At 41.4% G+C, this 60,652-nt stretch overlaps 2 protein-coding genes across 3 annotated transcripts; one reads left to right on the top strand and one right to left on the bottom strand.

Annotated features, from left to right (window-relative positions):
* Positions 1-33,485: 33,485 nt before the first annotated feature.
* Positions 33,486-35,021, bottom strand: LOC115685328 (UDP-glycosyltransferase 73C3-like). The gene has a single exon (XM_030610381.2). It carries the CDS (start codon positions 34,934-34,936, stop codon positions 33,560-33,562), a length of 1,377 nt encoding a protein of 458 aa, XP_030466241.1. The 5' UTR covers positions 34,937-35,021; the 3' UTR covers positions 33,486-33,559.
* Positions 35,022-40,571: 5,550 nt separating this feature from the next.
* Positions 40,572-52,088, top strand: LOC115685330 (disease resistance protein L6-like). 2 transcript variants are annotated; one of them, XM_056310532.1, is made up of 7 exons: positions 40,572-41,632; positions 41,976-42,054; positions 42,629-43,228; positions 44,749-45,898; positions 46,492-46,773; positions 49,282-51,191; positions 51,606-52,088. In XM_056310532.1, exons 2-7 carry the CDS (start codon positions 41,996-41,998, stop codon positions 51,676-51,678), a joined length of 4,074 nt encoding a protein of 1,357 aa, XP_056166507.1. In that variant the 5' UTR covers positions 40,572-41,632; positions 41,976-41,995; the 3' UTR covers positions 51,679-52,088. The 2 variants fall into 2 exon arrangements, with proteins under 2 accessions (XP_056166507.1, XP_030466242.1); XM_030610382.2 differs by having other exon boundaries at positions 41,856-42,054.
* Positions 52,089-60,652: the final 8,564 nt, after the last annotated feature.

The following is a 60,652-nucleotide window of genomic DNA, read 5'->3' as shown; positions in this document are numbered from 1 at the left end:
GAGAGTACGAGGCCACACAATGTCATACACGGCCACAAGAAAGTGAGAAAGAAAAATTAGAGAGAGAGATTGTTTCTGTTCTTTTCTGCCTGAGGTTCAACTCACGAGGGTCAAGGTGGAGAGCAAAAGCTCTCCACGTTCTGCACTCACAGAGAAGCCAAAGGAGAAAACGCCAAAAAAGGGGAGAAGGAGAAGAGTTTTCCAGATCTTTTCTGCAGGTCACAGGAACACACCCAAATCAAAAAGATCAGCAATTCCGTGGGTCCTTGTCGCTTGCGCAAGACCACTCCTTGACCATCGTTAAGCTATTTCGACGAATTCCTAGTTCCCGGTCAACACACGAGCGACGCAATGGTGGCGGTCCAGCAAACTTTAAGCCCAATTCGGTGCACTCTTGATATTCTTGCAGATTTCTCAGTGAGTCCTCGACGCAATTCGTCCCTGCCCGTGACCAACACCACCGCTGGTCATTACTGCTTCGAAGATTTTGCTACCGAACCGATGTTGACATGCTGCTGCCACCCGAGCCTGAACCTGTGGACTGCCTGCCGCCGTCGACCGCTCACCGTTGCCGGTCTGTCCCGATCCGCAATCCCAATCCGCCGGTGATTCAAATTTGGAAAGCAATCTGCGAATCAGGTAAAAATCTCTATCCGGTATATATTCAAAATATTTAAATTCTCAGTTTGAATATTTTGAATTTTCTGTGAATATTGCGTGATTGATTAGATACCTTAGGATAATATTTGCAATATCCGCAATAGTCTAAGATACCCTAAATTAGGAATTTTTTCTAATTTGGCAACGTATCTGGATGACTATTCGACCTTATCCATAAGGTACGATATGCGGCGATATGGAAAATCGTTATCTTATCCATAATCACTTGGATACAATAATAGATTTTATTCGCTTTCCAAATTCGAATAATCAACTTTCTGTCGATATCTATAACCCTATAGATATGACCGTTAGTTTGATTTCTTTGCCTTATCTGAATTTGAAGAATCTTGCGGATTGCATGGATTATTTGAATGTGATTGTTATCTTTGTTTGATTGTTTTCCTTTTAAATAAAGAAAATCCAAAAATTCGTTAGTTAGATTTAAACTAGAAATTTTGCATGCTTAAGGAATCCTTAATATATCTAAAAGAATAAGATAATTATTTGATTTAAATTGGGATCTAGGGTAGCATATTTCCTAGTTTAAATTAGAGATTATTTTGATCTTAATGGATTATTTAGGATATTCAATAATTTCGAATTTTAACAAAAATCCCAAAAAATGAGTCACTTTAGGACAGATTAAGATAGATTGCATGTTAATTTAGATTTTTTTTTATTTCGAATTTCATTGGAAAAATACCAAAAATAAATCATTTGTCCGTCATTAGAATTAGGTCACGTCATCACATGACATATAGTTCGCATGCTAGGTTGCATTAATCACATGTCATTTTTTGCACGTCATTGCATATAGGTTAGTTTGCATTTTAATAAAGCGCAAACCCTAAAGAACATCTTGAGTGCCTTGCTTTGTTAATTAGAAATCATATTAGGATTGTCTGTGTGATTTTCTACTAACAATGCAGATACTTGCGTTGCTCTAAGGTACGTCATTATTCTATTCTTGCAATTTATTTATTGCTTTCTTGGGTGTTAAATTGATGGTTTGCGCACTCGCATGAACACCTCATATGTTAGTGATTAGGTAATAAAATGGATCCAGACTGCCTGCATAAATATTTTTGAAAAGAAAAGGTACCGAAAGGGCGTTAGACTAGATCTAGCGTAACCAAGTCCTCGAGCTTAGAATCTCTGGTTCGTAGGAATAAAACATATCTCCCTATGTTTTCTTTAGGTGTCTAATCGACCTACCACAAATAGATTAGTAGCGATTCCAAGCATGAAAACTTTTACATGTTAAAAAAAACTTAAACCCTAAGTTGCGAATTCGTAGGGCTTGGGAGGGCCCGAGTTAAGCTTAGTCTTAATAATCCATTAGCCTGAGAAATTTAGGTCGCGATAGCTTGGCGACTCCGCTGGAGATTTTAGTTAAAACTCTTAGTGGACTTAGGCCAGTTTTTCTTTTCAAAAAATATTTTTGTTTGGCAGCGAGGATCCCAAGTACGTCCCTAACATGTTAGGTGTTAAATGTTTTTGCAGAATTGGAGGTATAAAGGGAGGCGTGATTGTTAATCCTTGTTTTGCAGGGAGGTGTTTGGATGTATGATTTATTTATGTACGAAGCGCTGTATGATATAACCTGTTGTGCATGCCTTGCATTTACACTACACCGCACACACTACCCGCTGCCGGACCTGGGTAGCACAAGTTTAAGATGGTACTGAGACAACGGACACCCCGACCACACCCGCTTGATATGGATCGCTCTCCTTGGTCCCGAAAGTTCTTTCATTGTGTCATTGAGTTCCCACCATGGTTGCACCCTTTGCAACCTGGGTCGGCTCCTTAACTAAGCCGGAGTCAGGGGAACCCCGGCCTAACCACCACCATGACTGGTTTAGCTCGGTAATCCTCGCGCCTCCACTTTGCAAGCCAGAGTCTAGACAGAAATTGAACCTCACATTTCATGCGCATGTCTATGTGATTGCCATAGTCCTATCGGGTGAAGTAAGTTTTCTGAACCTTTATCTCGCAATTTATTTATGTTTCGTATTTTCTTTGGTCGGTCCATGACATTAGGTCGGTCATGAGTCTTGGTCTATATACTATGGGAGGGGCAGACATCCGGATTCTTGATGCTCCTAAGGACGAGCTCCGTGCCTGGTGGAATCTACTCAGTCCAACCAACCGTAAGCTAGTTAAGGGACACATCGGGAGGCTACTCCCCTTATTGGAAGTCAAAATCCGTACCGGCCTCGTTCGAGCATTAGCACACTTCTGGTGTCCCGAGACGTCTATCTTTATATTCGGTAAGCATGAGCTCACCCCGACTTTGGAAGAATATAGCGTGATCATTGGAAAACCTTTAGGGTCGGAATTAGTTACACCACCTCTAGGAATCGATTCCACCTTAATGTTGTCTGAATTTTTGGGTGTCGGAAAAGATGAATTGGGAAAAGTCTTGAAAGCAAATCGTGGGACATGTCCCTTTTCGTTCCTTAGTCAATGTTTTGATAAAGCCACATCTTTTCAAAAAGGCAGAATCTTTTTGCTAGCATTTTTCGGGTTCGTGATTTTTCCTCACTATAAGAATGCGTGTGGTCCGTCAATTGCATGGTTGGTCCAACAAGTCTATCTTGAAAAGAATTTTGTCAACACTATTTTAGCCGAAACTTTTATTTCCCTCACTAAATTTAAGCAACATGTTGACAAAACGTTTCATGCCCCCCTTAAATTTTTGCAAATTTGGTTTTTGTCTCACATAAAAGGGTGTGGCGATTTACTCACAATATCCGAGCTTAGTGATTCTAGCCATCCCGTCTTGAGGTATAAGGAAAAACAACGGGATGCACCCGATTATCATTACTCTGAGTGGATCATTTTCATGAAAAATGCTGGACCCCAAGGTTTCCAATGGCATGCTAACTGGTTCAAAGTTGAGGAAGCTCGGCTTACGTGTAATGGTATTGGGCTGGTTCCACTATTGGGTTTCACAGGTGCAATCGAATACTACCCCGCCAGAGTATCTTGTCAGTACCAGATTCTCTAAGGGCGCCCTCCAGCGTTACAACCGGAACTCGTCCATGTCGACTTCACCGATGATGATAAAGACCACGAAGGGACCGTAGCCCAGCTCAAGAAGATGTGGAAGAAGTGTCGTCTTTTAAAGATAGCTTAGCCCAAAAAAGAGCTCAATGGGGAGCAGAAGTCCTATTTCGCAACGACCGAGTATATTCGACGGTACAAGATCCCACAGGAGTTGCTCCCAAAGATACCCAAGGTGCCTCTCAAGCCCGCTACTCGCTTAGAGAACAACCGTCTCAAAAGGAAGGCCGAAGAAGCTCAAGAAAAAGCCACCAAGATAGCTCGAGCTTCTGAGCAATTGACGAAGGAAGTCGCCTCCCATATGTCTATGGATCAAGCCAAATAGAAAAGCTTGAATTTATGTTCTCTTTTCAGTTTTAGTCTTTAGTCTTGTTTAGGAATTGAGTCATTTTTTTATTTTTGTTTAGGTGATTTTAAGTCATTGTCGTTGTAAAAAAAAAAAATTTCGCCATTTCAATAAAAAGTTCATTTTTAATTAAAGCGTTGAGACCAATGTCATGGATCAGCATGTGATTCTTCTTGACACTTATATATGCCTGTTTTATCCGTGAAATTAGGTAATTACGGACCGATCACGATCGCCTATTCGTACGCGGTCGAGAACTAGAATGGCCGATCAAACTAACTTACGAGATCGTGTCATTGGCATTAAGGACCAAATGAAGCAAGTCCTCGCCGCAATACAACAGATGTCCGCTAAGATCAAAGCCCTTCAGCTGACTCTCATTCCTGCATCTCCTGAGGCATCAGCCCCAAAGCAGAAAGGTGGAAAGAATGCCGATAGTGAGGAAGATGACGATCTTCCCCATTTAGTAGATGACCCCATCCAGATTATCGTCAACAAGAATAAACCTAAAGAATGGGTCAACAAGCTTGAAGAGAGAGTGAAGCAACTGGAAGGCTCACATGATTCACCCTCAATCGACTTGTCTCTTTACTCACAGATCAAAATCCCAAAGAAGTTCAAGATGCCGGATTTTGACAAGTACAATGGCACCTCCTGACCAAAAGCCCATCTGCAACTATACCACGTACAGATGACCCTGTACATTGATAATGAACTCCTGATGATCCATGCATTTCAAGCAAGTTTGACGAGTGCTGCCTTGAACTGGTATCTCATGAAGAAGATAAATAGCCTCAAAACCTGGAAGGGAGTTAGTGAAGCATTTCTAAAATAGTACAGGTTCATAATGGACATCATTCCCACCCGCGAAGACCTCGAGCGTGCTCAGATGAAAAAGACTCAGTTGTTCAAGGATTATGCTATCAGATAGAGAAATATAGCCGCTCAAGTTATCCCAGAACCCATAGACAGTGAATTGAAGAGGATGTTTATTAAAACTCTCTCGTTCGAGTACTGTAATCGGATGGTAGCCATTCCGGCTGATAACTTCAATCAACTCATCCCCATAGGCGAATAGATTGAGATAGGGCTGAAAGATGGGTGGTTTGTGGAGCCGTATTCTTCGACCAAAAGATTTAGCACAAGAAAGGAGAAAGAGCCGGCAGCTGAAGTCAATGTGACGTATGCCCAGCCAAGTCAGAAGAATGTTAATGTTGCCCCAGTGATCCAAGTAGCAGAAACTCAACAACATAGCACAGGTCATCAACCCTCTCAGAGGAGGAACAACAAGAGACAATTCACCCCCCTCCCTGGGTCGTTGTCTCAAGTGCTGGCGGTCCTCCGGAAGAAAGGTTTGCTTACCACTGAGCCAAAGCGGCCCAACCCCAAGCAGTTCTATAACTACGATCCGTCCAAAAAATGTGATTATCATATGGGTGAAGTGGATCATTCAACTGACGACTGTATCACTCTCAAGCATCGGGTCCAGAATTTGCTTGACACAAAGGCATTTTCCTTCCAACCCGCTAAGCCGAATGTTCAGAGCAACCTGCTCCCTGATCATGCGGGCAATGTGAATGCCATATTCAGTTTCGATGTTGGTCGAATCAAGAATATAAATGTGCGTACTACCGATGTTTATAATGAGTTAGTGAAAGCCGGTTATTACCGGAGTAATAAGGTCCTTCCCTTGGCTATCATGAGAGAAAGAATCTCAAGAATGGTAGAAGCTGGGATGATCGTTTATGCTGACCACACTGGCATTGCTGCACTAAACACTGGAGAAGACAAGGTCAACCCTCTACTTGAAGACATGCATCCGCTGGAGGATGTGTCTAATGATGAAGGTATTATAGAGCACGCCTAAAGCTGATGAAGAGAAAGAGGTGATTGACATATTGGGGCAATTGAGTGGCAAGTTTGACTACTTGTGAAATACTCGGCGCCCTCGAGCTTTTATATTGACCCGCGTGATATTGTCCCTGATGGATGGGGAGGTATGGGTGATCTAACACCTCTAGTATCACATGACCTTGATGATGTGATGGAGGGAATCACTGCTTTATTCAATGACGCATTTATTGGAGCTATCGAAGAAGGACCATTGGAGGGAGTGGGCGCTGGCCCACAAAAGTAACACCTTTACTTTTTTCGCACATTCCCCTACATGGGAATTTTTACTGCTTTTTAGGACTTGCCCCGTCTCGGGAGCTGCTTTTTAGGATTTTTCGTTTCTGGGACTTGATTGTCACAATTTCCATTCCAATAAATGTAATTCATTTGATGATAATCAATTAAATTACAAATTGTTTTATTTTTGAGGGCATGTTGAGGTATATCAAACCAGCCTGGTAATGATATCCAGTCAATAAAAGAAAAATATAGTCCAAGGAAAATTCTAAGGCCTGGGCTTCTTCATGCTTCATTGTGTTAAAACCTTTTTGAAAAGAATTTCGAAAAAGTCACCAAAAAAAATAAATAAAAAATACACTCTTTAACCTTGTTTGTCCTTCTGAACCCCCTACTTTATGTTTCAGGGGCAATCTTGTGACACGCGAGGGTATGGGAATGGTCCAATCTGATAAATTATGTGCCGCCGAGCCTGATCTCGATGACACCGACGAACTCGAAGATTCCTCGAACCTTCATCGTGATCTAGAGCGTTATGAAAGATCGAAAGTCCTAACGGCAGACCAAACTATCACTATTAACCTAAGTGATTCAGGGGAACCCAAAGAGGTGAAGATAGGGGCAACCGTTCCCGAAAGTGAAGTGAAGCGCCTAGTCAACTGCTGAAGGATTACCGGGATATCTTTGCCTGGTCGTACGCCGATATGCCAGGTTTAGACCCTTCTATTGTGGAGCATGGTCTACCTACTAATCCGGGCATGCAGCCCAAAAAATAGAGGCTACGGAGAACCAAGCCTGAGCTTTCGAAGAAAATAGAGGAGGAGGTCATGAAGCTCTTGAAAGTGGGATTTATTGAAGTCATCCGATACCCCAGCTGGGAGGCCAACATCGTGCCAGTAATGAAAAAGGATGGTTGAGTTCGGGTTTGCATTGATTATCGCGACCTGAATAAGGCCAGCCCTAAAGACGACTTCCCATTACCACACATAGACGTTTTGGTAGACAGTACTGCTGCATTCGAGCTATTTTCCTTCATGGATGGTTTCTCGGGTTATAATCAGATAAAAATGAAAGACGATGATAAAGAAAAAACGGCGTTCATTACCCCTTGGGAACATTCCATTACAAGGTCATGCCCTTTGGCCTTAAAAATGCCGGGGCAACATATCAACGGGCAATGGTGACGCTTTTCCATAACATGATACATGAGGAGATCGAGGTCTATGTAGATGACATGATCGCCAAGTCTCGACCCGGGAAAAGTCATGTCGATAGCTTGAAGAAATTATTTGAGAGACTCTGTGAGTTTAAGCTCAGTCTCAACCCAGCGAAGTGCATATTCGGAGCAACCTCAGGCAAATTACTCGGGTTCATAGTAAGCAGTAAAGGCATTGAAGTCGATCCCTCCAAAGTGAAGGCTATATGTGAGTTACAACCCCCATCGACCGTGAAAGAAGTGCGAAGCCTCCTGGGTAGATTGAACTACATAGCCCGTTTTATTTCCCAGCTCTCCGAAACTGTTAAGTCATTCTTCAAACTTCTAAAGAAGAATGCTCAAGTGGAATGGGATGATGATTGTCGGGAAGCATTTAATGAACTAAAGCAGTACCTGATGAAACCACCAGTGCTAGTCCCACCAATGCCGGGTCAACCTTTGATCCTTTACCTCATGATTCATAGCAAGTCTCTAGGTGTGATGCTAGCCCAGAAAAATCCTGAAGATGGAAAAGAGCGAGCCATTTATTACCTAAGTAAGAAGTTTACTGTCTCAGAGTTGAATTATCCTAAAGCCGAGAAGATTTGCACTGCACTAGTATGGGTGCTCCATAGGCTGCGACAATATACACTGCATTACCAGACTTTGCGTGTGACTGAAAACGATCCCATCAAGTATTTACTTGATCAACTGGCTTTGATAGGGAAGTTAGCTAAATGACAGATTTTAATTACAGAGTTTGATGTCCAGATAATGCCACAGAAGTCAGTTAAAGGCTGAGTAATTGCTGATGTATTAGCTGAAAATCCTGGAATCCCTGATGATGATAGATATTCTCCAGAAGATCGCATTTTGGTGATAAAGGAAGACACATGGACCATGTTTTTCGATGGAGCCGTAAACTTGGCTAGTTCTGGCACTGGGGCAGTTTTAATATCCCCAGATGGACAACATTATCCAGTAGCAGCAAAGTTGGTGTTTCCCTATACCAACAACATAGCCGAGTACGAAGCTTGCATCCTCGGACTCCAAGCGGTGGTTGAAATGGGGATAACTAAATTGAAGGTATATGGTGATTCTGCTCTGATTATTCTCCAAATTGTAAGAGAATGGAAGACGAGAGACACCAAATTAGTGCCGTACCATGAATACCTCAAAGAAATCATGGAGGAATTCAAGGATATCTCCTTTGAGTACTTGTCGAGGTCCCATAATCAGTTCGCTGATGCGCTAGCTACATTATCATCCATGCTGCAAGTGACTGGTGGATTAGAGGTAGAATCCTTGAAGATCAAAGTCCTGACAAAACCGGCCTACTGTATGATTGTGACTGAAGAACTTGACGAAAAGCTATGGTATTACGATATCATGAGTTGCATCTAGAGACAAGAATTTCCTGAGGGAAGTACCCCGGCCGACAGGAAGTACATAATGAGAATGGCTTCAAAATTCTTTGTCAGTGGTGAAAAGCTGTACAAAAGATCCTATAATTCGATCCTGCTGAGGTGTGTGGATGTGGCTGAAGCTACCGGAATCATGCAAGAAGTACACGGCGGAATATGTGGTCCACACATGAATGGCCACATGTTAGCTAAGAAAATCATGAGGTTGGGTTATTATTGGCTCAGTCTTGAAAGTGACTGTATCCAACATGTTCAAAGATGTCATCGCTGTCAGGTTCACGGTGATAAAATAAATGTTCCCCCGACGGAATTACATCAGTTGTCCGAGCCATGGCCCTTTTTAATGTGGGGCATCGATGTGATTCGCCCAATTAATCCCAAGGCATTGAATGGACACCGATTTATCTTGATCGCGATTGATTATTTCTCCAAGTGGATTGAGGCGGCATCTTATGCGAACGTTACTGCAAGGAATGTTGTAAAATTCATCAGGCGAGACATAGTTGCTTGTTATGGTGTCCTCGAGGCTATTGTCACTGACAATGGGATAAATTTGAACAACAAGTTCATAGATCAGTTGTTTAATGAGTTCAAGATCCAGCACCTGAATTCATCTCCCTATCGTCCACAGATGAATGGAGCAGTTGAAGCCACTAACAAGAACATCAAGAAGATCCTGGCCAAAATGGCTGAAAACTATTGTGACGAGCATGAAAGGTTGCCATTTGCACTAATGGCGTATCGGACTTCAATCCGAACCTCTGTCGGGGCAACCCCCTTTTCCTTGGTGTATGGCATGGAAGCAGTCCTGCCCGTCGAAGTAGAGATCCCTTCCTTGCGAGTCTTGTCTCAGGTGGAGTTGTCTAAGGCGGAGTGGATACGATAAAGGCATGAATAGTTGAACCCAATTGATGAGAAGCGATTGAAAGCCATTTGCCACGGTTAAACCTATTAACAGAGGATAGCTGGATCCTTCAACCAAAAGATACGTCCAAGACACTTCGAGGTAAATGATCTAGTCCTAAGGAAGGTACTGCCAGTCTTTCCTATTCCTGAAGGAAAATTTGCCCCAAACTACATCGGTCCATATGTGGTTAAAAAGGTGCTTCCCAGAGGTGCCCTAATTCTCGCAGAAATGGATGGTCGTGAGTTCTCCACTCCTGTTAATTCCGATGCTATGAAGATGTATTACCCCTGATAAAATCTAACATTTTGCAGCAAAAGTTTTCAAGTGATTGGTTTTATATTCTGAGTTGCAAACATTTCACTGATGAATAAATAGTTTCAATCAATTTCAAGTTAAGATGTGTGCATTTACTTTAAATTCTGCTTGATCATTTTGTCAGTTTGCATCATCGATTTCAAAAGAGGAATCTATTTGGATAATCTAATAACTCATGTGGAATGAATTGAATGTGTTGAATGAGGTACATCGGGATGATGAAAGGCAAGCCCTATCCTATACATAGTCCCATGTACTAATCCCTAGTGAGTTGAGTGGAAAAATTCCATGTCTGCAAGGTAAAAGGTTATCTTGCAAAAGGTACGGCAACCGAAATGACGAGAGGCATTTCATTTCTTTATCTTAAACACTACAGGTTGCCCATTGTTTTGCCACTTTGAGCCTAAACACTTGGAGAAATTCTTTCAAATTACCCTTGTCAAGAACCACCTAACATTGGAGCAAACTGGAGGTAAGTCAGCATTATAAGGTGAAAAATGAATAGAGATTGTCTTGCTCTCACTTGCATCAATCTTCGAGTGTTGCATTTTCAGATGAATTCACACGAAGTTCAAGTGCCTTAGGATGACGAAGAGCATTTCTTTCTCTATTCTATACACGATTTACCCTTTGCTAAGCCCAATTGAGCCTGCAAATTCATTTCTTAAACCCAGTTGGTGATCATCCCCCACATTGGGGCAAGGCAAAAGCTGTCACCGCCGAACAACATATTTGGAATGTGGATCGAAGGCAGTTACCCCTGAAAGTCTAGACGTTGAGTCATGCAGTTAGAGTATAGATTAGCCAATGTTTACATTGTAAACAGCGTATGTCAAGTGTCAAAAAAAAAAAGAGGGGGCAAGAAAAAGCAGTGTGCCTGGTAAAAGCAAGGCCGATGCCCAATGAAAAAATAGGTGTGTCAAAATCATCTCCAATGGGATAGTCATAGTCCTACAAATTTAGAGAAGTGGTGAATTCAAGCCCAATGAGGCATTTACTGAAATGACAATGCCTGGGGATGAAGAAGAAGATTGGTGACAATGCTGAGATGATCACCAACTTATTCACCCCAATTATACACATTTTGAGCCTAATGATCCATTCATTTCTCAACTCATGAGCCTAGCCTAAGTTACGTCCTTTACAAAGTCTCTTCAGATTATGGCACTTGAACTAACATAGGATTCGGATGTTTATAAGCTTAACTCGAAGAAGTGCGAGCAAGTTCATTTCTATCTCATTTTGCAGGGTTCTTGACTTGTAAACCCAAAGACGATTGCAGAGTACTTTCTTTCAATAACCTCGACTCGAAGAGTCCCCTTTTGCTAAGCCATTGACCAAGCCCATGTTACAGTCCCAGCAAAGACCTCACAGATTGGTAAGGTCGTACTGTTTGCGAGAATACTCAGACCCTTGTCGACATGATGATGGTGGGATAGAGCAATTCTCATAAATCAGCCTTTTTCAATGAGAATGAGTGAAAGCCCTTTTGGATCGGAGGTCCCTCATTTAACATTTTCAAGACACCCACTTGTGAGTTCAGGTTGTCTTGTCATGATTCTCCCTAGTGAAGTTTTGTAATGCCAATTCGACAAAATCGTCATGCATGAAAACCAGTCGAATTTATAAATGCATGAGTATATGCGTCCTTGATTACTCATGAATGCATATTACTTATTGTCTATAACCGTGTCTAGCAGGAGACACGCACTCAAGAGTAAGAGATATCAACAGGTAAGTATATCTCTATCCCTTGGATGCCTGTGACTATCTAGGTATCCCTAACCTGCTCGAGCAATCGTCAGGCCCCATATTTGATCATTTTATTGCAATCTCTAGATGCCTCTGACGATATCTAGGCATCTATTGATCGAGCCTTTTCAGGTACCTCTAATGATATCCAGGTACTTTGTCAAGGAATCTCCGAGCATTTGGGCTAGCCCCTCTGTTGGCCAAATCGTTAAATACCTCTGACGATATTCAGGTATTTATCAATCAAGTCCTTTCAAATATCGCAGATGATAACCAGATATTTCGTGAGGCACACCTTTCAAACAATTTGGAAAGTTCCTTCTTGAACACCTCTAACGATATCTAGGTGTTTAGCAGTTGACTTTTTCCGATTACCTCTGACGATATCCAGGTATTTCGTTAAAAGTAGGAATGTATTCCAATTTGTTGAATCACTTTTCAGGTACCTCAGCTGATAACTAGGCACCTTGTTAAGCCCCCTTTCTAGCAATTTGGAGAAAGCCCCGCATTAGGCACCTCTAACGATAGCTAGGTTCCTAATGAATAATTTTCTCGAGTTCCTCTGATGATATTAAGGTATTTCGATAAAAGGTGGGATAAATTCTGTTTCGCTAGATTATCACTGGACGCTTCAGATGATATCCGGGCGTTCAGCGGAAGGTCCGTTCGAGTATCTTAGACGATATCCAGATATTCAAAATAGTCTTCCATTCTTTGATCTCTAGATATCTCAAACGATATCCAGGTGTTTACTAATCACCATCTTCGATTACCTCAGACGATATCTAGGTAATTCGAACTACCCTTCGTGTGTCCTAATTGAGTTGCAGGTCACCAGCGTTCATCAAGCAATACCTTTGGGATAGAGTCCAAACATTTGCAAACAATCTCAAGAATCAGAGTCATGCCTCGAACTACTCTACCGCTCCAGTTAGGTGAGTAACTCCAGGTATGTTTTTCCATCTTATGACGGCATGCATCGTGACATATTGCATTTTAAAATGGGACTCATACTCCCACCAAAAATAGCATTCATTGCATACGCATGGTCAAAATTTAGGCATCGTTTAGTCTTTGAATGCAACCTCTTTGAGCTCACCTTCAAAGAGGGGCAGCTGTTGACACCTAAATTTTGGCGATCCAATTAGGTATATATTGCATAGAAAAATTAGGGGTCAATCCCGACACCTAGCAAAAATAATAATTAGACTGCATATAGATTTTAGGAACATATAGTTTAGGATCATATAGTTTAATTGCATTCAACATCGGACCGGCGGCAGTGAGTAAGTTGAAAATCCATTGCATAAATCAAGCTCGCAAAGCTCGTCTCGCTCGGAAGACGGAGGCCGAAAATCACAAGTCTGAAAGGCCTTGGTTGTCTTAATTTCAGCTTAAATCAGCCCATCAAGCTTAATTAGAGAAAAGCCCAAATTAATTCGGCCCATTTAGAATTAAATAAAAATTAAAGGATAAAAACCTAAGCCTAAGCCCATTAGGATCAGGAAGCTCGGCCAATTAACTTAGGGTTGCGATATAAATATGTGATTATACCCTTCAATCAAGAGGGATTCTCACAATTTTCAAAGACAGAATCTCTGAGAGTACGAGGCCACACAATGTCATACATGGCCACAAGAAAGTGAGAAAGAAAAATTAGAGAGAGAGAGATTGTTTCTGTTCTTTTCTGCCTGAGGCTCAACTCACGTGGGTCAAGGTGGAGAGCAAAAGCTCTCCACGTTCTGCACTCACAGAGAAGCCAAAGGAGAAAAGGAGAAAACACCAAAAAAGGGGAGAAGGAGAAGAGTTTTCCGGATCTTTTCTGTAGGTCACAGGAACACACCCAAATCAGAAAGATCATCATTTCCGTGGGTCCTTGTCGCTTGCGCAAGACCACTCCTTGACCGTCGTTAAGCTATTTCGACGAATTCCTAGTTCCCGGTCAACACACGAGCGACGCAACGGTGGCGATCCAGCAAACTTTAAGCCCAATTCGGTGCACTCTTGATATTCTTGCAGATTTCTCAGTGAGTCTTCGACACAATTCGTCCCTGCCCGTGACCAACACCACCGCTGGTCATTACTGCTTCGAAGATTTTGCTACCTAACCGATGTTGATGCATTGCTGCCACCCGAGCCTGAACCTATGGACCGCCTGCCGCCGTCGACCGCTCACCGTTGCCGGTCCATCCCGATCCATGATCCGGATCCGCTGGTGATTCAAAATTGGAAAGTAATCCGCAAATCATGTAAAAATCTCTATCTAGTATATATTCAAAATATTTAAATTCTCAGTTTGAATATTTTGAATATTCCGTGAATATCGCGTGATTGATTAGATACCTTAGGATAATATTTGCGATATCCGCAATATTCTAAGATATATTAAATTAGGAATATTTTCTAATTTGGCAACGTATCTGGATGACTATTCGACCTTATCCATAAGGTACGATACGCAGCGATACGAAAAATCGTTATCTTATCCATAATCACTTGGATACGATAATAGATTTTATTCTCTTTCCAAATTCGAATAATCAACTTTCTGTCGATATCTATAACCCTATAGATATGACCGTTAGTTTGATTTCTTTGCCTTATCTGAATTTGAAGAATCTTACGGATTGCATGAATTGTTTGAATGTGATTGTTATCTTTATTTGATTGTTTTCCTTTTAAATAAAGAAAATCCAAAAATTCATTAGTTAGATTTAAACTAGAAATTTTGCATGCTTAAGGAATCCTTAATATATCTAAAAGAATAAGATAATTATTTGATTTAAATTGGGATCTAGGCTAGCATATTTCCTAGTTTAAATTAGAGATTATTTTAATCTTAATGGATTATTTAGGATATTCAATAATTTCGAATTTTAACAAAAATCCCAAAAAATGAGTCACTTTAGGACAGATTAAGATAGATTGCATGTTAATTTAGATTTTTTTTTTATTTCGAATTTCATTGGAAAAATACCAAAAATAAATCATTTGTCCGTCATTAGAATTAGGTCACGTCGTCGCATGACATATAGTTCGCATGCTAGGTTGCATTAATCACATGTCATTTTTTGCACGTCATTGCATATAGGTTAGTTTGCATTTTAATAAAGCGCAAACCTTAAAGAACATCTTGAGTGCCTTGCTTTGTTAATTAGAAATCATATTAGGATTGTCTGTGTGATTTTCTACTAACAATGCAGATACTTGCGTTACTCTAAGGTACATCATTCTTCTATTCTTGTAATTTATTTATTGCTTTCTTGGGTGTTAAATTGGTGGTTTACGCACCCGCATGAACACCTCATATGTTAGTGATTAGGTAATAAAATGGATTTAGACTGCCTGCATAAATATTTTTGAAAAGAAAAGGTACCGAAAGGGCGTTAGACTAGATCTAGCGTAACCAAGTCCCCAAGCTTAGAATCTCTGGTTCGTAGGAATAAAATATATCTCCCTATGTTTTATTTAGGTGTCTAATCGACTTACCACAAATAGATTAGTGGCGACTCCAAGCATGAAAACTTTTGCATGTTAAAAAAAACTTAAATCCTAAGTTGCGAATTGATTGGTAGGGCTTGGGAGGGCTCGAGTTAAGCTTAGTCTTAATAATCCATTAGCCTGAGAAATTTAGGTCGCAATAGCCACAATTCGATCTCGCAAGCTTGATCCAACGGTCCCAAAAATCCCAATTCAAAATAAAGAAAATGCCAACAAACACCAAATAAAACACACTACGAGGGAGGTCTACTAGTCCAAATCCGCACCCTGTCCAAATTTCACTTTTCACTTATCTCGGGCAATATTGATGCTGGCCACAATAATATCGATACCGTCCAATTAAGTTCGTCATGAAACTCTGAGAAATTCGACACCAAAGTTCGGGCTCTATATAACAGTCAAATTCGATCGAGTGTGATTCTAGAGAAATCTCTAATTTAAAAATAACCCAAGAATGATCAGTTCCGGGCGAGATTTTATTATAAGCGCACTGACGAAATACACGTTTTATAAATCCCAAAAATGGGTCGAAATTCGGAATGTCACAACTCTTCTCCCCTTACAAAAATTTCGTCCTCGAAATTTACAATCAAACCCAACTATTCGAACAAATGGGGGTATTGATATCGCATCAACTCCTCGCTTTCCCACGTCGCACCTTCGGTTTCATGGTGTTCCCAAATTACTTTAACCAACGGAAGTGTCTTGTTCCACATCACTCGTTCCATTCTGTCCTCGATCCTTATTGGCTTTTCCGCGTACGACATTCTGTCGTCTACGTCTATTTCATCGTAATTTAGCACGTGGGTCAGATTCGGTTCATACTTCCTTAGTATAGACACGTGGAACACATTGTGCACTTGAGACAAATTTGGCGATAGCGCGAGACAATAGGCCAAGGCACCGATTCTTTCTAAGACTTCGAACGGACCCATGTATCTCAGGCTCAACTTTCCTTTCTTGCCGAACCGTGACAATCCTCTCATAGGTGATACTTTGAGGAAAATGTGGTCCCCCACTTGAAATTCCAAAGGCCTACGTCTCCGGTCTGCATAATTCTTTTGACGGCTCTGAGCGGTCTTAAGCCTGTCCCGAATCACCTTGACTGTTTCGACTGACTGCTGAACCAACTCGAGACCCGTGATGCTCCTCTCACCAACTTCATCCCAGTAAACCGGTGTTCTGCAAGCTCTGCCATACAACGCCTCAAACGATGCCATTCTAATACTCTGATGGTAGTTATTGTTGTAGGCAAATTCAATCAAATTCAACCAAATGCAACTGTTCCTCCCAGCTACCTTGAAAATCCAATACACATGCCCCCAACATATCTTCCAAAGTCTGAATTATCCTTTCAGACTGGCCATCCGTTTGGGGGTGATAGGCCATGCTAAATTGTAACTTCGTTCCTAACGCCGTATGAAGACTTTTCCAAAAAGCGGCAGTGAATTTAGGATTGCGGTATGAGGTAATCATCACTGGCACTCCGTGAAGATGGACTATTTGTCGCACGTATATCTCGGCATACCTTTCCAACGCAAAGTCCTTTCGCACCGGCAGAAAATGTGCTAACTTTGTCAGTCGATCGACTACCACCCAAATCGAATCGTGACCTCTCTGGCTCCTCGGTAATTCCATTACAAAGTCCATCGTGATGTGTTCCCACTTTCATTCAGGGATTTCTAATGGCTGTAACATTCCACCCGGCTTGCAATATTGCGCCTTCACTTGCTGACATGTTAAACACTTGGCCACGTGCGTAGCTACATCTACTTTCATGCCGTTCCACCGATAATGTTGTCACAAGTTCTGATACATCTTCGTACTATCCGGGTGAATACTATAATTACTACGGTGTGCTTCAGACAAAATCTCCTCCTTAAGTTCTGCATCATTAGGCACACACAACCGTCCGCGGAACTTCAGAACCCCATCCTCGGATACCTGAAAATCCGATTTCCTTTTTGTGACATCCATACCCAGAATCTTCTGAATCTCCGGGTCCATCGATTGGAAAGTCTTAATCTTAGTCTGAATTTCCGATTCAATCCTCAATGCTGCAAGTATGCTCGAGACATGACTCACTTCAAACTTAAATTTCGAATCCCAAACTCCCTCCAACAGAGTCCATTCCTTGATCATCATATGTACGATGCTCGATTTCCGGCTCAGTGCGTCCGCTATTTTATTAGCCTTTTTGGGATGATACATAATCTCGCAATCATAGACCTTAGGGAGTTCCATCTAACGGCGTTGTCTCATGTTCAATTCCTTTTGGGAGAACAAGTACCTTAAACTTTGATGGTCTATATAAATCTGAAATCTCTCCCCACACAGGTAGTGTCTCCAAATTTTAAGAGCGAAAATAATCGCGGCCAATTCCAAGTCATGCGTCGGATAATTCAGCTCATGCGTTCTTAATTGTCGCGATGCATATGCCACTACTCTTCCGTATTGCATTAGCACGCATCCCAATCCTCTTAGTGACGCGTCACTGTAAATTTTATATCCTCCCGGACCTGACAGGATTGTCAATACTGGGGCGGTCGTCAATCTCTGCTTTAGCTCTTGGAAACTCCTTTCGTACTTATCCGTCCATTCAAACCTCGTCTCCTTCTTTAGTAACCTCGTCAACGGCATCGCTAATGCCGAAAACCTCTCCACGAAGCTTCTATAATAACCCGCTAGACCCAAGAAGCTCCGAACCTCGGTCACTGTTGTTGGCCTCGGCCAATTCGTGACGGCTTCAATCTTTGTCGGGTCCACCGCAATTCCTTCCCCAGATATCACATGTCCTAAGAACGCCACTCGATGAAGCCAGAATTCGCACTTACTAAACTTAGCATAGAGTGCATGTTCTCTTAAGGTCCGTAAAACTTTTTCCAAGTGTAACTCGTGCTCGGCGGAACTCTTCGAATACACCAGAATATCGTCTATGAACACGATCACAAACTGATCCAGAAATTCCTTGAATACCAGGTTCATTAAATCCATAAAGGCTGCAGGGGCGTTAGTCAATCCAAACGACATTACTGTAAACTCATAATGCCCATACCTTGTTCTAAATGCTGACTTCGGCACGTCCTCCTTCTTAATCCTCAATTGGTGATAACCAGTCCTCAAATCGTTCTTAGAAAACACTGATGCCCCTTGTAACTGATCAGACAGGTCATCAATCCTTGGCAACGGGTATTTATTCTTAATGGCCACCTGATTCAACTGTCTGTAGTCAATGCACAACCTCAAAGACCCATCTTTCTTCCTCACGAACAACACCGGCGCTCCTCATGGAGACGCACTCGGGCGGATAAAGCCCTTATCCAACAACTCTTGCATTTGAACCTTTAATTCCTTCAATTCTGACAGTGATATCTTATAAGGTGCTTTCGAGATCGGTTCTGTCCCTAGGGCTAACTCAATCACGAACTCCACTTCTCTATCAGGTGGCAGATCCAGCAATTCCTGGGGAAAGACATCGGGGAAATTGCACACCACAGCTATGTCTTCTACCCTTGGCTCTCCAGCCGTCGAGTCAACTACGGATGCCAGAAATCCTTGGCACCCTTCATCTAGCAGCTTTGTTACCTCGAGCGACGAAACCCAAGGGATCAAGGTTCCTCCTCGGGTTCCCACAAACTCAAATCTAGGATGTCCAACCGGATTAAATTGGATCACCCTGCTACTACAGTCCATAACAGCTCTCTATTTGACTAGCCAGTCCATACCAATAATCACGTCAAAGTCAAACATAGTTAAAACCGCAAAATCTATCCTTCCTTCCCTATCATCAATCACTATCTTACAATCAGGGCATCAAAACATAATCAACACTTTATCATTCAACGGTGTAGTCACACACAGCATAACGTCAAGCGATTTTGGCTCAATCTTAGATAATTTAACGAACTGCTCAAATATAAACGAATGCGACGCCCCCGGATCAAATAAAGCATATGCAGCATGATCACAGAAAGAGACCGTACCTGTGATCACACCAGGCGCGTCCTCAGCTTCCCTCCTTGCCATTGCATGCACTCGTCCTTGGGCCAGCAGCCTATTCTGATTGGCTTACTGGATAGCTCCAAATTGATTTCCATTCCGGGGCGGCGGTAGCAGTAATGCAGGTGACCTGGCCTACCTATTGTTAGGATAATCCCTCATCTGATGGCCCCTTCCGCCACATATAAAACATGCTATGCCTCTATTTGGGCAAGGTCCATTCCCGTGTCTTCCTCTACATAGCCTACATGGGGTGTTCTGATAACGGTTTGGTTTCCCGATATTCCTCCGAACGGGAGGGACAAAACGACTATTTCCTGCCATGGGTCTTTTCCCAAATTGACGGTTGTCCCTAGCCGGGGCATACCGCGATCCACAAGCAGCAGCCTGATCTGTTTGATCTCACTCAATTGCCTAAGCCCTTTCATAAATCTCGTGATAGCCCCTCAGGTTCAATGAGATCATCTGACTGCGAAAGTCCAGCTTCAGCCCATCCCGGAACCTCCTGGCTTTGTCCACTGGGTCCTCTACCATTCTGGGGGCAAATTTGGACAGCCTTGCAAACTCGACTTCATACTGATCTACCGACCTCTGACCCTGGCGAAGTCTCGTGAATTCAGCCAATTTCTGTTCTTAGGCACTTTCCAAGAAGTACTTGCGTACCCAGACGAGTCTAACATGCGATTTAACAGTCAACACATTCAATTCCACACAAACATACTTACCTTGCCTTAAATCGAGTGCCAACCCTACATATTAGCTAAATCACCATAATGCGATAATTTACTCAAGAACGTAATATAAACACTTAAGCACCATAATCACGTACGTGCACCCAATTTAATCAAACACAATTCGCTTGCGTGGCCGAGCAACTTTTCCACGACCCGCGTCAACACGCCTCAGGTCAGCCCTTCGATTAATCCGGGCTCCGTCCCTCACTGGACATTTCACATTTTCTCACGACCCGCGTAAACACACCTCAGGTCAGGCCTCCGATCAATCCGGGCTCTATCCCTACCGGATATTTCACACTTTCTCACGACACGCGTAAACACGCCTCAGGTCAGCCCTTCGATCAATCTGGGCTCCGTCCCTCGCTGGACATTTCACACTTTCTCACGACCCACGTAAACACGCCTCAGGTCAGCCCTCCGATCAATTCGGGCTCCGTCTCTTGTTGGACATTTCACACTTCCTCACGACCCGCGTAAACACGCCTCAGGTCAGCCCTCCGATCAATCCGGTCTCTGTCCCTCACTGGACATTTGACACTTTCTCACGACCTGCGTAAACACACCTTAGGTCAGCCCTCCGATCAATCCGGGCTCCATCCCTTACTAGACATTTTATACTTTCTCACGACCCGCGTAAACACGCCTCAGGTCAGCCCTCCGATCAATCCGGGCTTAGTCCCGCGTAACCACGCCTTAGGACATTCCTCATGCACATACACTACATCACAATTCGCCATTCTCACACGTCATACAAATCCACTTCAAATCACAAACTCATCACACTAGCCCACCATTCCGACACTCAAGTCAGCTCAATCAAAGGTCAATTTCATCCACAAACGCCACAACAATCCGGTCATCGCATCCACATAAATCAGCCACTAATTTTGCCACATAATCATCACAATTTAATCTACCAATTAACCACATTCACATATTGATCCTAATCCAAGCTTAGCCACTAAACTGGTACTAATCACACCCTAAACAAGTCTAAATAATACCCATTATACTAGGTAGGATTTAGGAAGTTACTTACCTAAATTTGGCTTAGGAAAAACCGTCATGGGCTCAAAATGGCCCGGGTGAACAGTGGCGACTCGGCGCGGGCGAGGGCGCGACGGGCACGATGGCTGGCAAGGCGCTCGGCATGGTGCTCGGCCACTGGCAGGCAATGGCCTAGGCGACTCGGTCGCGGGCTGGGCAACGGGCAAGCGTCCGGGACACGCGAACAACAGCTCGGCCACTGCAGGGCGAGTGGCTGGGCCACGGGCGAGTGGCTGGGCAGCTCGGCCACGGGCTGGGTAGTCCGGCCACGGCTGGGCGAGCGGCTGGGCGGGCTGGCCTGGTGACACGGCGGCAGTGACGAGCTATAGCGGCGGCGGCGAGCTGCTGGTGGGCAAGCGAGTTGGGCTTGCGGCGGTGACAAGCGACGGCGACTGGCTCGGCCAAGGCAGTGGCGATGGTGGCTTGTGGGGGAAAGCTGGGGCGGTGATGGCGAGAGAGGGGGAGCTGGGGCTGAGGGGGCGAGCCGGCGGTGGTCGAGGCGGCATGGTGGCGGGGAGCTAGCGACGACAGCGTCAGGCGAGTAGCGAGCTGGGCTTCTGCAGTGAGCTGCTGGGCGAGACTCGCGGCGGCGAGCTGCTATTGGGCGGTGACGATGACGACAAGCTGGGCAGCGAGGCTAGCGGCAACGTCGCAGGAGGTCAGGTAGCACTGGGTGAGCGGCTGGGTGAGACGCGAGCAAGACGCTACGCGCGCGGAGGAGAGGGGGAGGACAGCCGGGTCAGGGGAGTTGGATGACGCGGCTGGGGCAGACGGCGCGGCGGTCGGGTGAGCGGCAGCGCGAGGTGGACGGCGAGGGGCGATCGGCGGAGACTGGTCGGGCGAGCAGAAGTAGAAGCAGACGCAGGCGAAGGAAGAAGAAACCAAAGAAGAAGAAGAAAGAAGAAGAAAACGAAGAGAGAGAGAAGGGTTTGCATGGGGAGAAGGGTTTGACATGCAGGGGAGTGGGTGGATGTACGGGAAGAGAGAGAGGGAGGGGATGCGACCGGGGGGAAATGTGCGCGGGCAGGAGAGAGAGAGAGAGAGAGAGAGAGAGAGAGAGAGAGAGAAAAGTCAAATTTTGCCCTCGAGTACAATCCTACGGCTATAATTCGATCTCGCGAGCTTGATCCAACGATCCCAAAAACCTCAATTGAAAATAAAGAAAAGGCCAACAAACACCAAATAAAACACACTACGAAGGAGGTCTATTAGTCCAAATGCACACCGGGTTCAAATTTTACTTTTCACTTATCCCGGGTAATATTGACGCTGGCCACAATAATATCGACATCGTCCAATTAAATTCATCACGAAACTCCGAGAAATTCAACACCAAAGTTCAGTCTCTAAATAATGGCCAAATTCGATCGAGTGCGATTCTAGCGAAATCTCTAATTTAAAAATAACCCAAGAGTGATCAGTTTCGAGCGAGATTTTATTATAAGCGCACTGACGAAATACAAGTTTTATAAATCTCAAAAATGGGTCGAAATTCGAAATGTCAAAGGCACGGAGACCAATCAATCGAGCAAATTTCGATAAGCTAAATGGAGGAATTGGTGGCATATTTTCCGTGAATTGGACAGCTCAGTCAAAGAATTGGTCATGGAAAGATTGGGAGCTTGAAGTGATAAGAATGAACCAAATCCCCATTCTTTCGTGAGCACCTCTAGATTTTATGAAATTCTTTTTGGCAAGACACATTCTGAAGAAATGAAATTGTGACAGGAATAATGGGATTTGTCCAGCAATATGGAAAGAATTAACACTCAAGAAAAGTCGAATGGAAAGATTGAGCGGAGAGGAAATTAAGGAGAAAATGTTGATCGTGAAATCATAAATAATGGCAAGTGAATGTGGACACATTCAAGGTAATATGAGTGGGAGTCGAAAAGGCAACCAGTAGATTTCGAGGAGAGGCGAGATTTGAAGCACTAATTCACGGCGACAAATCAAGTCTAAAATTCGACAATCCCCATGATCATAGGAGCACAAGTTTAGACTTTCCAATGATAAATAGAAGTCTTTTGCTATAAAAAGGGGGCTGGTTGAGCCATTGCAGAACATGGAGCGGAGCTCGAAATAGAGAGTTCAAAATACGAGAGGAACAAGATAGTTCTTTTCTGTGGCTATGGTTCCACCACATCCTTCTTCTTGTTAATTCGCAGCAAATTCCTTTGTTCTAGTGAGCCTAGTTGCGTCGCTCTTGCTATTCTCAATCCTGTGTCGTTGCTGTTTGCTTCTGCATCGCTGCTATTTACTGCTGCATCGCTGCTGTTCGCTGCTGTTTGCTGCTGCATTGCTACTGCTAGTCGCTGCTGCTCGCTTTTGTCTACCGTTGTTCATCATTGTTTGCTGCTGTGTTGCCGCTATTCGTTGTTGTTTGCTGCTGCATTGTTGCTGCATCACAGTAGTTTGTCACTGCTGTTTATTGCTGTTTGCTACTGCTATTTCCTTGCTATCGCTGCTCATTGCCATTCGCTGCTGCTGCTGTTCATCGTCGCTGCTTTCTACCGTTTGCTGCGTTGCTGCTATTTGTCGCTGCTCGCTGCTGCTGCATCTCTGCTGCTGCCGCTCGCTGCTGTCGCTGCTTGCCACTGTTCACTGCTGTTGCTGATCATTGTCGCTGCTCGTTGATGTCTGCTGCATTGCTGCTGTTCATCGTTGTTTGTGGTTGTTTGCTGCTGCTACGTCCTTGCTGCTGCTGCTCGTTGTCGGTTGCTGTTGCCGCCGCTCGCTGCCATTCAATTGTCGCTATTGTGCTGTTCTTCATGAGTGACACTCACTATTCGCTGCTCGCTGTTACATCACTGTTATTGTTGTTGCGATCCCCCTCACTTTAGATTGACTTCTCGTGGATAACTATAATTAAGGTGAGGATAATGTTACTTGAAATTTGTGGATACTTAATACATGATTTTATCTAGTTATATATTTTCTTTGCATTAACCAAGATATATTAGAGCGTTTGAACCTTTAGACACTAAGGTCAAACCCTTAATATTATCTTGACGTGATTCATTGATCCGCAAAAACATTTTTGAAATAAAGAGAAAAGGTACCGAAAGGGTGTTATATTAATTTAGCGTAACCAAGTCCCCGAATCTTTTAAATCTCTAGTTCGCAGAAGTAAAATGTACTTCCACATTTTACTTGCGTGTCTAATCGATCCACAACCGATTAGTGGCGGCTCCAAAAGGTGAGATAAATGTAATGATTAAATCGAGTACCAAGTTGTGATTGGATGGTCTTGGGAGAGTCCGCACTAAACGCGAGTAATTGCCTCATGAGAGGAACCTTTGTTCCCGTTTAGTAAATCCGTTAGCCATCCCCCGGTAGTTCACCTCCGGGAAGGTCATGACACATGGCCTCATCAATCTGGTTAATTTAGATTTTCTGGACACATCTGACATTTTCCTCGACCATTATCCACCAGCTTCCATGTACTTCATCATTTTTGTACTTTGGCTTAAGAAATATTGCTAGTTTTCAATCTTGAAAAACTTTTTGGTTCTCGAAGTTCATGAAACTCAAAGGCATTAGTCCACTGCCATACTTTTCAAACTTAAAAGAATTTGGCAAATCTATGTCATTGGATGTCCAGTGTCATGTTTACCCGTCTCTCAAGGACTAATACATTGAGGGAATTGAAAAAAGAGTCGATTCGAATTCCTTGAGAAAATACTTGATTGTCATTTTTGAAGAGTACCACGCTTGACTTTGTATTTCTTAAATAGGCTAGTTGGGATATGACGTTTGTCTGAAGTGGAATTTTGTTTTTATTTTGTTGGCTTTTTTAATTTTTCTTTTTCTTTTTAATATTTTTGCAACATGGCGCTATTGTGACACCACATCATTGCCACTTGTCTTGGTACATTGATAATGCAATGCTAGCCACCATATAGGACGGCTGTCCTTGACAGAAAGGATATATGTGTCACACTAATATGAGGTAGGGGTTTTTGGTGACAAAAAAAAAGTTATATTGGTTTTATAGTGGTGTACTTTGGGGTTTTTGATGCCATTTTCCCTATAATCTATAAGAGATTTAAGGAATAAAGTGTTAGCTTTGTCTTACTAAAAAAAAGTGTTAGCTTTGTTGACCATTGTAAAAATTCCAATTTCTCCATTGTCGAAGATACACAGTTGTTAGTTGTATAGAGCGTGTAAGCTTTGGCAAAATTTTTGAATGAAAGTTTGGCAAAATGTCTGAGTCCACTCTATTATAGAGATACAATAACATTAAAGGAGCTGTTCTTGTGCTTAAGCTTTTCGATATTTCTAGATCAGGTAGTAATTATCCACCGCGGTGACTTGGTGAAGACTGGTGTTTTTTTGAGTGAGTTTGGTCCCTGACTGCTCAACCAACTGCACGATCTCAGGCTGTGCACCAATGTACTCCTTGTACGCCGATCCCGATCAACTAAGCGCCAGCGGATGGTCCCGATCATCTAGTTCTGATACCACTTGTTAGTAATACAAGAAACTAATTTGTTGGAATGATCAGAAGATCATCCGATGCATGTGCATGGATATAGCTTTTATGTTGTTGGATCGGCTTGGGTAACTTCAACAATGAAACCGATCCTCAAGGGTTAAGCTGGCAATGAGATTCACGGCAAATGATCGAGGTGTATGTCATTGTCTTTTCTCTCTTTCAATGTGAATTATCGTCTCTAACAGCTGATTTAATTTAACCAGATATCAATATTTGAACAAGTTAACCCAGAGGCCAGAGCATTGTTATTTTATGAAAGCTCGGATGGTGAAATTTATACGTAAAATAGAACTATGAGTTCAAAAACAAAATGATTTAAGTGTGTGTGGAGTCATCGAGGCATTTGTAGACTAGTTTTCGTCCGGTGAATGAATTAGGGAATAGAACAAGATGTCTTCCTTTTCGCAATTACATCATTTAGCAGTGAGATAAAATTTCCTACTCAATTTATGATGACACGAATTCAGGGTTGAGCACAAATATTTTCTGTTGATAGGAATCGGTAATGATTAAATCAGCCATTGATAATTCAGGGCGTACTTGCTAAGATGTCTCTAGTGCAAAATTGCAGAAGACTACCGGTAGACAAAATAAACGAATGACCGCATTTTCGATTCTAGGTCAAATTGCGCAATTATCGGCAGATCCATTCCCCAATCGTTGTGGAACATATGAACGACCTATGTAAACTGAAACATGGTCATTCATGGGCTATCATGCCTCTAGAGAGACAGGCTTGAGGGCAAAATTCGGATGTCAACAGTGGGGCGTCGGTGGTGGTGGTGGGCCGAGCATTCAAGTGGTAGCGATGACGCACGATGGTTTGTATAACCCAAAATGCCATATCCGATCTACTGAATTATAGTTTGAAGTATGATGGGCCTGAGTTGTTGGGCTCAATTAAATTTAACCGGATTGCAAAGGCAAGGACTTAGGTGATAGGCCGAACTAGTCCCAATTGGGACTCTCTCTCTCTTTTATTTTTTTATCTGCTTGTCTATTGCTTTATTTATTGTACCATATATTTTTTTTGGTCTTCTTACTAATTTTTTTTTCTTACTATTTTACAAAGATGGATATTCAATTTGCTGGCAAAAATTCAAGTGTCAACACATGTGATTTGAGAAGCTCAAGTTTAGGCCGCTTAAATATGAAATGGACTAAGCTCGAACTTGGTAATACTTGATTCAAAAGGCTTATCTAAACTTTATTGACCTTTTTTACATCGTGGTTGTCAGGGCATCGTATGTTAAACTTGATGCGAGAAATCTCACCTAATTTGTGCATTCACATATTTGTTAGCGACTCGGAACAAAATTGTTTTTCTCTCTAAAGAATAGGAACTTGCCTCGTAAGTTCGACCTTGACTCAGTAAAGTTCCATGCACTCACTTCAACATCAAAGGACCGTGAAAAAGACAAGTCAAGTCAACTTCTGATTAAGACAAGCCAAGGAAGGAAATTCATGGGTCCATAGGGCTTGACGATGAAGATTGGTTTTTGATCTTGTCTCTCGGACAAGCCTTCGCTTCCAATCGCGGATGAGGTTTGTGCACGAGAAATAGTGTGGACTGCGAAGTCGTTGTATTTGATTACAAGTCAATCATTTATATTCCAAAGTAATTCTAGATGGACCAACTCATTAAGCACCATGAAATATTTTGTACCTCAACCATCCTTCCAATTTTAGGGGAAAAATTATCCAAAAAATCATAAACATATTATATTTTTACCAATTTAGTCATAAACCTTTTATTATGCCAATTCAATCCTACACATTTTTGCGTTTTGCTAATTGAGTCTATTCGGCAACCGATATCCCTTCGAATGTTCTGGGTAAGATACAAAGTAACACCGAGTGGTTCTGGAGTCCAACTTACTTAATGTTGGATTATATAACTTCACTTCTGCAGGACATCCCCAAACCTTAAGATGGTTTAAGCTAGGCTTACGTCCAGTCCATAACTCAAAAGGAGTCAATGGAACAGCTTTAGTTGGTACACGATTCAGAATGTACAAAGCTATTTTCAAAGTTTCACCCCACAGAAAACCAGGTAAATTTGTCCTACTAATCATACTCCTCACCATTTCCATAAGGGTGCGATTGCGCCTTTCGGCTACACCATTTTGCTCAGGACTCCCAGGCATAGTGAATTGAGCTACTATCCCAGAATCCTCTAAGTATTTGGCAAATGGCCTCTTAAGCTGTCCGGCATCGCCATGCTTGCCATAATACTCTCCACCTCGGTCAGATCTAACAACCTTTATGACATTTCCCAACTGTTTCTCGACTTCAGTCCGAAAAATCTTGAACTTGTCAAGAGACTCAGACTTTTCTTTAATCAAGTACAGATAGCCATATCGAGAATAATCATCAATAAATGTAATGAAATAAAAATTTCTACACAAGGTTGCCATATAAGGTCCACTTATGTCAGTGTGAATGACCTCCAACAGGTCAGAACTTCGGACTGCAGTTTTCTTCCTTATTTTGGTCATTTTACCTCTACAACATGTTTCGGACGCATGTTTCTAGGTCATTTTTAAGAGCAGGCAGGATGTTAGTCTTTATCAGCCTTTCTACTCTATCCTTAAACATATGACCAAGCCGCTTATGCCACAATACATAAGACTGTTCCTTAGGTAGTGGTCTTTTGGAAACAACCTTTTTCAGCTGTATAAGCGACGTATATGTTATTGGGAGACAAACACAATCTGTACAATCCGTTGGACATATAACAGCACCCAACCTTATTTAAATTAAGAAACAAAGAAATAACATCGTTCTTGATTTCAAAAGAGTAGCCATACATGTCCAAACATGATACGGAAACTAAGTTCCGTCTAAAAGAAGGTACATAAAAAGTGTTTTTCAACATTAATCTAAAACCAGAGTCTAGAATCAATATAACATCTCCCACAAACACAACATCATCTTTCTCGTTGTTTCCCACAGTGAGTCTTGACTCATCCTGATTTGGCTTCCTCCGGTTTATGAATCCCTGTATGGTAAACGCAACATGATTAGTTGCACCGCTATCGAGTCACCAAGAACTGGATGGTGCTTCTGATAGGTTGGATTCACAAACAAGTGCCAAAGAATCATTACCTGTAGGCTCACGTTTGGACAACCAAGCTTTGAACTTTCCACAGTCCTTCTTTATGTGACCTTTCTTCTTACAAAAGAAGCAGCGGTCACCATCCCTTTTGAAGGATGTTTTCTTTGGACCCATATTGTCAGATTAACCAGTAGTGTCATGAGTACCTTTATGAGTACGATTTCCGGACTTCTTATCCTTCCTTTTGTGGGAACCAGAAACATATAAGGCTAGATGCCCTTTTTCTTTCTTAAGTTTCTCTTCCTCTGCCACTACCCTTGCTATCAAGTCATTAACTGACCAAGTCTCATCTTGGGAATTGTAATTTGTCTTTATAATCCCAAAATAAGGTGGAAGGGTGTTCAAGGCTTGATGCATAATACAAGCATCAGGAATGGAAACATTAAGAGCTTGAAGCTTCGTCTTTAGGTCTACCATCCTAAGGACATAATCTCTAACCCCAGCAGTACCATCATACTTCATATTGAAGAGCTTTTGAAGAAGTGTACCAACCTCAGCATTAGATGAAATGCGGTTTCTGGCCTCTAAGGCTGCCATCATTTCCTTAGCAGTACAGTCAGCTGGCAAACCACTTTTCAAGTGTTCTTGAATGGATTTCTTCATTGTCAATAAGCAAATCCTATTGCTCTTTTCCCAGGCAGCATAGTCCGTTTTCTCAGCTTTAGTACTGGTGGTCGTGATATCTGCCGGCTTATTCTTTGTAAGAGCAATGTGAACATCTGTCAGCTCCATTCCAAATAGAAAATCCTCTTTCCATTTCTTAAAGTTCAACCCAGTAAGGACCTCAATGGAAATGGAATTGCCGTTTACAAAAAAGGTGACTGAAAAACAATACAATCAGCATCATGTGAATACTTATCTAGAGAGTTACATACATCATCACATAATCACTTTTGGGCAGAAAATATGACATGCAGTTGTACACTCTCCACATGACAGCGGCCATGAGAACATATTCTAATCTTTCGTGAAATCACCACCTTTGGGTGTATGAACCACTAAGATCGATCATTTCTCAAGCACATGCTATACATGTACCCCTCCATAAACCGATGACGAGATCACCTCCTTTGGGAGTATGATCACGCAATAGAACAGGAGACATTCCACCACAATATGAGACCGATATTTCTCAAACCCAATCAAGTGTGCCACTTTGGCGGCCACAACCCAACTGAATCCTTGAAAATCCCTCATACCAGGGATATGAGCTTTATGTATCACATTTACTATATGCATGTAATGCTAGACGTAAAGACAGGGGCGTATGTCTCTGAAATTACATGTCATGCTAATTATACTGTTCCATTCATTGATAGACAATGAATTACACCCTACATAGTCCTTATGTGGTGATATACATGTGAGCTACCATATGTATTTCCGAAACCATAGATAAATACAAGAAAATACGCAAAAATACCCTAAAAATACGCGTATATAGGGTTCTATACGTATTTTCACATATGTAAAAGCTTCAAACATGTAAAATAAATACACCATAGTGTAGAGAATCTTGATACGAGCGCGTCGGTACCAAGAACGTCCAAAACGGACGTCGGACGCTCCTTCACGCGCCGCCGGAAGACGCGGCGCGTGCGCGCGTGTCAAACCGGTTAAACCGGTCAGAAAAGCCGATCCGACCGGTTGACCGGTCCAACCTGTCAATGGTCAACGGACCGGTCCGACCGGTTGACCGGTCGGGTCAACGATCGGGTCGGGTCAAAAATCGGGTCGGGGTCAGTATCGGGTCGGGTCAGGATCCGGTTCGGGTCGGGACCCGGGTCAAGCCGGATCCGCGCCTCACTGACGTCAGCCTGCAGTTACTGGCGGAAAGACGCGCCGATTGGGCACGGCCGCACGTGTCCGTCACGCACCGCCGCGCCTAGGGCGCATGTAGGTGCATGACGGGGCGTTCGGCCTCGTCCGGCGACGTTCCACCCACCATTTTTCTCGTCTCGACGAGTAGATTCCAAATATGTAATAAAATTTAACTTTCATCAGACAAAAAATTTAGAAACTGGGCAAAAACCTCTCGGACAAAATGAAAACGGTCCTAATCTGCATGTTTCAGTTCTAATCTATGGCAGGCTCTGATACCACATGTTGGCCACGAAAATGGCACGCCCAAGATCACCATAATCAGAAATCGAAACACGATAATGGAGAAATTGTCGATTCGCGTACCTGATTTGAAATCCATCGAACTTGACGCGGAATTTGCGACGGTTTCCGAACACGAACTCAAGTACTTCTCCCCTATCCCCTTCGTTAGAACACTGGCCTAATGAGATTGCCACTCACGAGAAGAAAGTTTTCTCTAAATCCGTATGTGAGTCAAATTGTGCATCATTAGGTTAGGGGAGAGACTTGAGTGCTATTTATAGAGTCTTCGACCACGGGCCCTCTCATTACGGGCCGGGCCGTACTCGGCCCACACCAGCCAGCCCCATATTAGACTGATTAAGAACCCATATATCTTACCTTTATTAGACCAAACTAATTCAATTAATTTCAATTAATGAAACCCACATTAGGAAATTCTTACAATCAACACAAGCACCACACTCTCATTTTTGCAAGTTCAAGGTAACTTGTTTCTTTGTGCTTCGTCGAAATCTGAGAGAAACTGACTCTATCTACACTAGTTTGGGGCTACATTGTAAGAATTTTTTTTTATATGGGTTAAATTAAATAAGATTGTAATTTATCATTTTACGAGATTGGTCTAATAAAGTAAGATATAAAAATTCTTAAATAGTTTAATATGGAACTGACTAGTGTTGACCGAGTAAGGTCTCACCCGTGATGAGATCAGTCACTATTATGAGATGCAGTTTTATTGAGCCAGTGATACAAAAGGTAATAGATGAGAAGGACTTGCGCTGAGGATCGTCACTATTCTGCATCAAGAACGATGTTTTCCAAATCAGGTACGCAATTCCTTTTACTCGATGAATGTGTTCTATATTCTAGCTAAGGAATTCAAAGAAGAAATGATGAAGACATTCGAGATGACAGACTTGGGCTTGATGCACTTCTTCCTCGGCATTGAGATCAACCAAAATGAAGGAGTCTTTATCTCGTAGAAGATATATGTCGTAAACCTCCTGAAGAAATTCAAGATGAAATATTGCAAAACAATTGCGACACTGCTCATGACAAATGAAAAACTGTTAAAGGAAGATGGAGTAGGAAAAGCTAATGCTTTTCTCTACATAAGTCTAATTGGCAATATGTTATATCTCACTGCTACCCAACCGGACATTATGTATGCTATAAGTCTGTAGTAATTGAGTAGGCTCAGCTGACAATAGAAAGAGCACTACCGGTTATGCATTTAACTTGGGTTCTGGAATATTTTTGTGGGCATCCAAAAAACAAGACTCAGTGGCACAGTCTACTATGGAAGCTGAATATATCACAGCTGCCACGACCGCTAGTCAAGCAATCTAGAAGATATTGGAGAAGCACAGATGGAACCAACTCCAATATTTTGCAACAACAAATCCACGATCGTTATATCGAAAAATTCAGTCTTTCATAGAAGAAGCCTATTGATATCAAATATTACTTCATTCGTGAAGTACAAAATAACAGAGAGATCGAGCTAAAGTATTATAAGACTGAACATCAAATTGCAAACATATTTTACTAACGCGCTATCACAAGCCAAGTTTGAGATGCTAAAAAGCATGCTCAAAGTATCGCATAAATGAATCAAGGACGAGTGTTATGAAGTGATACATTTAAGAGAGAAATCTGGAAGAATCCTACAAAGTATCTGGTCTTCGTGTGGTAGAAGAAGAATGTGGATTTCACTAGAGCATGTGTAGAAAAATTTTAGATAATAGTCAAAGACTATATGGGTTAAAAAAAGACACGTGGGGGCATTGTCTTTACCACCTGTACAGGGGAATGTCGGTGAAATCGGCCTATAAATAGGTGTGATAGGTGCTCGCTTAAGTGTACAGAAGAAACCAACAGAATACACCAACTAAAAAATAGCTACATCCTTCAGCCTAAATACTAGTCCCATAGCCTAGCCTTGTAACCATTTCTCCCACTCGATAAAAACCATATTATTCTCATCTCTTGGTCGTCACTTTACACGCACTTGCACATCTATTCCGCAAACTGATACTTTCAGCCGTTCAAGATACGCGAATAGATTCAAATGCAAAGAAGATCCCAGACACTGCTCTTCTCAAGTTGGGTCCTTCATTCAATGATGCTACTTATTGCACAAAGCTGCAGAGGAAAAAGAGGCTCTTGTGAATGATATTTTGCCTATTTGGTTTCTTTTGCTGTTTTCGTTTTTCCTTGCAACAGAGATATATTCCCGTTGTGCCATTGAAACGCTAGGGGCCAAATTAGCGTTAGTCGTTTCAGGAGCTTTCCATGGAAACCTCTCATGGTGTAAAAAAGCTTCTACATCGTGAACGGGTTGGGTTGAGGGCGATCCCCCTGCACAGTATTACAGTCACCAATTGGAGGGCCCGGTATAGATTTCAACGCTGAATTACGAATTACTGGAACAATGCTTCAATCTTTGAGTTTGATTCAAAGGAACTACCGTAATTATACCAGGTCAAACGTGCATGATGCAGCATGAAGTGCAATGTCTTTGAGCATATTTTTGAAGACTTCATCTCGAGACTCCCAATGCTAGTACACTTAACTGTATAAATAGATTGTTATATCAAATAATATGACATGGTTTAAATGGGCGTTACAACTTGATAGTGGCCGCCATACTATCCCAATGAAAATTCAGTAGACATGGGAAATTTTGCAAGCAGAACTGAGGTGAAATCTCATGGTAACATAGCCAAAGATCCAATTTCAACAGACTCATTCAAAGTCTCTGGTTAATAAAATCTCTAAAAGCATCAAGTGCACTCAAGCTCGCTGGGAAACCATGCCCAAACTTGGCCTTGATCGAAGCTGCTCTCTCGTGCATCTCCTCATCACACATTAGCCTCTCAATCCCCTGCACTATCTCATCCTTCTTCACCACCTGTGACATATCCTCGGCCACTCTGTACCCTACCTTGAGATGGCTCACCACCAGCTTGGCATTGTAATGCTGATCCCCAAGGATCGGCCACAGCAGAAGTGGGACCCCCCGCCCGATCGCCTCTGCCGTCGAGTTCCACCCGCAGTGTGACAGGAACCCACCCGTCGACGGGTGGCTCAGGATCAGGAGTTGCGGCGCCCACCCTCTTATGATCAGGCCCCTGTCCCCAACCCTGCTCTCCATGTCGTCCGAGAAGTCCCCTCCGTACTTGGTGGACCCGATGACCCATATGAAGGACCGTCTTGACTCCTCCAGCGCACTGGCCAATTGCGCCAGCTCCTCCTCGTTCGGACCCATCTCGCTGCCGAACGCCACGTATAAGACCGAGTGCCGCAGCTTGCGGTCCAGCCACTGGATCACCTTGTCCTCCCGGCAGTTCGACTCCCGCCTGTGCTGCCGGATCTCGCGGTCCGAGATCAGCGAGTCGGACGTCTTCCAGTACTGCTCGGGCAGGAGCGGGCCCCCACCCCAGACTGGCATCTTCATCTGGTCCCCCATGTAGTCGATGAAGGAGCGCTCCAGGTCGGCGCACGTGTTGAACATGAGTCCAATCGAGCCCTCGACCTCCGGGACCCAGGAAGGCCGGTCGCCGGGCTTCGTTGGTCCACCTTTGCCACCTTGAGGATGCCTGAAGGGCTTCCTTTTAAGATCGGGACACGTGACCGCCATTGCTTCGGGCAGCCCCGGAAGCAAGCGAGCTTCGCCGGGCCGGACGTCACTCGCCTGGGCCCTCCACACGCCTAGATCCATGGCCGCAGCGCAGGCGCTGAAGGTGAAGAAGCTGATCACTGGGACATTGAACTTCCAGAAAACTTCCTTGGTCCACCACACCTTCAAATCCACGACCGCGCACAGCACCCGTGGCAGCTCGCTACCGGCCATCCGGTCCTCCAGATAGGCCGAGAGATCCTGGCAGGCGTGCTGATTGAGCGGGTCAGAGTCGCGCATGGGAGGGCCGGAGGAGCCACCGATCTGCGCCACGGTGACGAGGGGGTTGGAGGCGAAAGAGGAAGGGACGGCGGAATAGACACGGGAGGGGATGACGAGGGTAGTGAAATAACCGCGGCGGGTGAGGAGGAGGCAGAACTCCATGCAGGGTTGGAGGTGGCCTTGGCCCGGCCCGGTGACGACGAAGATCTCGGCCGTCACCGACATGGGAAGCCGACGATTGAATCGTTTCTTGGGATTCGCGTCGAAGCTTTCAGGAGCGATGAGGGTGGGTGTTGCAGATTAATAGGAGAAGAGTGAGTCAGTCTTGAGTCTCAAGCTTTGACTTGTTGGATCGTGGGAACTTCCTCCCGTTCTCTGTGGAGAATGAAGCAGAGAGAGACTGACTTGCATTTTCACTTATTTCACTCATTTCATAAGTTCTTTCCTTATCCATTATTACTCTATCATATTAATGTATGCATAGTATTTTAAATTGCGATATTCTAAAGACACGAGGGATTTTATTGCCCGTGCGCTTCTTTTGGCAAATCTAGAAAATGTTGTTCTAAGAACGTGAAACTCATGAAATATTTGATCATTTTATTATCTTATTGTCGCGACCTCCCTTTATTTTAATTGGGCAAATATATAGGTGTCAAACACATACCTATTAAACGATTTCCATAGACTCCATACAATCAAAAAAGTAAACAATCACAATCAATGCAATAAAGGTAAAGTGCAAGAAAATAAGCGCGAGACAATATCTGGCAAAGAATATATATGGCACCGTTATTAAGCCTCGGGACAACAAGCCCGGTGAGTTAATTCATAAAATCCAAATTCTAGTTTGCTGACTAAAGAAGAGACACTTACTAGAAATTCTCCAATGACATTAAAGGCTCAAAGATACTTCTTAAAAGTAAACCTGATATAAACTCTACACTTTTTTTTTTATCTTTTCTATTTTTATGTAGATTTTTTATTATTTTTTTACTTTTTTTTATCCAAGTAGAAACTTTCTAAAAAGTTCAAATTGCCCTAAAAATCAAGAAAAAGGTAACATCCTAAACCATATGAACATGATCTAAATGAAACTCAACCAATTATAATCCTAAATCCTCACTATCTGATTGAGACCTTTATTTTCTTACCCTTATTAGTTTTTATTTATTTATTTATTATCATTTTTTCAATTTTTTCAATTTTTTATTTCTCTCCTACGCCCAAACACATGACGCACAATTAATCAGATTTTCGTTTCCTCTTTCTCTATATGTTTTCTTTTCTTCTTTGGTCCATCGTTTCCAGAACAAGGATTCCTGCAGATTTCTCTTTCTTCCGCTATCCTTTCTTCTACTCCTTTTTCTCTTTTTATGTTCAAACAAAGAAAGTCCCTAATTCCGGAACACTAATTCCTCTCTAACTCTAAGCTTTTCTTTACTCTTTCATTCTGAACATGAACACATATTATGTGAACAAACCTCCATTAAACCCCACTGAGGTCCAAGCTTTCACAAACTTCCAGTGTTCTCTCTCTTTCACACTGAACACCTCCAGGGAGAAAGACAATTCATTTCCAGAAAACAAGAACCTCAATTCCATTGACGTCTTTCAATGGTTCACTCAGTTATTCAATGCAACTCATGGCAAATTTACTTGCTTCATATACAGATCCACATACAGCAGAGAAGGTAACAAAGTGAACCAGAGTCGAATCTGACCAACAAAAAAAAAAAAAAAAGAACTAGAGTCGAAGACAACGCGTAGATGAAACGAGGCTAATACAAGGCAAGCTTGATCTATGGAAATCTCATGGTCGAATAAGAAATAATCCAAAAATAAAATAAAGAAGCGATTCCACTTGGATTATGAATACATATCAATCATTAACAACAACCACACACACATGTTATGAACAAACAATCAATAGCCAAGGACATTGCTAACTTAGGAATTCCATCAAACATATTATAGGCGCTAAACTCTCTCTACCAATCGGACTTACAAGTTTCACAAAATTTATCTGAGAGGCTTAATAGAATAGAAATCATGAATCTCACAATTAATGCAAGTAATTCTGAAATATTGATAATTCGATTTCAGTTGTTCTTAATACGGGATGGTTTCATTTTTTTTTCATATCAGTAAATTGTAATAATTTAAGTTTGAACAATCTCATGCGATTGGCCAAAATTACAAACATACGCATCATTATCAAATGGAAGAGAAACAACGCGAAGCTTGCTCATGGAGTCACAAGCGAGCAAGTAAGAAACATAACACGAACTCGGACTCAATGTCAATACACATGAATCTTTGAAAATCATTTTTGTATAACCCAAAATGCCATATCCGATCTATTGAATCAGAGTTTGAAGTATGATGGGCCTAAGTTGGTGGGTTCAATTGAATTTAACCGGATTGCAGAGGCAAGGACTTCGGTGATGGGCGGAACTAGTCCAAATTGAGACTCTTTATCTCTTAATTTTTTTTATGTACTTGTCTATTGCTTTTTCTATTGTACCATATATTTTTTTTTGGTCTTCTTACTATTATTTTATTTTTATTTTTCTTATTGATTTACAAAGATGGACATTCAATTTGCTGGCCAAAATTCAAGTATCAACGTGTGATTTGAGAGGCTCAAGTGTAGGCCGCTTAAGTATGAAATGGACTAAGCTCGAACTTGTTAATACTTGATTCGAGAGGCTTCTCTAAATCTTTTTAGATCGTGGTAGTCAGGACATTGCATGTTAAACTTGATTCGAGAAGTCTCACCTAATTTGTGCATTCACATATTTGTTAGGGACTCCAAACAGAATTATTTTTCATGCTAAATATTGTGTTAATAGCTCGATTACATAAGAGTAATCACTTGCTTACATGCACGAATGGCAGTTTATTAAGGCCTACTTAGCTCTAAGAGAATTCTCAATTAAACTTGAAAATGGTTTTTTTTTAAATTGTGTAAGGGCTGACCTCTAGCCCCACTTGCCGACGAAATTGTAGACTTTGGGCAGCAGCCCTCACAGTTTTGTTCCTCTAGGCCCTTATTGGTAGATAAGACTGGTGCCACTCCTTATATAGCACATCACCTCACTGCCACCAGGTAATGTGGGATTCGGTTCATTCCTTCCCCTTTCGCCATCCTCAAGGCGTAGCCACACTCCCATCTCTTGCAGGATTAGATCGTTACAAGCCCACTAGCTACCTGGTTCGTCCTCGAACCACACATTATCTAGTTGGGCTTTGTTCTGATACCAATATAGGAAACAGATTCTTAATCTCGAATAGTCAAGAAACAGTCCCTAAAACCAAGACTTGAACAAATGAGAAATATGCCCAAGAAAAACTACAAATGCTAATCGAATAGGTAATGAACATACCTTGTTTCCACGCATTAAATGCCGTCAACTGTAGGCTCAAGAGTTTCTCGGATTATACGTCGAGGTGAAGAGTAGAGAGCAAAAACGTCATATTTTTTTTTAGAACATGAGAATGACGTTATCTTTTTTGTGTTTCTTTTTCTCCATATATCACTGCTCTATTTTTCTCAAATCTTATCCTCTTTTTTGCTAGAGCAATTTCTTTAGTTGGACTCTCATGATTGGTCATGGACTGAGTTAACCCAACATAGGTGGCCCACCCATAAAACCCAATATCAATCAAATTGATAAAACCGTTTGCTTTCCTAGAAAACAAAATTCATTACCGATTAAAAAAACAGAGAAAAAGATAACATAGGTCGAACTCAATTAGCAGATCCCAAGAATGGTGAAAAGAAGAGGAACTTGCCTCGTAAGTTCGACCTTGACTTTCTGACCAAAAAACCCAAAAAAGGTTTGACCTTGACTCGGTAAAGTTCCACGCACTCACTTCACCATGAAAGGACCGCGAAAAGACAAGTCAAGTCAACTTCTGTTTAAAACAAGCCAAGGAAGGAAATTCGTGTGTTGATAGGGGTTGACGATGAACATTGGTTTTTGGTCTTGTCTCTCGTACAAGCCTTGCTTCCAATCCCGAATGAGGTTCGTGCACAAGAAATTGTGTGGACTGCGAAGTCTTTGGATTCGATTACAAGTCAATCATTTATATACGAAAGTAATTCTAGATGGACCAAGTCATTAAGCACCATGAAATATTTCGTACCTCAACCATCCTTCTAATTTTTAGCTGGTAAATTATCCAAAAAATCATAAAAATATTATACTTTTATCAATTCGATCCTAAATATTTTATTGTATCAATTCAGTCCTAAACATATTTACGTTTTACCAATTGAGTCTATTGGGCCAATTTTAGTCAGAAATTGTTGACGTGAACGCTGTCTATCTTACGTGGCATGACCGACGTTGACGTGGAAGATTTTTAATAATTTTTTAAAATTTTATTTAATTTTTCTCTTCTTTTTCCTTTATTTCTTTTCTTTGTTTTTTTTTTACAACTTTGGCTGGCAACCATTACTAGCCACAGGCGAGGGTGTTGTAGCCCTCGCCAGCCCAAGTGATGGTCGGTCGACAGCCTCATCGTCCAAAGTTGTAAAAAAGAAAAGAAAAGAAAAGAAAAGAGAAGAATCCCTGCTAAGTCATTTTTTTACTTATGTTACATTTTACATAGATTTCTAATCGACCCGTAATAAATTAGTGGTGACTCCAGATTTAATTGACTTACATGTTTAATTAATTAAATTGAAATCCCAAAATTGCAATTGGTATGGGCTTTTGAGCGTCTACGCTAAGTCTTTGGCTTAGTAATCCATTAGCTTCCCCTAATGGTTCACCAACACGGTGGAAAAAATTAAAAATTGACTTCACCAAGAGGTTATGTTATATAGGGCGGAGTTAGGGTGAGTGAGCATGCAAATAGGGAGATGGCAGTGTGAGATTCTGAGAAGTTGGTGATGAGCTTCGCCGTTTTGGGTAGGGGAGATGATCTGGCGTTGGTCTTAAAAATGAGAGATTTCTCTAAAAAAGAATCCGCAACAATCACCGCCCTTTTTCGTTCAGTGGCGTGCTTTCAAAAGAGAATGAGGGGAGAACAGTGGAGGGCTTTCTTTAAGGGTTAATATCACGAAAATCCAAAATTAGTACATTTATGATAATTTTACTTCGAATTATTTTTTTGGCCACCAAAAATTCTAAACTGGTACATCTATAATAAATTTGCCCTGAACTATTTTTTTGACCTCTAAAAACCCAAAACTGGTGCACTTATGACAATTTTACCCCGAACTATTTTTTTGACCATCAAAAACTCCACACTAGTATACTTGTGATAATTTTACCCTCGAACTAATTTTTTGACTACCAAAAACCCCAAACTGATATATTTGTAACAAATTTACCCTATGTTGGTGTCCGTTAAATTGGATTAATATCACGAAAAATCACAAATTGGTAAACTTATGACAAACAGAGGGGTAAAACTCAAAACCGGTACAACTATCAATTACCACGTGTCATTAAACTTAGCAATTTGAAAGTAAAATTTAAACGAAACTAACGGAGGGTAAATTTATCACATGTGTATCAACTTGAAATTTTTGGTGGTCAAAAAATTAGTTCGGGGATAAAATTGTCACATGTATACCTGCGTGGGGTTTTTTATTGTCAAAAAAATAATTTTGGGTAAAATTATCACAGATGTATTAGTTTGAAATTTTTTATGATCAAAAAAATAATTTGAAATAAATTTATCATAAATATATCAGCTAGAAATTTTTGGTTGTATTAACTCTTTCGTCTTTAAAGCAAGCAGAACCTAACAACCATTCAAAAGAAACTCTGACTAATCTGGGTCATTAAGGAAATTTCTATGATGCTAATTCCCAACAACACTAATCATTTTTAGTCCTTTCCAATCCTGCTGCTCCGACCACACTCCGACCACCAGGTAGGCCCTCCCGAGAAAATATTGGGTACCCCAATTGATGTCATGTTAGCAAAATCATAATTCACTCTGTAATGAACACGTGTCGCCCGAGCCCACCTCTGTCTGGCCAAATTTTCAGCCCATCTCTTTGCTCTCTATCTCTCTCTTTCCCTTTCTCTCTCTCCTCCGCTTCACTCCTTTTCCCTTGTCTGACCCCGAGTCCTAGCCACCGCCGATGGATGCTTGTCTCTTCGTGTGCCTCACGGTCGGGAACCTCGCACTGAAAATCCCCGTCGCCGCCAAGCCCGCCCGCTCCACCTCCACCCGTCGTCCTCCCCCCTGCTTTCGCAAGATCAAGCTCAAGAGCTTCCCCTTCCAAACCGTCGCTTGACCACGAGCTCGCAACCATGGTTACTCGAGGTCGAGCTCCGTGGCCATGGCGGCCGTGAGCCTTGGGCTCGTGCTCCGGTGCCGGGGATGGAGAAGACATCGGTGATGCCGATTTGGACGAGCTGTTGGGAGGCACACCGTCGTCGTCCGCTTTTGGTTTCCATGCAGAAGATAAGGAATTGCGAGGAAGCGGCAGAGAGAAAGTGAAGAGGGAGTCTCGCGAGTGAGGGAGGGACAGGAGGGGAGAGAGAAAATGGGCTACACACAGGAGAAAATATCCCTGACAATGGGCACAGGCAACATGTGTCCATCACTTGAGTGGACTATGATTTTGCTGACATGGGTTGGGGTCAGGCGGTCCCTCGAGCTTCTTGACTTCGGGGGTCTTCATATTTTAGTCGAGCCTTTTGACGTACATAAAGGATATATCGAGAGAAATCGCAGAGCCAAGAATTACCCAATCCTTGAGAAGTGTTGGTCGATCTTCTTTCACTATATATGGTTGCAATTAGCTCTTTGTACACGCAGTGGTCCAAGTGCCGGTTACTTGGGGATTTGTAGGTGAATTCAGTGTAGTGGAACGGCTGCAAATTGGACTCCATTGACGCGTTGCTTTAATCACAATCTGAACTTCGTCGCTCTACGCCGACGCTGACTGTAAGTACATAATCCACTTTACTCGAAAATTTAAATGACTGCTGAGTATATGTGCGTATGTTGACAGACGTTGAGGCAGGAGAAAGAAACTTGCACTTATAAATGTTTGATGCAGTTAATTGGGCTTGTTTGATGGTTATTCCTATTTCCAAGTTTCATCAAGTCGAAGTGTACAATTTCATATAATAACATGGCTTTGCCCCGTATTGTTGACTCCTCTCAGTCTCTGTGCACCCCCAAGGTCTGATTTTTGGCGACTCCTTCGTATCCCAGGATCTTCCTTCACTGAAACCTCCCAATTAGCTCTTTTTACAGAACGGTCCTCTTCTTTGGGTGAATACAGCTGAGAGGATCGGGCCCCAGATGGAACCCAATAGAGGTCAGGCTCTAATCACCATCCTCGCTTTGACTGTAGCAAGAGTGTAAGTGCTCTAATCCCACTTCTTTTCGATCTCTTGTTGACAGATAATGCAAAATAAAATAAAACTTTGCACCTGTATGTTGGCCGCAAAAAAACGACATCCAAGATCTCCATAGCTAGAATCTAGAACACATCAATCTAGTAAAAGGAATTTGCGCACATTTTTGAAATCCATCGTTCTTGACGCAAAATAACGACGATCCTCCGCGCAAGTTCTTCTCCTCTATTACCCTCTGTATCACTAACTCAATGAGACTACCTCTCGCAGTTAGCATTTGCTCTTTATATAAGATAATTTGTGCATCAGGGTTAGAGGAGGAATTTGAGCACTATCTATAGAATTTTAAGCTCGGCCCTCTCATCACGGGCTGGGCATTACTCGATCCACACTAGTCGGTCTTATATTAGACTAATTAAGAATCTTTATATCTTACCTTATTAGATCAAGTCCGTAAAATGGTTAATTACAATCTTAAATAATGTAGCTTACATCAGAAAAACTCTCACACTGTACATGTTCGATATAATTCAGCCTGCTTGTTCAATTCACATTCCTTATTTTACATATAAATCAGGTTACAAGTCTGTAACTTTTGTCTCACGAACTCAAGGAGAAATAGGGACTTGGAGTCAAGCTCGAGAATGGACGATAGGTCTGGAGAAAAGGAAGAGGCGTTAAGGAGGGACTCAGAGTCAACCTCGAGAACCGACAATGCGTCTCACGAAGAGTTCGATGTGTTGCTGAGTTTTCGGGGACCGGATACTCGCAATGGATTTGCCAATTGCCTCTACCATCGCTTGAGAGATGCTGGAATCCGCGTTTTCTTGGACAATGAAGAACTCCAAGTCGGTAAAGAAATTGGTGGAGAGCTTTTGAAAGTACATGAAAAGTCTCGAATCTACATACCTATCTTCTATAAGGGTTACGCTAACAGTTCGTGGTGTCTCCGTGAGGTTGCACTCATGGTGGAATGCACCTCAACATCAGATGGGAAGAAAGAGATACTTCCCATCTTTTACGACGTGGACCCTAACGATGTTAAGCTCAAAACTGAGTTGTATAGAAAAGCCATACCCAAGCACAAGAAGAAGTTTGGCTCTGATGAATTGAAGCGGTGGGAAAAGGCCCTTGTTGAGGTTGCACATTTAAAGGGGTGGGATCTTAAAGGCAAAGGGTAAATATCCTCAACTTTTTATTATTAATCCGCACAGTATTTACATTTCATTGGATGAAAGTTTGTCCCTCGAAATTCTTAAACATAAAGCATTTGGACATTTTTATTTGATATTTGCATTAGGAGTTCATGACAGCCAGACCAAAACAACCGAAAGCCCACAACAAAAAATAGAAAATGGCTAATTTTTTTAAATCACAACAAATCGGGTCAACCCCAACCCAAATAAGGCATTTTTCCAATTCATGCCGCGTTAAGCGAATATGACCCGACAGGTAAAACCACCTTTTTACTTAATCATATTCTTCACTTAATCAACTACTTTACTTAACCGTATTACCACAATAAGAATAGTGGTAATCATGCGGTTTTCTGTATTTTTTTATCTCCCGTGGTAATCACAAATATTGTACAGTTACTAACTCGTGTGATTGTTGAATTAATAGGAGTATTGCAATTTTAAAATTATAATAAGACATGATTAGAATTTTTTTCTAAAACGAGTGCATAATTAACATTACAAAAGTGCACATGCCATGCATCTATACAAAAAAGAGACGTTTAAAAGATTTTAAAAAATTTCCCTATTATGAAATATTAGAATAAATAATTTAATGAAAAGAAATTATTGACATATTATGAAGGAATTGAAACGGTGGAAGAAGGCTCTTGTAGAGGGGAATTTTCTGCACTTTTTCTTTGGAAGAAACTTTGTGTGTCCAAATTTTCAAACCTATATCACTGTGTCATTACATTAGAAGTTAATGGAATGCTGACTAGGATTCTGCTCGAGAACCTGCAAAAGGTGATGTCAATGAGGTGTGGGTGAAAATATTTTCTCAAATCCGCGAAAACTATGTCAAACCTAACCTACACCTGAAAATTGGAAAAAATACCAAAAAAGTCATAAACTTATTGTACTTATGCAAATTTAATCGTAAACCATTCAATCGTAACAATTGAGTCCTAAAACCTTATGACAATTTGTCAATATAGTCCATTCGGCCAATTTTGGCCGGAAATCGCTGACATGGACTCCGGTCCTAGGGGACACGACCGGCACTGACATGGACAAATCGTACAATTGTTTAATATATATTTTTGAATTTTTATAACATCTTTTCTTTTATCTTATCTTTTTCTTCTTATCTTTTTCCTTTTCTTTCTTTTCTTTATTTTTTCCCAACTGTGGGTCGGTGAGGTCACCGGCCGATTCAGCAAATATTCAAACTTATAGCAATGTGGCATTACATTAGAAATTAATGGAATCTAGACTGAAATTGTGCTCAGAAACCCTACAAAAGGAAATGAGGCGTGGGTGAAGGTGAACTTTTTTCAAACCCACAAAAAACTATGTAAAGCCAAACCTGTACCCAAAAATTTCCAGTTCATTGATTATAATGGTTGATTTCCATTTTTTTAAGTAGTTGAAATAGCTGAGTTATGTATGCACATGTTCCCCATAGTCCACTAGTCTATCATATCTTTGACTGAAACGAAATTTTCATGCTTTGCTGCAGCCACGGAGAACAAATTGAATTGATTGTTGAAGAGGTTTCCCGTAAGCTTAATACTAGACACATGATTGTGACTGAACATTTTGTTGAAGATAGTGCTCAAATGGAAGGCATAATGAAATTGTTGGATGTTAGCTCTGGCGGTGTACATTTTGTTGGTATCCATGGCATGGGTGGTGTTGGAAAAACAACTCTTGCCAAAGTCATTTTCAACGAACTAACTTTTCACTTTGAACGTTGTAGTTTCCTTGAAGATGTTCGAGCTTCATCGCAACCTCCTGGTGGCCTTATAGAATTGCAGAAAAAGCTTTTATCAGATTTGGCTGGTTATGGGATTGCTAATCAAATTAAAGATGTTGATGGTGGGACTACAATGATAAAAAAAGCATTGAGTAGTAAAAAAGTACTCATCGTTCTTGATGATCTAGACAAGAAAGAGCAACTCGAAAAACTAGCCGGAAAATCTAATTGGTTTTGTTCTGGTAGCAGAATTATTATTACAACTAGGGACGAAAGCATCCTAATGACTCAAGTGGGCTCATCTAGTAAAAAGGTCCTCAACCAACCCAAAGGAGTTTTGCGTTATGAAGTTCAAGAAATGAGATTTGATTTAGCACTTCATCTGTTTTATAAGCATGCATTCAGAAGTGACTCTGTTATAGAAGAATATGATACTCTTTCAAGAGAAATTGTTTGTACAGTAGGCATGCTTCCTTTGGCCGTTGTGGTGATAGGGTCCAATCTTTTTGACTGGGGCAAAGATTTGGGGCGTTCGGATAAAAGAGAAGTATGGGATGAGACGCTGAAGAAGTTAAAGGAAAGCCCTTTTGAGGATGTTCGAGATACATTAATGATAAGTTATGAACGATTAGAGGATAAGCACAAAGAAGTATTTCTCGATATAGCGTGCTTTTTCATCAATGCCGACAGAACATATCCGGTTATAATGTGGAAAGATTGTGGATACTTTCCTAGCATTGCAATGAGGGTTCTCTCTCAGAGGTCCTTGATCAAAATTAGAGATGATAATAGGTTTTGGATGCATGATCAAGTTCGAGATTTTGGAAGGTACATTGTTCTTCGAAGATATCCGCGCAAGTTTTGTAGGGTTTGGATTCGTGAGGATGCCCTCAAACTACTGGAGGGGAAAAAGGTAAACGAAAACTGCATATGTTTGAAAATATTTGGTGTAAGAAATTCTTTGAATTTTCTTTCTTATTTAAAGCAACAATGTGGTTAAAATCTGCATCCAATAGATCACTTTTCTTAACGTCGCTTTTGTCTTGCGGGGGTTACATCTCTCCGTCAAAACTTCAGGTCAAAGGTCTCAAAAATTTGAAGAGAGAGCCAAAAGAGATTGCCTGACAGTTGGCTTTATTTTCTTGGCTCTAGTCTATATCAAGTAGCTCTTTTGAAATTTTGAATAAATAAAGAGCAGTTTACGTGTGATCCAGATTATTTTCAATCCCGATTTTTAAAATAAACTAAGAAGCTTTTGAATTAATATGCAAATTATATTTCTCGAACAGTAGAAACCGAAAATTTGATACCTCCACACTTGAAAATTAGTTTATGTAGAAGAGAAGGAAACAACTACTTGCTGGGAAAAAAAGTGTGCCATAGTTTTGGGAAGCGTATGTGGCGAGCTTAATTATCGGAGAAATTGTTTGACAATGCTTTTGTGTCCTCTCTATTGTAGTTCTGTAAACCTTATGTTGCATGTTCAATTGAGTCTTTGATATGCAGAGAAATGAAGATGTTGAAGCATTAAGCCTGGCTTCCAATGGCTATAGCCGCAACATTGCATCTGAAGAATTAGCTGCTCTACCAAATCTAAGGTTCCTTCGAGTGAAAGGCATTGATTTTTTTGGCAACTTCAAGAATCGTCTTTCAAAGCTAACATGGTTTTCTTGGGAAATTACGAGTAAGGAATTTTATGCGGAGAGTTTTCATTTTACTAGTTTGGTCGTGCTAGACCTTTCAAGAAGTGATATCGAAGATGACTGGGGTGGGTGGAGCCAAATCCAGGTATGATATGCCTTACTCTATTCACCTTCTTTCCATTCTTACGGATCAGTCAGTGCATAGTACACGTAGGTGGCATGCTCCCCTGATCTAAAATATTTTGTGCTAGTCTAACATCTAGAATGGACTACAACCAACTAAACACATATGTAAAGAAAGGAGAGGAAGCTATAGAATCACATGGAATCAGCATATTATCCCAGAAAATGATATTACGAGCGGAATATTATTGTTGTTCTATATTTCATCCATTCACTACCGACTTCTTTAGTAATTGAACCACAGATAAATATGATATGCTTAGAACTCATACTAACAAGAATCATTGGCTGTGCTCACAAGTCCATAGTATTATCCAGGCATCCATCATTGCCTCGGTTTGAGGAATTCAAAATTTACCTACTTTGGGGTTTGAACTTTGGATGCTTTATGGCTTGTTGTTGACGCTTTTGTGATAGCTAATTGTTGAAATATTATTCCACGCTGCTTGACAACGGGTCTCATACTTTTTTATACACATTTGGTTTCTCTCCGCTCATTAATTTAAGCTGTTGGGTTAGACTTTTTAATATGATATCAGAACCAATGCTACCCCTTTTGCATATGTGTGTCCACCCCAACATGCGGTGGTTAAATTCCACAGGTTTCTCCTAGACCTTTTTTAAGAACGGAAGAGTAGACTTTGGTGTTCCTATGGTACAACCTTGTAATGTACATCTCTTTTTCTATGACATTTTTAAGACTTGATCATGAAGAAATATTGTAACATCGTAAATCTCTTTAATGACACTTTACAATTTTCTTTTTGGTAACTTAATTACGACTCTACATCATGAATATGCATGAGTGAGGGATATATGGAAGTGCCCCATTCTCGTATGGTTGATAAGACTCGAAATAAAGTTCCATGTGTAAAGTTTTTAAATCTTGGGAAGATTTAAACTTCAATGGCAATTTGCAAGCAGATTTCTATAAATTTATTGCCGAAAGGAAACTTGTTTATGCATTGTAAATTTGAATGATAGATGGTAAATTTGAAATATCGTTGATAAGAAAAAATTGATTGGCAACTTTTTAGTTTGATAAATTATCCACAAACTAACAATGTTATTAACATCATCAAACCTCATACCAGATTACCAATTGTTTTTGAATATTCCAAGTGATCCCCTTCATTAGTTAGTAGATTACGATTTGCGTAGAATACTTTACTAATAGTGTTGTTTAATTGTTATAACACATAAACAAAATACTATTTACCACGGCAAAGGGTTAATAGATTATGGTCATTGCTTCAATTTTACCAAGTACCAAGTTTTATTTTTGAGTAACATACAAATATAATAATTGATTTATCAGGTTAAAATACCTTTGTAGACTACGAACTGTCGTCATTTTTCAGCTGGTAGACTATGGAATTGCTTACATGCTTTACTAATGGTATTAGTTAATGATTTTAACTTAGGGTTAATACAACGGAAAACCCTAAACTGATACACCTGTGAAAATTTACTCCAAACTAATTTTTTGACCACAAAAACCCCAAACTGGTACACCCGTGACAAATTTACCCTTAACTAATTTTTTTAGCACAAAAAACCTCAAACTGTACACTTGTAACAAATTTACCCTAAACTAATTTTGTGAGCACCAAAAACCTAAAACTAATAATCCTATGACAAATTTATCCTTCGTTAGCGGATCGGTTTGGGGTTTTCGTGGCATTTGCCCTATGGATTTCTACGTGGACTTGCTACGTCACCATACCACGTCACCATGCATCATCTACGTCACAAATTTAACGGTAAAATTTGACGAAACCTGATAGAGGACAAATTTATTACTGGTGTACCAGTTTGGGGTTTTTGGTAGTCAGAAAATTAGTTTTGGGTAAATTTATCATATGTGTATTAGTTTGGGATTTTTTGTGCTTAAAACAATAGTTTGAAATAAATTTGTTACAAGTGTACTGGTTTGGGGTTTTCGTGGTCAAAAATTAATTTTGGGTAAATTTGTCATAAATGTACCAGTTTAAGGTTTTTCGTGATATTAACTCTTTAACTTATGAACCGAAAAATCATTCTTTTACTAAAAAATTGTAGTAGATTGTTGACACCCATTTTAATTTTTTTATTTTTTATTTAAGGGTCGGTCGCGACATAGATAATTAGATTTATTTGATTTTACAAACAAACAAACTGTTGTATCACTATAAATCTCTAGTAGCTAATAAATTTCACTACTAACTTACTATTTCACCACTAAGATTTAGTTATGAGCAGTAAATTTATAAAGAAAGGACTTGGTAATCTTCAATTACATTGAGGTACTGTTTTCCATCGATGGAAGATTATTCCGTTTTCCCCGATAGAAGCGACCTAGTTGCGCCATTTGCAAGTAAACGAGGGAGTATATTGAATTATAAAAATGAGAATAATTACTTACATAAAAATTCTAGTTAGGATGATTGATATGTTTCATTCTTTTTAATATCACATTTTTTTTCTGCAGATGACAGAAAAATTAAAAGTTTTGGATTTAACGGATTGTACAAAATTGAGGAGGACACCCGACTTCTCTAATTTCATGTCTTTAGAGACATTAATACTTGCTCGGTGTACCAACTTAATCACCATTAACCCCTCGATTTCTAAGCTTCAACTCCTAAAGACTTTGAATATCAAAGGGTGTAGTTCTCTTGGGGAGTTGCCTGAGGAAGTTGGTTCTCTACAATCTTTGAAGCATATCGTCATGCCACAAAATTTTCAACCCTTGAAGCTTCCGGAGATATTTGGCAATTTGATATCTCTATCGAGTTTTAGATTAAACGAACACCCTAAAATCCCCAAACTTCCAGACTCAATTGGAGGGGCGACGAATCTTACCAGCATAACTTTGCGTGGGTGCGTGGGGATAAAGGAACTTCCAAGCTCAATTGGGGAGTTAAAAATGTTGGCAGAGTTGGATGTATCAACATCAGGTGTAATTGAACTACCCGATTCTATCGGAAACTTAAAGAAACTAAGGGTGTTGAGGTTATGTAGATCACAGATAAAGGAGTTTCCTCATACTATTGGAGGACTGGAGATGCTTGAAGGCTTATATGCCCACAAATCCTATGATCTAACAGACAAAAACTTGGAGGAAATTGGGAAACTAATCCATTTGAAGACATTGGACTTAGCATTTACTAGTGTTTCTAGATTGCCTCTAGAGATAAGTCGTCTCCATCTCCAAAATCTTAAAGTGGGTTCGATTGAGCTTCGACATGTGCCGGCTCTTCCATCAAGTTTGAAATTCCTTGCAGTTCAAGCTATGGACTTCTCTCTTGTCCCTCACCCCTCAAGCATCACCGATTTAGAACATCTAGAATTATATAGATTCAGCAATTTGAGAATTAGAGAACACTCTACTAGGCTGGACTATGACTCAAAACTCAAAGCAGCTTTGATGAGGGAGCAACCGTCCTATCAGCTTCCATCTCATTTGTTGACCTTGAAACTCAGGAGTATTAGTCCATTGCCACATTTTTCTAACTTATTAAATTTGAAGGTTTTGCATGTAATTGAATGTCCAATATCACACCTACTTGTCACTCCAGGGCTAACACATTTGAGGGAATTGCACATAAGTAGATGTGAATCCCTTGAAGAAATACCCGGTCTATCACTCTTGAAGAGTCTGGAGCGCTTGGAACTGAAAGGCTTGAATGTGCTAGTTGAGATTCAAGGTTTGGCAGAACTGCAATCTTTGCAATACCTCCTCCTTTCCGGTTGTGATTTACTAGGAAAGTTACCCAACTTGAATAAGTTGGGTAAGCTACAACATCTAGAGCTAGAAGCTTGTCCAAATTTAAGAGCCATTGAGGGCATGGAGGGCTTAGAAAGCTGGGTGTTAGATAGTCGTGGCCGCACAATCCTTGAAAGAATGCCGAATATTTCAAGATCGACTTGGCTTTCCCACATATTACCTATGTATGATGTGTTCTTCAGTTTTAAGGGACCAGACACTCATTTTAGCATTGTCAATTATCTTCACTATTATATGTTACGTGATCGAGTTTCTGTTTATAGTCATGACGATGACTTGAGGTCCGGTGAAGGGATTGGGGAAGAGATTCTACAAGCACTCACTAATTCCAATATCTACATACCCGTCTTCTCTAGAAACTACGCTTCCAGTCATCGGTGTCTCCGCGAACTTGCCTACATGGTAAAATGCACATCCGAATCAAAGGGGAAAAGAAGAATCCTCCCCATTTTCTACGACGTGGAGATTGATGATGTTAAGCTCGAAACCGATATATACAAAAACGACCTAGACAAGCATCGGATGAACTTCGACCACAACGAAGTGAAGTCATGGAAAGAGGCCCTAATTGAGGTCGCAGCAATGAGGGGTTTCGTCTGGAAAAATAATAGGTAATTATGCTATTTCGCCACTAAATCATGAGCTGGATGGTCGATTGAACTTCGACCACAACTAAGTGAAGTCATTCAATTGAACTTTCCCAACACACTGAATTTCAAAGTTACTGCAGTGCGACCCTTTCGCATACAAATAGTTGTCCACTCAAGCAAATTCAATCATGTAGAATAAGAAGTAGATCCTTCTAGTTCCTAATATCAAGAGGAACTCTGGGGTCAAACAGAACATAATTGCATATTAGCACAGGCACACATATTTTATTTCTTTTGTTTTGTTTTCTAAGTTAAAGATCTTCAGGTTATATTGGTTTGAGAAATCAAATCATCAATTAGATCGTCATTTGAAGTGCTTTAGATTTTTGTCTGTCCAACTAAAATGAACTGTCTTTCAATTGTGCATTGCTGCAGCTACGAAGAAGTACTTCAAATAATCATTTCAGAGGTTTTTAGAGCAAGGAAATTGTTAGATGTTGACTCCTGAAGCCATCTTTTGGTCGGTTGTCAAAGATCTTCAGGTTACGGTGGTTTGAGAAATCAAATCAACAATTAGATCGTCATTTTGATATCCATTAAATTTTGTCTTTCCAACTAAAATGAATTGTCCTTCAATTGTATATTGCTGCAGCTACGAAGAAGTACTTCGATTAATTATTGCAGAGGTTTTTACAGCAAGTAAATTGTTAGACGTTGACTCCTGAAGCCATCTTTTGGTTCGTCATCAAAGAAAAGGTGAATGGATTTGCTATCAATATACTAAAATTTTCCCCAACTGCATTCTATTTCAATTGTTTAGAGGATCTAGATATTTCATTAATGAAATTGGTTTACGATGCTAATGCTTAGGTGCATTATTTACATGGTTAGCATATTTGTATGAACGAGTATATCGGTGAACTTCCGTGCTTTTTTAGAGGGTTAGTTAGGCTCAAACGTCAGTGTTTACAAGGGTGCTATGCAATAAAAGAAAAGGATTTTTCATACAAAGTTGGGAAAATTTGAATCGCCGGTGGAATTGGATTGGCAACTGTTAAAGATAGTTGATCTACCTAATTTAGTCGTAAATCTTAACAGATAGTGAAAGATAGTTAATAGCTCACTTCTCTTTGAATGTCAATTTACGCACATGTAGTATGAATACGAGTTACGGTGAAACTTTCTTTTTAAAAAGTGTGTCAAAATTATTCCATTACCATGCAGATCTTAGTCTAGTCGCTGTCAAGCACTTACCTTGAGTTTTTGGGACTGTGGCTCCATACATATTATATCATAGTCTCTCATAAAACTCACATCCGTCATCTCACAGGCTAATATGGATCGTGGTCAATTCATATCAGTCACTTTACATAAATGTTACAGTGACCTCATCTTGGTCTTTTATCAAGCGAAATTCGTATGAGAAAAAGAAAGAACGTGCAGAGGAGTTCTTGTTTCAGCGGAAGTGGAGCTTTTGCTTGGGCTTGAACATCCAACGATCTGTGCTATGAGTTTTACATCTGAATTGAATTGTTTATTTGTAAATACTGTGGGTTTGGACTTAATCTAAGTATGGGAAACATTCAATCGTGTGAGCAATTGTAACTCTAATTCTTTGATTATAGTGGACTATTTGCTGTAGGTACTCCTCGTGGATGTAGGTGCCGACACTCGAATAGAACTACGTATATCTTCGGCGTCCTTTATTGTTCCTCATTTATTTCTCTAATTCTCTCATGTTGATTTAATTGCAAGATCCTGTCAGTTTCCATATTAATATTACAAGAGAAATGAACTTGCCCGGGATATGCAAATTAACAAAGACGAAATGTTCAACTGAAAGTCTGGGTAGAAAACTTTTGTGGACCAGTTTTGCTATAAATCTTTTCCTTTTTTTTAGTACAATTTCATAAATGCCTTTCTACTGGAGTTCTTTGGCAACATATTTGGAATGAATAAGTGAGAATTCGAGTTTGGAACTTTAATGATACCCAGGTGCTGTCATAATCTGAGGTAATAGTATAAATGCGGTTTTCATTGATCATGCTTTTAGCTTGTTTGCATCCAACCACATTACCGTCGTTCAAATTTGGTACAGACAGCCATATGTGTTAGCAAGGCTGCTTGTGCAAGAGAATGATGTCTCAGCTGAAGCTCAAAGTATCTGCCAGGCGAATCACTGGTACTCCTCTTTGAGATTACCAATTTGTATAGCATGAGAAGTCAGGGAATTCCTGGCTTTGGAGTTCAAAGTTCCCGTTGAAATTTCTGGAGAAATAAGACATTTGAGGTCCCTTGACTTCTCAAAGTTGAGAAGCGCACAGCAGCTTCAAGAACAATGGCGTGAGATGCTACAAGACCTGTACATGTCAAAGATAAGCAATATACTCGTAGGAGCCCTGGGCACTCGTTAAAGAGATGAGACAATGGAGTAGGCGCCGAGGGCCTGTTTCAACCTCCTATTCCTGCTGACCAAAAAAAAAAAAAAACCTCCTATTCCTATCTCCTATCACCATTTTGAATATGCCTAAGGACAAAATCGTGAGACTTGATATGGGACAGACCAAAGCGGACAATACCTCAGTGAATTAATCTAGAGATGTCACAAATCCCACAAAGGGAGAACTTAGAGGATGGGTGTCCACCGTGAAATTACATAAATTTCCCAGTCAACATGATTTAATCCAGACTTCAATCAAGCTTCGAAGGGTAGTTTTTTGTCTCTCACTAGAAAACATGACAATCAAAACAAAATTGATCCATTCAATTTGAACCAGCATAAAGAAAAGTGCAAGTACCACTAGAAAACCTTTTTAGCATCATTAACACGAATAATTCAAGCATCTACTGTCCTAGAAGAAATCTCAGAAAGTCCAATATTCTCAAAAGAATATTAGGGCATCATGTGGATAAAAATTCAGCTACTGAGCAAATTAATTATTCCTGTGTTGATCTATCAAGAGAAATTGTTCGTATAAGTGATAAGCATGAAGTTGGAAGTGAACCACCCGCCTGGGTGGCGCTGCTGGAGTGCGCACTCTTCCTCTCGCAAAAGGTTGAGTGTTCGAATCCCGGGCGCCCGCAGGGTGACTTAACCGGTGGCACGTGTGTGGTGGCTAGCACGTGTCGCCCTCAGGGTTTACTCCCCGGCTGTCGGCCGTGCGGGGGTTCCCTGGGTTACCAAAAAAAAAAAAAAATGAAGTTGGAAGTGACTCTTCTGTGGAAGAATATGATGCTCTTTTAAGAGAAATTGTTCGTACAAGTGAGTGTTCGATACAGCCCAAATCGAAGTTGCATCCAAATTCTGAAGCTTAGTCAAAAGATTAGTTGTGAAAAATATTAAGGTAAAAAAGAAAATTGGGTCCAAGTGAATGTTTAAGAGAGTCCAAATGGCAGCGACCTGACTTATATCACTGGTGTAAAGCGGAACTAAAAACATGATCATCACAAGAATGGACTGGATGAGGGTGGGGGTGTAAATTGAAAACAAAAAAACAAAGGACTTTCTTAAGAGAATCCGGAAATATTTTGGGAGTGGGGTCCAATCTTGTAAATTGGAAAGAATCGCGTGGACTTCTAGGAATAACAAAAAAGAAAGGATTAATACTACAAAAAATTTCAAACTGATATATTTGTGACAAATTTATTCAAAACTGATTTTTTGATTACCAAAAACTCCAAACTTGTACACCTGTGACGAGTTTACCCTAAACTAATTTTTTGACCATAAAAAATTCCAAACTGGTAGATTTGTGAAAAATTTACCTTTCGCTAGTTTCCGTTAAATTGGATTAATACCACAAAAAATCACAAACTGATATACCAGCGACAAATAAACAAATGGAGGGTAAAACATAAAATTGATACATCCGTTAACTGCCGTGTGTTATTTTACAAATTATTTAGATAGTAAAATTTAACGGAAAAACAAACTGATGGTAAATTTATTACAGATTTACCAGTTTAGAATTTTTTGTGGTAAAAAATTTAATTTAAAGTAAATTTATCATAAATGTATTAATTTAGGATTTTTCATAATATTAATAAAAAAAGAAAAGGAAGGAAAAGGATCATGTGGAGTGGATGAGATTAGCTATCTTCCACCAATAATTGTGTGTATGTGAGATCTCTCTGTCAAACCTTCATGTCAAAGGTCTTAAAAGTTTGTAAAGAGAGCCAAAAGAGATTGACTGATAGTTGGCTTAAAGTCTTGTGGAAGGGAGATGATGGCTTGCTAATGCACAGATGATACAATCCTGGTATTTATTTCATTTTTTATTACTTTTGTTGTCTTGGCATCCTAGACATCACCACCAAGCAAATGATACTACTCATTTCTAATGTGCGCTCCATCCTTCCCTTCGAGAAGCAATATAGCATGATATATTTGATAAAATTTCCTATTCAAATTATGTTGACACGAATTCGGGGTTGGGCATCAATATTTTGCATGACAGGAATTGGTATGACTAAATCAGCAATTGATAAGTCAGGATGTATTTGCTATGATGTCTCTAGTTCAAAATTGCGGAAGAGTACCAGTGGATAAAATAAATGCAGAATAACAAAATGATAGCATTTTTTATGAGGGGTTGAATTGCGCAGTTAGCGGCAGATTCAATCCACAATCGTTGTGAAACGTACGGACGAGCTATGTAAATTGAAACATTCATGGGCTATCATGCCTCTAGAGACAGGCTTAAGAGCAAAGTTCGGGCTCAACAATGGGGCGTCTGTCGCTGTAGGTGAAGCGTTTGGCTGGTCGAGTGGTGCACGACTGTTCATGGTGGCGGATTCTAGGTGATTAATGTTTGATTTTTGTGGTTAGGGTTTGAGTGTTTGGCGTGTGGGAGAGAAGGGTGGGGTATCTTGGGAAAGAGAAATGGTAGAACTGCAAATAAATGTACAATTATACTGAGTGGGGTTTGAAACTCGTAGTTTGAAAGGTAGAGGCATGTTTTTGGTATCAGGATGAAAGCTCACTAATGTCTTTGGTATTTTACCTCGAGTATTTCAAGCGTGCACACAATTTCATTTTAGTGTAACCGGCCAATCTTGTCGCGACTACCTTTTTTGCGAGGAAATTGTCTCTAGCCTGGCGTGTGTTAAGTCTAAGTTTTGGACTTAACTTGGGTCCTCCCAAGCTCATATCATATCGCGACTTATGATTTAGGTTTTTAACTTGCAAGTGATTTTTATTTAGGAGTTGCCACTAATCAGTATACGGTAGGTCGACTAGACACCCAAGTAAAGCATTGGGAGAATTGCCTTACTTCTGCGAACTAGAGATAAAATGAGTTCGAGGACTTGGTTACATTAGTTAGATAAGTAATGCCCTTTCGGTACCTAATCCTGTTCAAACATCATTTGAAGGTGTCCGTGCTGTCTTCCTATCGATTGTAGATCCTAGGGTTCTAATCCTAACCAGGCTAAGGAAACGACAATCAATACATCGGAAGTGTACAAACAAAGGCCTAACATGCCTCTAATAGGATATATCCAATGTTGAATTAAATACGCAATTAAAACATGCGAATCAACTAATCGTGCAATCAAGCATGGTATTCATTGTCACGCCCCGAACCCCATCGAGTGCACGATACCCTTCTTGGTCGATTAATGCAACATCCCAGGGTATCGCCGACCTCACTTATAATTATTAGAGATTTTAAACAATCAGCGGAAACCACAAATACCCGGACAATTTAAAACTGGGGAGAACAGGGAGAATACACATATTCGTTTCTCATTCCAACTTATACAATATTCACAATTTACAAAACCACCACATATACAAACACCCCAAACTACGAACCACCAATATACATATGCACACCGTACTACAACCACCGATATAAAAAATGACCGATGACCTGGATGTCCTATTCTCAAAAAAGGTACTCCTCAAAAAGTCTCTTGTCAACCCCTAAACCTAACCCCTACGCCCTCTGCTAGGCGTCCACTCTGAGTCTGACTCCTCGTCATCTGAATCTGAGTCTCCCTGGACAGTCTGCTCCTCCGAGGACTCCGGCTTGGCCTCAATCTCGATTGGGTGGTTTATGTCACCCGACTCCGCTGGGGCCTCGTCCCTCTCCTCCGAATCGGACTCCTCATCAGACCCGTACTCCGGTACGAACTCAGGGTCAATCCACTGCTCATACGGGGGAATGTACACCGGTTCTTCTTCTGGCTCAGCAGGCTCGTTCTCAGGTTCCGCCTCGGGTCCCTCTTCTTCTGGTTCTCCCTCTGGGATTGGCTCAAGATCCACATCCATCGGATCGTACTCCGCTTGCGATCCTTTGGGCTCTGGTTCCTGCTCGGCCCCCGAAGATCCCGGCGCTGCTGACGCAGGATGAAGTCCTGACTGCGCTAGACTAGTCTCCAAGCTAGTCAACTCGCCATCCGGATGAGGTATAGCAGACGGGTCCAAGTCCCTAACTCCATCAAAGGGGACGTCAAAACCTTGGACGGGACCGAACTCATCTACCCCGTCCCGGAAGAACCACGCGGTATATGTATGGGCCTGCCATAGGGGTAATCCTATATCTACAAAAACTACGGTTGTATGCTTAATCCAGGTCATCTGATCATCTATAGGAAACTCTACTACATTATGCTCGGTGTGCATCGGAACTCCAAAACGCTCAGGGGGCGGCAGCGGCGGATTCATGGCTCAGGTCGGGGTTCTGAAAATATTGGTTGAAACAACCATGAGATTACATCTCAGTAAGTACACCCCTAAACCCCACCTAGGCTATCACGTATCTCCAGACAATCACAACACACAATCACATTCAACCATAGCATCGCAAGCACACAATTCTGCTTACCTGGGCCTTTCCAGCGTGCAACCTGCACGTTAGGCATAACAGCACGATTTCACTCACATGCATGTTATAATTATATTTCGTGCATTTGTTCCAACCTCATCACATCTTTTCCACAACTCTCGTCAGTGACCCGCGTTACAGTACACGCCTCAAGTTCACTGCGACTATCTCATCACAACACTCCAGGGCCCGCGTTACAGTACACGCCTCAGGCTCAACATCTACCATCTACGGCACAATCCGCGTTGAAGTACACGCCTCAGGTTGGCAGTCTTCCGGTAATACCGGGCATCGTACCGCGTTAAAGTACACGCCTCAGGACAGCACAATCCCCCGCGTAATGGTACCGCCTCAGGGATTTCCACAATCACACATGCCACCCCACACACAATCTCTTACTCATTCACGTGCTCAACACTCACTTGCCAATTAATTGGCCAATCACACGTGGCCCGTGCACGCATCAATTCACACACGATTTCATGCTCAATAAGCATCAAATGGCCAATTGACAATTAATTCAATTTGGCCAAAGCGTACACATAATCAAGCATATTTCCAAACAATCAATTGCACACAAATGCACCCAATTTCATCACCACAATTCATTCACATCATAAACACACCATCGACATACAATTTCTCATTTTTCTACCTCTAAACTTCGGCGAATCGATTTCGGCCCTTCATGACATTTTCTCACACTTAATCGCCGAATCCAAATATCCAATTTACGTACCGAACACAACACCACAGCACTCAATTCAGCCACCCACAGCCCACTTTTGACCTCCAATTTTCACCAAATTTCCCAAATTCAATCATAGGGCCTGCTAACCAATTCCGCCTCAAAACTATACCGATCCACATCTAAATAAACCCGATTACACTCCTAATTTTGTCCGTCGATACCCGACGTCCTAAATAGGATTTAAGGCGCGACTTACCGAAACTCTAGACTAATGCAGCTAGAGCAGAAAGCGGCGGCGATCGGTGGGGACGGCGGCGAACGGCGGAGCGGCTCGGCGGCGACGGTGCGGCGGTGGCGCGGCTTCCTTGGCCGTGACCCACGGCCACACGGGAGAAAGAGCCGAGAGGGTGAGGGGACGGCATGAGGTGGTGGTGGTGGCGGCGTGAGGGTGGTGAGGCGGTGCGGCGGTGACGGGCGGTGGCCGGCGGCAATGGTGCGGCGGCGATCAGCCAAGGGGGAGAGCTCACGGTGAGGGAGGGGGAGAGAGAGATGGCCGAGAGTTTAAGGGAGAGAGAGAGAAGAGAGAGAAGAGAGAGAGGGGGGTCTTGACTAAATAGTGAAATTTTGACCCATTTTGGCAAATGACAATCTTTCCCTTCTCTAACAATCCAAATCGACGGCCCGAATTCGATCTTATCTTGAAACCGACGGCCGAGATCGAATCTTTCCCAAAATATTCAAGGGCAATTTGGGAATTTCTCAAAAAGTCCAAGGGTAAAATTGTCCAACTCAAAAATTAGGGCAAAATTACCAAAATGCCCTTCCCTCTTAAAACTTGCCTTTTTATAAATCCCCAAGGGTAAAATGGTCACTTTCCTCATTTCTCACCGAAATTAAATTTTCCTGAAGGATTCGGGCAAATCCGAAGCTGCACGTTCCAACCACAACGTCGTCCTAATATCTCTTTGTGACTTCCTAATTTTTCGGTGTCCAGTTTGGGGTCAAATAAATAATTAAATTTTATTAAACGTAACTCGAGCGTTTCTCAAACTAACGGGCGGCTTTTTAAGGAAATTCGCATATTCGACCCGTGACTGATAATAAATCGAGTCACGTGCAAGTCCATTCGGTTCGTGACGATTTCGGTTGTCATTTCAATCGCGAGGATCGACCGCTAGATCCGAGGGGCACGATCATTTGGTATAGGTTCAGGATCATCCGTCAATTCATTTCGTGGTCCCGCGGAATCACCCGCAATCCACTACTATGACAGTAGCGAACTGACCCTTGGCTATCCTTGGATCGGCCAACAGTGGCTCAAAATGTCACATCGACGATTTTATGGTCGAAAATCAATTCACGATCGAATTTTCTCTTAGTCGCACGAATTTAATTCCTAATTAGCCTTTCCCTAATGGTTAGTATTCCAGGAATGATCAGTTCCGGGCGAGAACTAACTACGAGTACGTTCATAAAACCCAGCATTTCATAAATCCAAAATGGACAAATTTTCAGGATGTCACAATTCTTCCCCCCTTACAAAAAATTTCGTCCTTGAAATTTACAATCTCACTACTATACAAACAAATTGGGGTACTGACATTGCATTTGCTCTTCACTTTCCCAAGTTGCACCTTCAGTTCCATGATGCTCCCAAATAACCTTGACCATCGGGATCGTCTTGTTCCTCAAAACTCGCTCTTTCCGATCTTCGATCCTTACCGGTTTCTCGATATAGGACACCTTGTCATCGACTTCTATCTCCTCATAATTTAACACATGAGTTGAGCCCGGTTCATATTTTCTCAACATCGATACGTGGAACACATTATGCACTTGCGACAAGTTCGGTGGAAGTGCAAGGCGATACGCTAAATCCCCGATCCTTTCTAAAACCTCAAAAGGTCCCACGTACCGCGGACTCAACTTCCCCTTCTTACCGAATCTAGACAGTCCTCTCA

The sequence above is a fragment of the Syzygium oleosum genome, unplaced genomic scaffold (genome assembly GCF_021117445.2).
Source record: "Syzygium oleosum isolate NSW1041296 unplaced genomic scaffold, Sole_v2.1 Sole_v2.04, whole genome shotgun sequence".
NCBI classification, from domain to species: Eukaryota; Viridiplantae; Streptophyta; class Magnoliopsida; order Myrtales; family Myrtaceae; genus Syzygium; species Syzygium oleosum.
This window is presented reverse-complemented; position numbering and strand designations above follow the sequence as displayed.

Bases quoted from the DNA above. Each gene is read 5' to 3' on its own strand.
- LOC115685328 (XM_030610381.2), bottom strand. From the start codon at position 34,936: ATGTCGGTGACGGCCGAGATCTTCGTCGTCACCGGGCCGGGCCAAGGC.
- LOC115685330 (XM_056310532.1), top strand. From the start codon at position 41,996: ATGGAACCCAATAGAGGTCAGGCTCTAATCACCATCCTCGCTTTGACT. The intron at 43,229-44,748 runs GTAAATATCCTC...GCTTTGCTGCAG, and splicing joins TGGGATCTTAAAGGCAAAGG to CCACGGAGAACAAATTGAAT. The intron at 45,899-46,491 runs GTAAACGAAAAC...TTTGATATGCAG, and splicing joins AACTACTGGAGGGGAAAAAG to AGAAATGAAGATGTTGAAGC.